Consider the following 72,089-nt stretch of genomic DNA (forward strand, 5'->3'; position numbering starts at 1 on the left):
TGCGGCCCCGGCCCTCACAGAGCAGCATTGGCAACACAGACATTTACGGGGGTCGGGGGGGGGGGATGTGACAGCCGAGTGGCACTGTGGCAGGCAGCAGCAACTGGTCTAGGCTGGGGAGCAGAGGTCTGAAGACTGGAGGCAGAGCTGTTGGTGGTGAGTAACTGTGTGGACAAATGTCTGAGTAGTTTGTGTGGCCCGCAGGGAGAAATGTGACAAGATGGATATTTTGGGGGGGGGGGGGGGGGGGGGAGTGTGGCAAGATGGATGGAGGGGGGAGAAATGTGAGGGCTGATGTGACAGGTGATTTGACATGAGGGGGGGGGGGGGGCTGATCTGAGGTGTAATTGAATTTTTTTTTTTATTATTCTCCTCTAAAAAACACAGGTGCGTCTTATGGACCGGTGTGTCTTCTAGGGCAAAAAATCCTCCCCTCAAACCAGTGATTGTCTGAAGCAGAGTGAAGATACCAGGACCACACAGAGGAGAAGCCAGCTGCTGCAGACGGGACACAGGCCAGATGAGCTTCGGGGCCCTGACCTGCACACAAGTGACAGCCCTTCACTCAGCTTTTCCTGACCAAAATTTGCTAAAAATCTACCCAATTATACTGGGTCTTATTCTCTTCCTATACTTTTCTTATATGGTCCCTATCACACTACATTTGTGGCAGTGTCTTACAAAAAGCAATTACACAAACTACTAAACATCCTTTCAGGTCAAAAGCTTAACCTTTTTTAAACGGAGCTCTGAAGAAAAGAGAAAAAAAAAAAAAAAAAAAAAAAAAAAAAAAAGTGAAATCTGGTTTTCCTTTACACCAGTTTTGATAAATCTTCAGAATGTTGCTCTAAGCAAAAGGACCTTCCTCAACTATGCCCCTGATTGGCTGTCAGTCTGAGCCAATCAGGGCAAGCCCTTCCGCTTTTTGTGTCATGCGTTGCTCTTCCTCATGTTTTCCCCACCAATATTCATACTAAAATGTCACTGGGTACCATTTTTATGGGTTTTATCTAAAAATTAGAAAATAGACAATGAATGTGATTGATGTCATCTCTTTTGCACTTTTCTGTTATTTTTATAAATTACTACATGTTTTTGTATATGTCAGGTACTATGTAGCTCAGTGCTTGTGCACTTCTTGAAGTACTTAGCTTGTATACGATGCTGACATTTCTAAGATTTCCTAATAAAATATTTTAAAAACTAAAAATTAGAAAATAGTGGATTTGTTCATTTTTCAGAAATTAATCTGCATTGCATCAGTTTGCAACAGATTCAATATAAACCAAGAAGAGCCACGTTATACAAATATATTTGAATGCAACAAAAACAGCACTATTCATGATAGCCTACTACATACACAAGACAATGCTCAAGATTTACCAGAGGCATTTGTTAGAAATTTTGAGAACCATTTAACACCATGTCTTGTAAAAGATATTATAAGATGGTATAGGGATCACATTTAGGGCTGAGGAGCAGAGGAACGATGAAATCCCCACGGGTGAGAGGACTTTACTTTGCCATGTACCACACTTCATTATGGCGGTTGAAAATTTGAAAGGGAGCATCGTAGCGAGCATATATGAAGTATGTATCATCAAACTGCAGACCAAGGATCCTCAGCTTCTCTGCTAGGGCTTTAGCTTGCTCAGCATACATAGTGTTTAGGGCATATCCTCCAAAAGTCCTAAAAAGAATGGAAAGCTTACATGAATATCCAGAAGATATAAATATATAGGCCCTTATTTGATATGCAGTCATTCCAGAATTCTGGCTTAAAAAAAAATAAAAATTCAGCTGTTGCAACTATTTGCATTTTAACTTCACTCACTCCAGCTTTGAAATATGGGGAGGATGGGCATGTGGTTAGCCATATTAACCCCTTCACGCCCAGTGCCGTACATGGCACGGGGAGGGTGTTTAAAGATGGTGCCCGCTCCTGCCAGCTGCAGATGCCATAGCCTCCTGCTTCTTTTAGCAGACACCCGCAGCTCATGTCCGCAACCGGTAGTAATGCCAATCATGGACATTTAACCCCCTCTAATCGCGCTGAAACCGAAAGTGCACACTTTCGGTTATGCTCTGGCTCCCCCATGTGGCGATTGGAGGAGCCAGGGCATGTATGCACCAGCCCCTGTCTTTATGAATGACAGGAGTCTGCTGCACAGTATTTCCTATGGAGCCCTTGCCTATAATAGGGCTCCATAGGAAAGTAGTAAATCATAGATTCCAATGCAAGTGCATTAGAGTCTTTGATAATAGCAATCAGACGACTGCATGTTATAGTAACCCCCCTTTTTTTTGGGGGGGGGGGGGGGTGGCTTCGTACTGACCTGTAGAATAAAAGTAATTAGTCAGTTTTATTGCACATCGAATGCCGCAAATGTGTTGTGGAATTGTTTTTTGCAATTTCTTGCTTTCCACTACATCATATGCGATATTAAATGGCAGTGTCGGAAAGTACAACTTGTCCCACAAAAAAAAGCCTGCATATGGCCATGTGAATAGAGAAAAAAAAAAAAAGTGTTTAAGGGTTTCACTACACTTTAAAAAGTTGCAGAGTAGGAAAACTGGAGTAGCTTTTCTAGACAAGAGTGTTGGGGTGCCTTTAGGCCTCTTTCACACAGGAGTCATGGTTTTGGCCCGGATAAGAAGCAGGTGCGTTGCGGGAAAATGTTAAATTTTTCAGCACGAGTGCAAAACATTTTAATGCGCTTTGCACGTGCGTGAGAAAAAACAAAAATAAAAAAAAATAAAATCGGCATGTTTGGTACCCAAACCCGAACTTCTTCACAGAAGTTTGGGTTAGGTGTTGTGTATAATTGTATTCTTTTCCCTTATAACATGGTTATAAGGGAAAATAGCATTCTTAGTACAGAATGCATAGTGCAATAGGGCTGAAAATAAAGAAAAAAAATAATATATATATATATATATATATATATATATATATATATATATATATATATATATATTATATTTATATTTATATTTAACTCCCCTTAATTCACTTGTTCGCGCAGCCCGGCTTCTCTTCTGTCTTCATCTTTGCTGTGTAGTAGGAATAGGACCTTTGATGAAGTCACTGTGCTCACCACATGGTCCATGACATGATCCATCACCACAGAGATCATGAAAATGCATCAGCTTTGGAACAACTTGCTTTGCATTTATGACATTTTTGCACACCAACCTTTTTGTGTTGGCCATTAAGGTATTGTGGCCTAAAGAGGCTCTGTCAGCATAATCAACCCCATTAATCCAGGCAAACTGACTGTTAGGGCTCATCATGTTGGACACAACTATAGGATACAGCTCTGGCCTCATCATGCTGATGTCTAGGCTTCAAAAAAGGAAGGAAGGAGGGGGGGGGGGGGGGGAAGAAATTGTGGACGTGTAAATGGGGTCTTAATAGGGTTGAACAGTCCGACTGCCTCTTTAATGGCTTTGTGGGGAATGACTAATTTAAAAGCAGAATATTGGCACTTTTTTGGGAGTTTACACTTACCTTTAGACAGTATTAGTAAATCCGCACCGCTGTTCGCAGAAAAACGGGACAAAAATGCAGCAAAGAAATAGCTGAAAGTTAGACATTTTCGTACGAAAAAAAGCCTGAAAACTCCTGCAGAGGCCCTTATGCAGCACGTTACCTGTCAAGTTCAGCCTTTAGTGAGGTCTGAGAAATCAGCCCAGTCACTCAGTAATTGGATATGCCCATATAAACTTTACTTTTTAGGCATAATCAGGTTGTCATGTAATGTCTAAGCCATAGTTTTAGATTTTTTCCACATATCACTTATAAAAAAAAGTGGACCATGATCTCAACTGGTAATCACTTACTTGACATATACAGAAGCTGCAGGAAGTGGCTCCAGGTAAACCTCAGGGTCTCTAGGTTTTGCAGGATACTTCACTTCATGTGGCACAAACAAAGACATTGTGGCATTCTCAGTGGGTGGTTTTAATGGCATGTATACCATCACAGGTACTGTCATACTCATCTTCAGCCCTAATAAAAAAAAAAAAAGCAAGACTGGAAAATGAGAACTTTTACAGATACGGGATAATAGAACATCTTGCCGCCACATTGTCTACAGTCTCCAAAACTCCTCACTGGATAACCAAATCTCATAAAGGAAATGTATGGAGTCCTTTATCAATGGTGTACAGTAGAACTGGCTTAGTTTCTCATAGCAACCAGATTCAACCTTTTATTTTCCGAAGAGCTGTGACAGAAATGGCTGACAGATGCAAAATGTGCATAACCGATGCTTAAAAATATAAGACCAGTTTGTTGTTTCCTGTTCTTCTGATTTGAATTGTGAACCCAGCCTTAGTTGTCCATGGCAACCATACTCCTTAAAATTTTTCTTTTTATTAATGTTACAAGGAAAATATATCAGTTGGTGCATAAAATTTAATCAATTTGAGGATACAGTAGTAATTACACTGGTCATCTGGTTGTTACAAATAGCACAGTTTAAAGTTACACGGCAAAAAAGGTATTGGGAGGCAAGTTTGAGGGAGCACTTCATTTTCTAAAAAGGAGCACACAAAAAAAAAAAAAAAAAAAAAAAAAAAAAAAAAAAGTTTAACCCCATCCCTAGTGCATTTTAACAGATAAATGGTATAACATAGAAAAATAAATAAAGGAATGGAATAGGGTGGGAAATGTGTCATGGAGACTTCCAGGAAACCCGATTACCGGTGAGTGTAATGCTTATTTCCCCAGTCATCTCCATGACAGCACATCCTGAGAACTAAAAGTGAAATAAAACTTAGGGAGTGACCACAGCACCAAGGACCTTGCGTCCAAAAGCCATGTCCTCATTGGCGAAAACATCAAGCCTATAATGCAGGGATCAGCAACCTCTGACACACCAGCTGTTTTGAAACTATAACTCCCAGAATCCTCCTGTTGTTTCTGTCTGAGTTACAAGAACAACTCAGAGCATGCAAACTTGGCTGTTCTTGTAACTCAGACAGAAGCGACAGGAGGATTCTGTCAAAAAAACAAAAAAAAACCACACACAAACTAGATCCGATGTCCAACCCAGGTATTGCTTGGTTGAGGAAACTTGGTTTCTTTGAGGCGAACAGATTTAGACTTGGATTGTCCCAATGTTCCTGGATCACCTAAAAGGCCATTTGACAAAGACCATTTACTTGGATCTAGTCTGTCGACTCAGGAATTCTACCCTTAATTTGAGGGAGCCTTAGTTTGAGGTGCACTGCTGAAAAGGGACTTTTGAGGGAATTCTCCGGCCAGGAAAAAAAAATTTTATAAAAAAAAAAAATCCAGCTTGGGGTCTTAAAGATGTCAGTGCCTCATTCCTCCCTGATGCTGGATGAAAGCCACCGCTGTGGAATTGTCCAAGTGGACTAGCACATGACGATTCCTTGCCCGAGTTGGTGTGGATTTGAGACCTTCCCATATTGCTCGAAGTGCCCTACAATTGGACGACACTCCTCTGAGGTTCAGACCAAGTCTCTTGGAAGGAATCCATGGCTGCAAGGTCACCCTATCCCCAGGAACCGACGTCCATCATTAATGGAAAAACCACTTTCCTGACTCCAGAATACCCCGGTATACAGATGGTCTGAGCCACCATTGTAAAGCGATCCCTGCCTCTCTGTTTAGAGACATCTTCTGGTCCAGGGTGGACTGAGGCCTGTTCCATTTTCTTGAGGTTGAGGTCCTGCAAAAGGTGTCATGTGGTATTGACTAGTGTTGATCACGAATATTCAAATTTTTATCGTGAATATAGGTACTTTGAAAATTCGCGAGTATAGTGATATACAGTGGTGTTCAAAATTATTCAACCCCCAATGCTGTAAAGGGTTTTAGGGAATTTAGTGTACATTTGTGATTGTGTTCAGAATGAAATCTTACAAGGACTTTTTAAAGAACCAAATGCAACTAAAATGACAAATTATTTTTATTATTTTTGTAATACAGTATTAAATGTTTGCGATTTCCTCATTGACACAATTATTCAACCCCTTAAAGACTACTACTCTTAAGAACAGAGGTTTATGCAAGTGTTTTCGATCAGGTATTGAAAACACCTGTGGATGGCAAGGAGCAGCAATCAAGCATAATAAGCACCAATTCAGCAGAAAGGACTGATACTCAGCTCCTTCTAGACATTTACTGGTGTGTTTACAAACATGGTGAAGTCAAGAGAATGGTCCAGGAAGACAAGAGAAGGCGATTTCTCTTCACAGGAAGGGCAATGGCTATAAGAAGATTGCAAAGATGTTAAACATACCAAGAGACACCATAGGAAGCATCATTCGTAAATTCAAGGCAAAGGGCACTGTTGAAACGCTACCTGGTCGTGGCAGAAAGATGTTGACTTCGACTGTTGTGCTCTACCTGAAGCGCAAAGTGGAGAAAAGTCCCCGTGTGACTGCTGAGGAACTGAAAAAAGATTTGTCAGATGTGGGTACTGAAGCTTCAGCTCAGACAATAAGATGCACACTGCGTAATGAAGGCCTCCATGCCAGAACTCCAAGGTGCACCCCCTTGCTGTCTCCAAAGAATAAGAAGAGTCGACTGCAGTATGCCAAAAGTCATGTGGACAAACCACAAAGGTTTTGGGATAGTGTTCTGTGGACTGATGAAACAAAATTAGAACTGTTTGGGCCCATGGATCAACGCTATGTTTGGAAGAGGAAGAACAAGGCCTATGAAGAAAAGAACACCTTGCCTACTGTGAAGCATGGCGGGGGGTCAATCATGCTTTGCGGCCGTTTTGCTTCTACAGGTACAGGGAAGCTTCAGTGTGTGCAAGGTACCATAAATTCTCTTCAGTACCAGGAGATATTGGATGAAAATGTGATGCAGTCCGTCACAAACCTGAGGCTTGGGAGACGTTGGACCTTTCAACAGGACAATGATCCCAAGCATACCTCCAAGTTCACTAGAGCATGATTGCAGATTAAAGGCTGGAACATTTTGAAGTGGCCATCGCAGTCACCAGACTTAAATCCGATTGAGAACCTCTGGTGGGACTTAAAGAAAGCAGTTGCAGCGCGCAAGCCTAAGAATGTGACTGAACTGGAGGCTTTTGCCCATGAAGAATGGGCGAAGATACACGTAGGTCTCTGTCCAATTACTACACCAGATAGGATCCAAAGTATTTATTTGAACTTCCATGTTAATCTCACATTGGAAAATTTATCTATGGATCCTGGCTATAACCGGAAAGGAAAAGGGGGGGGGGGGTTAACGGGCACTGTCATGTTGGACTCCTGGAAAACAGTTTACCGGTAAGACAATCTTAGTTTTCAGGACGTCCCTCCATGACAGTACCCACTGGAGAACTACCAGCTTAATAATTAGGGGGGGGGGGGGGGGGGGGGAAGGACCACTGCCTGAAGGACCTTACGACCAAACGCCAGGTCCTGGTTGGCAAGAGAATCCAGTCTATAATGTTTAACAAAGGTAGAAAAACTGGACCATGTAGCGGCCCTGCAAATTTGTTCCATTGAAGCCTCCGCTTTTTCTGCCCACGAAGTCGCCACCGCTCTGGTGGCGTGGGCTCTTATGGATAAAGGGCAAGTAAGTCCTTTCTGTATGCAAGCCTCGCAAATAGTGTCTCTGATCCAACGGGCTAAAGTCTGTGTCGAGGCGTTGCCTCTGTTCTTTCCTCCAAAACAAAGGTTCTGCGATCTTCTCCAAGACGCTGTTCTCTGTAAGTAGGCCAGTATTGTTTTTCTTACGTCTAAACAGGGAAATTTTTCTTCCTGCACACATTCTTGGGGAGGCACAAAAAGGAGGGAAGAATTATTTCCTGATTTTTATGAAATGGAGATACCACTTTTGGTAAAAAGGATGGTTCTAATTTTAAAATGACTCAATCATCCAAAATCTTTAAGAATGGTTCCCTGATGGAGATGGCTTGAATTTCTCCTATTCTACGTGCTGTGGTTATAGCTAGGAGAAAGACTGTCTTAAAGGAAAGCAACTTATCTGATAACTGCTCAATTGGTTCGAAGGGAGAACTACAAAGACCTTCTAAGACTATATTTAAGTCCCAAGGAGGTACTGTCTGCCCAATAATTGGTCTCATCCTGGAAATGGATTTAACAAATCTCCTAATCCACCTGTGGTCTGCTAGAGGGGTGTCTAGAAAACTACTCAAGGCAGAAACCTGGACCTTAAGAGTACTGGGTTTTAGGCCCAAATCAAACCCCGCCTGTAAAAAGTCCAGAATGCAGCCTATAGATGGGACTGAGACCCCTGGATGTGAATCTGATAGAAATTTACATCATGGCTTCCATATTTTTAAATATATGGCCGAGGTTATGGGTTTGCGGCTTTGTTGCAAGGTTGAAATTACCTTATCCGACAGGCCCTTCCTTTTTAGGATCTGCCTTTCAGGATCCAGGCTGTTAACCTTAGTTTCTCGAGGTTTGGATGTTCCAGGGGCCCCTCTACGAGAAGGTCCTTCCTGGAAGAGTTATCGGATCCTTTAGGAGCAATTCCTTCAACAGCGGGAACCAGGCTCTCTTCGGCCAGGCAGGAGCTATAAGAATAAGGGTCATTGAGCAAGTTTTTAGTTTCTTCAGGACAATTGGGATCAAGGGAAATGGAGGAAAGGCGTCCACTAGGGCCATGTCCCAGTCCTGGGATAAGGCGTCTACCCCTAGCGTATTGTCTCTCAGATTCAGAGAGAAGAAATAATTCACCTGGGTGTTCTTCCTCGAAGCAAATAGGTCTACTTGTGGGAACCCCCACTGGTGGCAGATCTGTAGAAAAACTTCCCGGTTTAGGGACCATTCGCCTGCATCAAGATGGTGTCTGCTTAGGAAGTCTGCAGTGGAGTTCTCTGCTCCTCTTAGGTGAACTGCAGATACTGAGAGGACTTCCTTTTCTGCCCAGTGAAATATTTGGTTTGACAAGGCCTGAATCTGAGGGTTCCTGGTTCCCCCCTTGACATTTCAGGTAACAAACAGTTGTTACATTGTCTGACAGGATTCTGATGTGGTGGTTGGAGAGAATGTGTTCCGCCTTCTTTAGAGTCTCCCATACCACCTTCAGCTCCCTGTAGTTCGAGGCTCTGTGGCTGTCCAGGCTGGACCATCTGCCCTGGAAGAAATGATCTTTCAGATGGGCTCCCCAACCCCACTGGCTTGCATCCGTGGTAATGACTATGGATGGAGACGGATTCCAGGCAACCCCATTTCTTAAATTTTCTGGGTTGGGCCACCAGGATAGAGAACTTAGATTTTGCTTTGCAAGCACTATCTTTGAGTTTAAGGAATGATGATTGCGATCTGTAAGATCCTGGAATGGAACTGAGCCCACGGAATCACCGAGATACATGATGTCATTAGGCCCAGAACCTGCATAGCCTCTCAGTGTATGGACCCATCTTTTATCTTTCCTTGTTTTGACTCTGGAAGGAAGGAAAACTGTTTCTCCGAGTCTAAGAGAACTTCTAGAAACTGCTTCCTGGTACTTGGTACTAGGTCCGATTTGGCGTAGTTTATTATCCAGCCCAGATCCTTGAAAAGGGCTATGGTCTGTTGAATACTGCTTTCTAGACTCCTGTCTAGTCTCTGCAATGAGAAGAAAATCGTCCAGGTACGGGACAATTCATATGTTGCTGCCTTAGGTATGCCACTGCCTGTGTGATAACTTGTGAAGATGCGAGGTGCCGAGGATATTCCAAATGGAAGACACTGGAACTGGTAATGAAGGACTGTCCCCTTCTGGATGATTGCAAACCCGAGATATATTTTTGGTATAGCGGATGAAGGCATCCTTCAAGTCCATAGTACATAGGAGATCTCCTACTGAAATGAATAGGATTGATGACTTTATGGATTCCATCTTGAATCTGTGGTAAGCTAATGACTTGTTCAGGGTTTTCAGGTTGATAATCGTCCTGAAGGTTCCATCTGGTTTCTTTATTAGAAAGAGCCTTGAATAATGACCCAAGCATTTCTGATCCTCTGGGACCTTGACTATAGCATTCAGTTTTATTAGCTTCTGCAAGCCCAGACATAATTGATTTTGTTGAACCTCCGATTGGAATTTTGTAGTGAGAAATCTTCGCGGGGGAGGACTGCGAAAGTCTAATTTCACTCCCTCCCGGATGGTGTTGAGGATCCACTGATTCTGGGTGACCCAAGTCCAGGATTCCCAGAATAAGTGGAGTCTGCCCCCGACTGGCCTGATGTCATTGTTTGCCTGAGCCACAGTTTGGGTTGAAGAGGAAACCCCTACCTCTTCCTCCTTTGGGGTAGCTCCATCTACCTGTTTTACCTTTTCCCCCTCTGAGGTTGTAAACTGTTTGGAGGTTTTATGAAAGGGCTGCAGCTTTTTTTTACTTTTTCCTCCGGGAATCCCTTTTTTTTGTCAGCTGCACTTTCCAGAATGGAATCGAGGACCTGACCAAAAAAGATATGCTCCAGTAAAGGGGATTGCACATAGTTTATTCTTAGAGGCAATGTCCCCTGTCCAAGATTTGAGCCAGAGGGCTCGTCTCGCCGTATTTGTGGGTGCGTCATTTTTTGCTGCGAACTGAATTGATTCTGCAGAGGCATCCGCCATAAAAGACGCTGCCAACTTTAATAAAAGGTAAGGATTCTAAGATTTCCTCCCTGGATGTTTTCATCTTATGATTTTCTAGTTGCTCTAGCCATAGACACATGGCGCAGGCTACTGAGGTTGCTGCAATATTGGGATTTATGGTGACTGCAGAAGATTCCCAGGCTTTCTTCAGAAGTCCATCCATTTTCCGATCCATGGGCTCTTTTAACTGTGAGGAATCTTCAAACGGTATGGACGTCTTCTTCAGAACCTTGGCCACCTGAATGTCGACTTTCGGTATCTCGTCCCAAAGTTTTGTTTCTTCTGGGTTGAAGATCAGCCTGCTCTTAAATTCCCTGGGCACATAGAGCTTCTTGTCACCCTCATCCCATTCATCTTTAATTAGATCTTGCAAGTAAGAATTCACAGGAAAGAGTTTCCTCTTCCTGGCTCTTAATCCGCCGAACATCTCGTCCTGCACTGTACGTTTTTGTTCTTCCTCTACCGCCATGGTTTGTCTCACTGCTGTTAGGAGCGAGTCCAGATGCTCTGTGGAAAACAGATATCTTCTTGGTTCCTCCGCCATGGAAGGGGGATAGTCTTCCTCCAATTCGTCCGAAGGGTACCCGGGTTCTTCCTCGGAATCCGAAGCCAACTGTACCCTGGAATGTTTGGCCGGTGGGGAAGAGGGGACTGGAAGGGAAGGGGGCTGACTCATCCCTGCCACCTGTACTTCTTCCCTCACTATGGTTCTTAGCTCCTCCAAAAAGAAAGGTTGTTCCTCCTTCAGACTCTTCGCTAAGCAATCTGTACATAGGGCCTTCTTATATGACTCGGATAGCTTCTTAGTGCAAGTTGCGCACTTTTTAGCTTTCTTCTTGGAGTCCCCATGCGGTCTATGTCCAGTCCCCTTTTCCACCTTAAACAGGGGGAGAAGGAGATATATAACTGGGCAAGCAGGAGATACACCTAACAAGCGGACACTACTAAAATACCCTGGACGAGGGGGGTCAGCAGGAGCATCTAGCTTACTCAAAGCCTGGGCCTCCATGATGGATGTAGCTTAACATCATCTCTTAAAAAGGACTTACCATCCTGGCCCTGCCCTCGTCGCCGCCTCTTCTGGGGGACTCATTCACAGAAGAATCAACCCCTCATGCGAGGCCTCAGACCCTAGGCTTCTCTGCGTCACTTCCGGTTGCATAGGAAGTGACACAGTCCGCATCAGAAGAGCGCCAGAGCCGCCGCTGTGCCCAGAGCTCTACCAGAGAAGCGACAACAGCGTCCTGATACTGCCGCTTGGATCCTGAGGAAAGAAAGGTACCAGGAGTGCTAGGGGACCCCTTCCCAGAGGGGTGCTAGCTTTAGGTCATGTCTGAGGCTGAAGAGGAGGCATAAGCCCCTCGACCAGCCTCAGCCTAGTGTTTCTCCCTACACCTAAGCAGGGATTCCTCCTCACTGCTCCCATCTCCGTAGGGACAGGAAGAACACTGGTGGGAGGGGCCTTTTAACCTCTCATGCTTCCTGTCCCTACAGAGATCCAATAGGAAATCCTCCAGTGGGTACTGTCATGGAGGGACGTCCTGGAAAGGATGTTGTACCAAGTACTAAGATTGAATGTCACTTGGGGGTTGAATAAAACTGATAATGATGTGAGCACAGAAAATACATTTGTGGTTATTTCATTATAAATATTATGTTATATTTGTCTGACTTCAAGTGCCTCTGATTTAATTGTAAACAAGATGACTGAAATGATCAAAATCAATGTCAAACTGGCCAAAACACTCAATTTCAGTGCTTGCGGGCCAATGAGAAGGCTGCAGTATATTTTACTTTAGGAGTAGTGTTTCAGAATGTTTGCAATGCGAATTTCTCAACTTACAACTATTAGACAAAGAGTATAGCACTATATTAGCTAAATTAATTGCGCTATATTAGTTTTTCTTTTGAATATTTGCTATATTGCTATAACTTCATTTTTCTATTATTCGTAATCTAAAACAAGAATATATAGCAATATAGCGAATATTCGAAAAAAAACAAATAGAGCAATTTAGCTACTATAGTGCTATAATTTTCTGTCTAATAGTTGCAAGTTGAAAAATTCGCATTCCAAAAATTCACATATTACACGATTACCTTGCCGATTTTTTGAGTAAAAAAAATTTAAATAAAAAAAAAAAATTTGCAAATATTCTACTAAATATTTGCGATAATATCGCGAATTCAAATATGACCCCTGCCGCTCATCTCTAGTATTGACCCCAGGCAACCACGGGAATGCAGGATGAGAGGCATTGTAGAATCTTCTTGCCCTCAGAATCCAGCAATTCCTAAAGAAACCCACTTGCTCAGAGTTTTAGATCCTGATTCTTTAGGGGAGACGAAAAGGATTTCTGGAGAATTTCTAGAAGAATGCCCAGGAGGTTGGATTTTTCCCAATTGACTATCCAGCCCAGGGCCTGAAGATGGAAAAGATCAGTATTTTCTGCTATGAACAAAAGATTGTCCCAATACAGAACTACCAGTATCCCTTTCTGACTTCAGTAGGCCACTACCTTCGCCATGATCTTGGAGAAGATGCGGGCAGAAGAGATTCCAAAAGGAAGGCAGTTAAATTGATAATGATAAATCCTTCCTTCCAACTGTACTGCAAATCTTAGGTATTTTCTGCATTGGGATGTGAAAATAAGCATTCTTGAGATCCATTGTGGACATCATAGCTCCTGTCTTGATCAGCTTTACTGCAGACCTTACCGTTTCCATCTTGAATCTGTGATAGGTGAAATATTTGTTTAGGGACTTCAGATTTATTATAGTTCTGAATCTGCTGTTTCCATGCTAGAAATGGGGGAATAGTGACCACTTCCCATTTGCCTGCTGGGAACACATTGTCGGCATAGGAGAACTAATTATGCCTAGGAGCAGTAGAAAGGGCATTTGCTATACAGTTGCGTAAAAAAATAAATAAAAAATAAATAAATAGACTTAGGCTACTTTCACACTTGCGTTCGTCGGTCCGCTCGTGAGCTCCATTTGAAGGAGCTCACGAGCGGACCCGAACGCCTCCGTCCAGCCCTGATGCAGTCTGAATGGAGCGGATCCGCTCAGACTGCATCAGTCTGGCGGCGTTCAGCTGTCCGCCTGGCCGTGCGGATCCGTTCAGACTTACAATGTAAGTCAATGGGAACGGATCCGCTTGAAGATGACACCACATGGCTCAATCTTCAAGCGGATCCGTCCCCATTGACTTTACATTGAAAGTCTGAACGGATCCGCTCAGGCATCTTGCGCACTTAGAAATTTTTCTAAGTTATTAATGCAGACGGATCCGTACTGAATGGAGCCTCCGTCTGCATTAATATGATCGGATCCGTTCAGAACGGATCCGATCAAGCGCAAGTGAGAAAGTAGCCTTAAATAGCAATGTTTGAGTTTGTAATGAATACAAACATTCACTATATAAACTGAAAAATGTTTAAAGATTTTACTTTCCTTTGAATCACTTAAATATTTAGTTGTATAACCACTGTTCCTGAGAACTGCTGTACATCTGTGTTGCATGGAGTCAACCAACTTCTGGCCCCTGTGAACAGGTATTCCAGCCCAGGATGATTGGACTACATTCCACAGTTCTTTATTACTTGGTTTTGCCTCAAACCGCATTTTTGATGTCACCCTACAAGTTTTCTATTGGATTAAGGTCCAGGGCATTGGGGATCCAAGGGGGGGAAGGAGGAAAAATGGGAATTGCTCCCCCCCACCCCCGAGTATCTAGTTTAGCGCTATTCTCTATATTAACCACTTGCCGTCACAGTAATGCCGATAGGCATCCAGACAACAGCACTCTCAGGTCTGACGCCTATTGGAGTCATCTCGTGAGACCTGAGATTTCCTGTGAACACGCGCTCACAGGATCGCGCAGTATACAAGTTTAACTACAGCCTGCCAGTGCTGATCATTGGCTGGCAGGCTGTAGATTTTTAAAACAAAATAGGTATATCAGACGCTATTCTGTAAATAGCGTCTGATATACCCGCTACCTGCTCCTCTGGTGGTCCCTTTTGCTTGGATCGACCACCAGAGGACACAGGCAGCTCTGTAAGTAGCACCAAGCACCCCCCCCACACACACACACACACACACAATTACACCCCCCGTCACTTATTAACCCCTGATCACCCCTCTGTAAGGGTCCCTTATCACCGCCAGTTAGCTAGCTACTTGTTAGGTAGTTAGTGTCCAGCCCACTGCAGTCACTGATTAGCGTCATCGCTGTCGCTAATCAGCACTAGTACTATATAGTACCTGTAAGTGTTCAAGACTGATTGCAATCAGATCTATATCAGTACATTAGGGTCACCTTAGGCTCTAAAAAAACGCGGTGTTCGCCGATCAGGCCTGATCTTGTGCCCACACTTGCTTTCAGTACGCCCCACCGTAGTGACCGAATTTTTTTTTTTTCTGATCACTGCAAAAAACAGTAAAATTGCTGCGGCGCTATAAAGATCACTTTTTAGCTTTTTGGATCTTTATTAGCGATCGCAGCTTTACGTCACAAGCACTCCTTTTTACTAGGCAGGCGTGCTCTTTTTCTCGGATAGTCTCAGAGGAATACCCCCTAAAACACACGCACACGTCATATTCCACTAACTTGTGATTTATTTATTTTTTTATCTTACATGAACTCACCATACCCCTCACAGAATACCTTGGGGTGTCTTGCCAAATGGGGTCACTTGTGGGGTATTTATACTGCCCTGGCATTTTAGGGGCCCTTAAGCGTGAGAAGTAGTTTGGAATCCAAATGTGTAAAATGCCCTGTGAAATCCTAAAGGTACTCATTGGAATTTGGGCCCCTTTGTGCACCTAGGCTGCAAAGTGTCACACATGTGGTATCGCCGTACTCAGAAGTAGGGCAATGCGTTTTGGGGTGTATTTTTACATATACCTATACTGTGAGAGAAATCGCTGTAAATGACAATTTTTTTATTTTTATTTTTTATCTATGTTATACAAAGTTGTCAATTTACAGAGATATACCCATGCTGGGTGAGAGAAATATGTAAAAATACACCCCAAAACACATTGCCCTACTACATCTGAGTACAGCAATACCATGTGTGACACTTTTGCAGCCTAGGTGCGTAAAGGGGCCGAAAGTCCAACGAGTACCTTTAGGCTTTACAGGGTTGCGCACAATTTAGCCCCGCCCAAAATGCCAGAACAGTAAAACACACCCCACAAATGACCCCATTTCGGAAAGTATTCACTGAGGGGCATAGTGAGTCCGTGGGAGATTTTTTTTTTTTTTGCCAGAAGTTAGCAGAAATGGAAACTTATTTTTTTCCCCTCAGAAAGTGTCATTTTCCGCTAACTTGCAAAAAAATTTAAAATCATACAAAAGCTCACCATGCCCCTCCGCGAATACTTTGGGGTGTCTTCTTTCTAAAATGGGGTCATTGGGGGGTATTTATACTATCCTGGCATTCTAGTACCTCAAGAAACATGACAGGTGCTCAGAAAGTCAGAGCCGCTTCAAAATGCGGAAATACACATTTTTGTACCTTAGCATTGTGTTCCAATAATTATTGAAATGGCACTCTGTAATTAGTATTTTCAGGGGGTTTCTGTTTCTATAGTATAGTTTTGGGGGCACAGCATCTCAGTATTGGGGGTGCATGGTGGGATGTTGAGAAGGTGGGAGGAAATGTAGGAAACTATGATGTCTAACTCTGCAGAGATGATAGCTGAAAGAAATGGTGGTCTAGTCTGAATGGAGAAGATGAAGAAAGATCATCTACATCAAAGGAGACGTCACTGGATGTGAGGTACGAGTGCGATCCATATGGGTGGGGACACAGGGTCCCCATAATCTCCTATTGCCCGGGAAAGTACAGAGCCTGGACTCGGGAGGTGCATCTGCCACTGATCCAGGGATTGGGCTGGCCACTCCTTAACATCAATCTTGTTGGTCTGGAACCAAGATGTTGCACGTTTACTAGCATGTTTGGTGTCGTTGTCTTGTTGGAACACCCATTTCAGGAGCATTTCCTCTTCAGCATAAGGCAGCATGACCTCGGCAAGTATTCTGATGTATTCAAACGGATCCATGATCCCTGGTATGCGATAAATAGGCCCAACACCGTAGTATGAGAAAAATCCCCATATCATGATGCTTGAGCCACCATGCTTCACCGTCTTCAGTGTACTGTGCCTTGAATTCAGTGTTTGGGAAGGGGGGGGGGGGGCAGTGGGTCGTCTGACAAACCATCTCTGGCCACTAGACCAAAAAAGAATCTTACTTTCAATCAGTCCACAAAATGTTGTGCCATTTCTCTTTAGAAAAGTCAATGTGCTCTTGGCAAATTGTAACCTCTTCAGCACATGTCTTTAACAGTGGGACTTTGCAGAGGCTTCTTGCAGCTAGCTTGGCTTTACATACGAGTCCTCTAATTGTAACAGTACTCACAGGTAACTTTAGACCTTCTGTGATCTTCCTAGATCTAATTGTTGGCTGAGTTTGGCTATTCTTCTATCCATTCGAATGGTAGTTTCTCACTTTTACACGTCTTTCAGGCTTTGCCATTTTAATGCATTTGCGGTCATTTTAGCTGAGCAGCCTATCATTTTCTGCAATTCTTTATATCTTTTCCCCTCTCCAATCAACTTTTTAATTAAGGTACACTGTTCTTCTGAACAATGTCTGGAACAACCCAATTCCGCAGAATTTGAGAGAAATGCACTGTAACCAGCATGTACAACATTTGGTGCCTTCCATCCTTAAATAAGGGTGATAATTTCCACCTGTTTTTCAAAGAATGAATGACCTCACTAATTGAACTCCACACTGCTATTATTTTGAACATGCCCCTTGCAGCATGCATGTCATGACTGTTGGATTTCTATTACACCCGCTAGTAAGTTTGCCATGTAGAAATATCATTTCTACCAAAAACAGTGATTGATCAGGTTAGGCTACTTTCACACTTGCGTTCGTCGGTCCGCTCGTGAGCTCCGTTTGAAGGAGCTCACGAGCGGACCCGAACGCCTCCGTCCAGCCCTGATGCAGTCTGAATGGAGCGGATCCGCTCAGACTGCATCAGTCTGGCGGCGTTCAGCCTCCGCACGGCCAGGCGGGCAGCTGAATGCTGCTTGCAGCGTTCAGCTGTCCGCCTGGCCGTGCGGATCCGTTCAGACTTACAATGTAAGTCAATGGGAACGGATCCGCTTGAAGATGACACCATATGGCTCAATCTTCAAGCGGATCCGTCCCCCATTGACTTTACATGGAAAGTCTGAACGGATCCGCTCAGGCTACTTGCGCACTTAGAAATTTTTCTAAGTTATTAATGCAGACGGATCCGTACTGAATGGAGCCTCAGTCTGCATTAATATGATCGGATCCGTTCAGAACGGATCCGATCAAGCGCAAGTGTGAAAGTAGCCTTAGTGATGCCTGACTGCTATTATTTTTAACAACTGTAAGGGAAGCTGCGTTAAGGTGAATTTCTGTGGGGTAATGGATGCCAACTCTATTGCATAACCTTCTCTTATAATACTTGGGATATAAGGATCTGCAATTACTTGCTCCCAGGTATCTATGAAGGAGCAGAGTCTTCCACCAAACCCCCATGCAGTCATTGTTTGGAAGAGGAAGGTTCTCCCTTATTGGGATTAAAAAGCAAGTTCCTTCCCTTTTGCATAGCTCTACCGCCCAGATTTTCTCCTATCCAACTTGATATCTTAATGCTATTGTCCATTCTGAAAAAATTGCCTCTAGATCCATCTTCAGAAAAGCCTTTTTACGATCGGTAGCATTCTCCAAGATCTTATCATGGTCGGGACAAAAGACATATTGGCCATAGAATGGAAGAGAAATTAGTTCTTAGATATATTCCCAGACCAGGCTTTCAACCATAGGACTCTGAATTAGATAGTACAGCCATACGAGCAGATACACTCCTCCACCGTCCGTAAGGCTGCTAGAAAACTAGTGACCATTTTTAGCAGGGGAAAGCTGTCCAAGATCTGCTCCCTTGGGGTTTTATTAATCAAGTGGAGCTCCAGTTGCTCCAACCAGACTTAAGGTACGAGCCACACATGTTGCAGCTACTCCAGGTTAAAAAAAATAAATAAAAAAATTTCCATGGCTTCCCATGTTTTAAGGAGGCCTTCCTGTGCATAGGGTCCTTTAATTGTGCAGCATCCTCAAAAGGAAGAACTGTGCATTTTTCAACTTTGGCTACAGGAGTCTACAACCCTAGGGATAGACTCCCAGTCTTTTCACTCTACATTATCAAAAGGGATACCATCTTAAAGCCATGGGCTATGAAAAAAAAAAAAAAAAAAAAAAAAGTTTAAAAAGTTTTTCCCCCATTTAGTTCTAGTTTCTGTATGCTATCCGGTATCTGATACCCAGATCTATGCTTCTCCCCAGACCCGGCAAACAAAAAAAAAAAAAAAAAAAAAAAAAAAAAAAACATCTTCCTGAATAGATCAGAATGGAGATTCAAAGAAGCCCAGATCATGGCCCTTATAGCTTTAATTAATTCCTCTGTGTCAGGGTTAAACAGAAATCTTATATTCGTTATCTTAGTCAGACTCCTGAGTGTTATCCAAGATATCAGGATTTAACGAATCAGTCATTTCTCACATTAATATGATCCTTAGAAAAAGGCCAGTCTATGGGGAGGGAGAGGATTCCTGGGAGGCCAGGGCAAATTATAGTTAAGGAGGAAGTTCAGATTTAATGTCCTAAAACACAATTCAGACTTAACAACCAATGCGGTACAGTCTTTACACAAAAGTTTAGTCTCAGAAGATGGCAGACGTTTAGAACTCAAGCCACACTTGCTGGTCTTAACTAGTGATGGATGAACATCGCCCGGGACGATTCGGGAACGCGATCAAGGGTTCACAAAACGTGTGTTCGTGGCGGGCCCTATTCACTTTAGTAAAAGGCGAACCTGAAAAACCTTCAGGTCATATTTGCAGCCAGCAAACACTTCTAGTACACAAGTAGTCCCACAACATGTATTTTAAATCAGGGGCCATTTTTAGGTGTCTTATGCCCTTCTGGAGCCTAGAATTTGTTTTATTTCCTATTGGTTTGATGTATACAAATGTGCAGCACTCCATGTTTTTTGTATCCTGCAGAGTCCATCATAAAAAAAATGTATGTACATATATACACACACACACACGTTAATGCAATTTTTTTTCTACCGTGGTACTGTATGGTGAAGGGACGCCACTGAACAGCATCAGTCTGAGGCATCTGTTAACGCATACTTTTTTTTGTTATGCATTAGATGGATGTCAAAGGGGATGTGAACCCAGCCCTAGTGTCAGAATAAGCACCAGTACACAGCGGAGCAGAGTGGCGGAGAGGGAAGCCGCCATGTACTGACGCTACCTGGTCCTGGTGGTCAGGGATGAGGACTGTTTCCCAAGGATCATTTTTTAACTGGGAAATACAGGGCACAGTATAATACACTAGTATATATATGCACACAGGTACATCAGGTGTCCTGGAAGATTTTAGACCAGGTCTCTAGGACGTACAGGTCCTGAGATATTCCCAAAAAATGCATTAGCCAATAGAAGCTTGGTCACATGACCTTTAATCAGCCAATAGAAGCTTGCAGGTCCTTCAGTCTCCACATAGTTTTACTCCAGGTTTCCATAACAACCCAGCCATTTATTTTCACTGCTGTAGATAAGTTTTAAAAGGAAATCTGTCACCAGGATAATAGTTATTGAAGTGAAGCCATGGCCTAATAGCACTTAGTACCTTATTTCAAGATGTGCCTTTGTTCCAGCAATAGATGTTTTTATCCTCTGAAAATCCAGTTTATCTGGTATGCAAATGAGCCCAGACACGCCCCCTGCCACAGTGTGTCCACCCTCAAAATATGAACTGAACCTCTACAGGACACATGACGTACCTGTACGTCATGTATGGTTCCGATCACTGCCGCCCGGCGGGCGGTGATCGGAACCTGGTGCCTGCTCAAATCATTGAGCAGGCATCTTGGCTAGATGCACCCCCCCCCCCCCCCCCATGTCGGCAATGGCAGGTCAATTCAGACCTGTGGTTTGCTGCGCTTTCTGCAGTTTCTGATCCCCCTTGCGGTCCGTGACCGCAGGGATCAGAAACTTTAAAATGCAGAAAATATTGATTTCACCCCCCCCCCTGCACCCCTGAATGATTATTATGCCGGCAGGTGGTGCAGGGGAGGTGTTGCAGGCGGGATCGCGATCCCCCGCCTGCCTCCTCTAGAATATTCATTGGTGTGCAGTGGTTATACCAGAGTGTCAGCAGATTGCTGACACTCTGGTATCAATGGCTGACATCTGTGCTGCAATGTCAGCCATTTAACCCTTTCCATACAGCGGTCCATACGGGGGGGCTGCTGTACCTTTGCAGCCCCCAGACAGGATGGGGTCACAGAGGGAGGGAGCTCCCCTCCTTACCCTTCCCTGTCTGCTCAGTTGTGGCAGACTGGGAAGGTTCCCATGGCAACTGGACGCCTTCTCAGGCATCCTTCTGTCCATGGTGCTAAAGGCATAGATCTGTTCAAAGTGCAAATAAAATACAGTACACTACATAGTGTACTGTATTATACAGACAGACCCACTGGATCTTCAAGAACCAAGTGGGTCTGGGGAAAAAAAAAAAACAAAAAAAAAAAAAAAAAAAACACATCACTGATTAAAAAAAAAAAAAAAAAAAATTTAAATTTAAATTCCCTACACAGATTAGGCATCGCCGAGTCCGCAATGACCTGATCTTTAAAACGGTCATGTTACTTTATCCGAATGCCATAAAAATAAATGTGATATTTCTCCACTGAGGAAGAGGTCTTTCATGTAAATCCCCGAACGCATCTGGTATCCCCCCCACCAAGAGGAGAGGGACTGCAAGTCTGAGGAAGCCTGAAGATTATCTTATGGTCAGCGAATTGCCGGAGTATACAAACGTTACTACACGTAAGACAATCCAACCACGTGTAGCAAACATCTCTACTGGCGCCAAATTCGAATCTGGATACCAACCCTTGAGACCGGAGTCAGGAGCAACACGCCGAGTCAAGGGGCTACCATCCAGCGCAAAGGATCCTCGGGTAAGACCTTGCATATCCCACCTAAAGCGATCGCCTCCTATCAATACAGCGGGACGCCGCTGTGCGTATAAGCAGCTGCATACGCTTGGGACTCTGACCTTTATATACTAGAGACCTGTTATAAAGGACTGGTTGCCGGAGTGGATTACCGTGTATGGAACTATACATCAGAATAAGATTAGTGAACATTACTATTAAATATCTGAATATAACATCCTATCCTCAAAAAAATAAATATATATATATATATATTTATATTGATACTGTTGAATTTAATATATTTTTATCTTTTTAGTTCATTATTTTTTATACTATTGTTAGGACCAACATTTTATCTGCTCTCCTATTTTATCGCTGATATTATACTGTGATTGTTTTTCTATTTTTGTGATGTGTAATAAAAGATCCCTATACTTTTAGAGAATGCCCCACTTCTATTCTTTTTCCATAAAAATAAATGATGAATGTCATAGTTTGAATCCCTGCGACAATGGCCACACCCATCTGCCTCCCAGCCAAGCTCTTGAACTAATCTCTGCTTACCTCATTTGCATAGCCATAGGAGGTTTTCCAATTTTCCAATTGAAAGCGGTGTTCCAACTGTCAATATAAATATATGTGATGCATTCAATAAATAATTTTGTCAGTTTGAACTCACATACAGCCTGACCGGCGGAACCAGCAGATATTGTGGTCACATCAGGGAGTGCCGTGAGAGCAGAATAGAGCGAGCAGGGGCTCGTTACAATGACCTTGAAATTTTGCCCACCTTACTTCCCCAAAAAAGGGTAATAAAAGAGATAAAAAAATAAAATAAAATTTACTAAATCAGTCCTCATCCCGCAAAAAATGAGACCCTACCTAAGATAATCGCCAAAAAACTGAAAAACAAAGGCTCTCAGAACATAGATAAAATGAAATTGTGTAAAACTTTATTTTTTTTTTTATGTAAGAGTATACATATTAGGTATCACCGCGTCCGTGACAACCCGCTCTATAAATATACTCGCCTCACAAAAAGTGTAATATAGAGCAACCAAAAATCATATGTACCCTAAACTAGTACCAACAATACTGCCAACCTATCCCATAGTTTCTAAAATGGGGTCACTTTTTTGGAGTTTCTGTACAGGCTCACGGCAGGGTGCATCAGGGGGGCTTCAAATGGGACATTTTATGAAAAAAAAAAAAAAAAAAAAAAAAAAAAAAAAAAACCTGGTCCAGCAAAATCTGCCTTCCAAAACCGTATGGCATTCCTTTCCTTCTGCACCCTGCCGTGAGCCCGTACAGCGGTTTACGACCACATATGGGGTGTTTCTGTAAACTACAGAATCAGAGCCATAAATATTGTTTTGTTTGGCTGTTAACTCTTACTTTCTAACTGAAAAAAAAATTAAAATGGAAAATCTGCCAAAAAAGTTACAATTTCAAAATTTTATCTCTATTTGCCATTAAATCTTGGAGCACCTAAAGGGTTAACAAAGTTTGTAAAATTAGTTTAATACCTTGAGGGGTGTAGTTTCTTAGATGGGGTCACTTTTATGGAGTTTCTACTCTAGGGGTGCTTCAAATGGGACATTTATTTATTTATTTTTTGACACAAAGTCCAGCAAAATCTGCCTTCCAAAAACCATATGGCGCACCTTTCCCTCTACGCCCTACTGTGTGCCCGTACAGTAGTTTACGGCCACTTATGGGGTGTTTCTGCCAACTACAGAAATCAGGGCAATAAATCTAGCATTTTGTTTGGCTGTTAACCCTTGCTTTGTTACTGGAAAAATTGATTAAAATGGAAAATTTGCCCAAAAATTGAAATGCTCAAATTTTAATCACCATTTGCCATTAACTCTTGTGGAACACCTAAAGGGTTAACGACGTTTGTAAAATCAGTTTTGAATACCTAGAGGGGTGTAGTTTCTAGAATGGGGTCATTTTTGGGTGGGTTTCTATTATGCAAGTCTCACAAAGTGACTTCAGGTCCCTAAAAAGTGGGTTTTTGAAAATTTCAGAAAAATTTCAAGACTTGCTTCTAAACTAAGCCTTGTAACATCCCCCCAAAAAAAGAATATATCTCCCAAATTGATCCAAACATGAAGTAGACATATGGGGAATGTAAAGTAATAACTATTTGTGTAGGTATTACGATGCATTATAGCATTAGAGAAATTGAAACTTGGACATTTGCAATTTACAAATTTTGGGTAAATTTGGTATTTAATAAATAAAAAGGACTTTTTTTTTTTACTTCATTTTACCAGTGTCATGAAGTACAATATGTGACAAAAAATCTCAGAATGGCCTGGATAAGTCCAAGCGTTTTAAAGTTATCAGCACTTGAAGTGCCACTGGTCAGATTAGCAAATGGCCTGGTCCTTAAGGTGAAATAATGCTGTGTCCCTAAGGCGTTAAAACCCTGCTCCCTCCCACTCCTTAGCCAACAGGGATGGAAAAAAAAAAATGAAGTTCAAAAGCAACTTCTGTAAGCTGCAGAGGTGGGAGGGAGGGTGACTTTATCCCTGCAGCCTACACAGACAGCATAGTGCTGCTGTCTTAGACTGAGTCAGCCAGTACAGGCCCCAAGTTAGGCATTCACCTGACATAAAAGGCCTTATGCCGCTGTATATACATAAGGCAAGGACCACTCTTTATTCTGGGTCGTGGCGGATGTGTGGGCTGGCATGACAAAATTCAGTTACATGTGGATGTCACAGGTGTTGCATTCCTCAGAGACCAACCATTAGGTAATAACTGGACAGAAAAGGCCTTATGTCGCTGTATTTACATAAGACAGGGACCATTATTTGTTCTGAGTGGTGGCAGATGTGTGGGCTGGCATGAGGAAAGTCAAATTACATGAGGTCACAGGTGTTGAATTCCTCCAAGATCCATGCCTCATTCATTTAGAAATGTGAGGTAGTCCACACTGTCGGGAGCTAGGTGCGTGTGCTCAGTCACGATCCCCCTTGCTGCACTGAATGCCCTTTTGGACAGGACACTGGATGAGGGGCAAGCCAAGAGTTCCATGGCAAATTGTGCCAGCTCTGGCCACAGGTCAAGTCTGCGCACCCAGTAGTCCAGGGGTTCCTCGCTTCTCAGAGCATCCACATCAGACGTTAACCCGATGTAGTAGGACACCTGTCGGTCTAGGCGTTCCCTGAGGATCTGGAGGAGATCAGTTGTCGATGGGTCGGCCGCAAGAATAATCTCATATCTGAAGTGACCAGCACATTTTTTCAAACCACCCTCTTCTTGCATGCGTGGTAGGATTGCTACCTACAGCGGTTTCTCTGTGGGTGGAAATTCCTCTGCCAGCACCTGCAACAGCAGAATGCAGCATCTCACAGCAAGGCCTGAAATGCTTCATTCTGACAGCCCTCTGATGGTAACATGTCCGCCATTTTGTGTTGGAACCAGGGGTCCAAGTAAGTTGTCCCCCAGTACTGGTTCTTGGCCTTTATGCTTTTTATACAGGGGTCCCTCTTCAAACACTGGAGCATGAAGGCCCCCCCATTTGCACTAAACTGGAAGTGGTGGAGCGCCCTGGCTCCTGCTCATCATCTAGGAGAATGTAGTCCTCGGCTTCCTCCCCCCATCCACAGACAACACCAGAGATCCCTGAAAAGTTTAAAGTCTGCTCTCCTTGCTCCCCCCGGCACCATCCTCCTTTGACTTCTCTCAGATGGTGTAGCCCCCCCTCTGGAAATTCATTCAGCATTGCTACTTCATCTTCCAGCCTCTCAATGGCTTGATCAATGACACAATGCAATGCATGCTCCAGAAAGAAGGCTTATGGTACAATGTCACTGATTGTGTCCTGGCTGCGACTGACCAGTTTGATGATCTCAAATGGCTGCATGTGTTGTGCATGAGCAGCCACTGGCGTGGGGGAAAAGAAACCAAGCTCCCAGAACCTATCCTGCTGCAGAGTTCATACAGGTAGTCATTAACTGCACGTTGCTGCTGGAGCAGTCCATCAAGCATATATAAAAGGTGGAGTTCCAGCACGTCGGGCGGTCACAAATCAGACGTCTGATGTGAGATTATGGAACAGTTTTCCCTGTATAATGCTATGCATAATTGAACTTTAGGATTGTCATTTTGCATTTTGGCCACAGGAGGCCACTGGTTCTCTGTTACAGCCGAGTTACTGTTGGACTTAAATATGCAAAAGTAGGATGACATGCTGCTGGTTGCTGAAAGAACCAGGAAGTGAGCGGAGATGGTGAAAACACTGGATTTGTGAGATAGAATCCAGTTCCATCCTGGTGTGAGAGTGTCCAGGGATGCAGTGGAGGGGGACTGGTCATTGTCCCTCACCTAGATCCCGCTTTTTGGAATAGGGATTGTTCCAGGAGGATTGTTTACAGCATTTGAACAGGAGTTTAACTTTCAAGCAAAGCCGCATAAGGACTGGGGGCCTGGTGATCATCTCGGTTAAAAGTCATCCTCTGACACAGAAAACCACAGAAATAAGATAATAATGCACTTATTAAAGCAGATGCAAGCACTATATATGGACTAAGTCCTCACTCTGATATGATAATGTCTGAGACACTTAGTCAATATATTTTGATCAAAACACATCTAAGCCCGCCTACCGAACGTCAAGGTGGTCTCAGGTCAGGCGGGTCCTACGCTAAACCTACCTAAGCCGTTGGGCTTCTATGTTCAGGAGCGCAGACGCCGCACATATGGTGTGCTGCTCCTAGTAACCTCCATGTGCATCAAGCAACCAATGGGAGGAGGAGCAAGCACAGCCATATGTACCACCTAATTAAGGCGCTCATTGGATAGGGGAGGGGGGCATGGCCAGGGACATCCGCAAATTTGTATCATATCGTGCAGGATGTTCTTATCTTAGTTTTTTCTGTGATTTTTTTGTTTATGTAGTGTTTGCTTGAGGGAGTGGCACCTTCAAGTGTGAATGCGCACCTAGTATCTTGGGAGTAGCATTCCTCTGCACTTTTGCCCCCCTCCCCTATCCAATGAGCGCCTTAATTAGGTGGTACATATGGCTGTGCTTGCTCCTCCTCCCATTGGTTGCTTGATGCACATGGAGGTTACTAGGAGCAGCACACCATATGTGCGGCGTCTGCGCTCCTGAACATAGAAGCCCAACGGCTTAGGTAGGTTTAGCGTAGGACCCGCCTGACCTGAGACCACCTTGACGTTCGGTAGGCGGGCTTAGATGTGTTTTGATCAAAATATATTGACTAAGTGTCTCAGACATTATCATATCAGAGTGAGGACTTAGTCCATATATAGTGCTTGCATCTGCTTTAATAAGTGCATTATTATCTTATTTCTGTGGTTTTCTTCAACAATATGGCCAGGGACATCCGCAAATTTGTATCATATCGTACAGGATGTTCTTATCTTATTTTTTTCTGTGATTTTTTTTTTTTACAGAATGGATGCAGGTCAGTGAATCTGTTTACTCAGCCTGCAAGCAGTTAGGACTTGCATACTTAACAGAATTGTTCTGCGGCACAGCATCGGCTTGCAGGCTCTGCCGTGTGCGCACGCCATCGGCTAGGTTTTTTTCTTTTGTGGCACAGCATCGACTTGCATGCTCTGCTGTGCACACTATTGCGATAGGTCTGTCCAACCTGACAGGAACAGTGACTGTGGGCCCCGGGGTATAAGATCTTTGGTGCACCTTCACATTGTTATGTCTATATTACTGGTTTAGTAAAGTTTGTTTTGCACAAAGCTGTGTGTTGTAGCTTTCCTCATCTGACTTCACTGTATCCTGGGGTCCCTCCCCGATTCACAGTCTTGCCGCTGAACGTCAGCAAGGCGAGCCATGCCCGTGTAAGATCTTCTAAAATGGCCAGAGATTTTCCTGGCCTGCTGCAAGACATCCTGGACCCCGGGGTATTTGGCAATGAATTGCTGCATGACCAAGTTCAGGACGTGTGTCATTTTGCCCCGTTTCAGCATGCTCAGCAGATTGGCACCATTGTCGCACACCACTTTACCAACCGTCAAATTGAGCGGGGTTTGCCACTGATCGGCTTGTGACCACAGAGCCGAAAGCAGTGCAGGACCAGTGTGGATCTTAGCTTCCAGGCACAACAGCTGCAGTACAGCATGGCAACGTCTCACCTGGCACATCAAATAGGTTCTAGGGAGCAGTGGAAAAGGAGGAGTCAGCAGAGGAGTAGACTGAGGAGAAGAGGCCTGCATGCAATCCGTGGAGGCAACACTAAATCCACACGGTAGTCACGGGTTGCATGCTTGACAGCTGTCAGAAGGTTCACCCAGTGGACAGTAAAAGTTATGTACCTTCCCTGCCCATGTGTCTGGTCAGATGTATCTTGGCACCGACACTATGCCAGAGATACAGTCACTTGCTGCTGAACGTGTCCATATAGCTCTGGGATGTCCTTCTGGGAGAAATATTTCCTTCCGGGGACCTTACATTGCGTTGTGCCAATGGACACAAATTTTCTAAAGGCCTCTGAGTCCACCAGTTCATATGGCAGTAGTTGGTGGGCTAACAGTTCCGACAAGCCAGCGGTCAGCAAGAGGGTTATCCGGCGTCAACTTTTTATATTTGAACATTTGGGCCATGAAAGCCTACCTTTTGCCAGATGAACACGACGGCACGGTGGAAGGTGGAGTGGAAGACAAATGGGAAGATAAAAAAGCAGGACAGGGAGCATCGGGAGTGTGGCTTTATGGGTTCTGACGTGTTACTCCCAGTGGGCTCGGTGATGGGAAGCCAGGTGCCTTCTTAAAGGCGGTCGTCCCTAGGTGAGTGTTGGGCTTACCGCGACTTGTGTTGACAGCACAGCCTGCAGATGGCAACACCATTGTCAGCAACTGACACATTAAAGCCCACACTGCGGAGCCATGTGCCGGCGTCCTGGGAGCGCCAGATGTGACCGTGCATGGCTTTCTCCAGATACATTTGCAATCTGCTTGTTGCCTCCTGTGCACTGCAAATTCTGCCTGCTTCTCCTTCTACCCCCTATCTGCTGCTCTGTCTCTCCCTCTGAACTCCCCTCTTCCTCTCTTGTGGGCACCCAGCGACACGTCAGCGTCACCTTCACTGACATTAGAGATCTCAGAGTAGGCAGCGATAGGGGAGACCTCAGTTCTTGGGCTTATCTGGGTACTGTTGTCAGACCGCTGGGTGGCTTCCATTGCTACCTCCTCTTCCTGATCCGATGCCAAGAATGGCTGCGCATTGGTAAGGTCTTGGAATGGATGGGAAATCGCATGCACCTTCTCCCACTTCGGCTCTGGCCTGGTGCACCTGCCAGACCCCTACCACTCCTGCAGAATGGCCTGCCTTTTCCTCTGCCTGTCATTTTCAAATTGACCCTGTGAAAAATTCCCTATAGAAGAACAGTTTTTGTGAAAGCAGGTATATTGCAGGCCTCAATCAATATTTGTTGGAAGCTGGTATGTCGATCAGTATTTTGTGGAAACATTTATCTAGAAACCTTTAATGAGTATTTGCGGGAAGCCAGTATATCAAACCCCTTAATTGCCTTTAAGATTCATTAAATGAATGTGAGGTAAACTCAATAACACAGCATAAACAAAAGCATAGAGTTACTGTTGTTGCTGGGCAGGAGTCTAGACCAATTACAGCCAGCCTCACACACAGCTTGTGTGGGAAATTCCCCTAGCAGGAGCTGCTGGAATCGTTACTCACCAGAAGAGCTGAACAGACACACTCCACTAAGAGCTGTGGTTTATGGAAGCAGAGAGGCCAAAATAGGCATTTAAAACAGTTATATAATGTCCCTACTATTAATAGTGATTAGAACTGTATACTGAACTAGTTATGTGTTTTTACTTACAGTTCCACCAATTGCAAACTAAAAAGTTCAATCCAGATTGCATACATCCATACTCAACTAATCTGCAAATAGTTACTGCTAACTGCATATTGCAACCACATTCAGCAAGTGAATTAGGTAGACCTCAGAAAGATCATAAAGTGCTTAAATAATTTAAAGAGAGTACAGAAACGCAAGAGAAATATATCCATTTTATGTTAAAATGATAAGATTGAACAGTTGAACCACCATCTTATGCATACCACCATTTTGTGATATCTTTTCAACACGTGTTATGTACATGGACTGCTGCGGAGGCGGCAGAGTTATACATGAAGAAAAGTTGAAGTTAATAAAGTTATTTTAAGCATTGGGCGTGCTCTTTAAAACCTACTGTTTCCATAGAACAGCGCTAGAGGAATTACACAGCAATAGACAGTCTGGTTAGACTAAAAGTCAGATATCAAAATTCTTCTAATGCCACAGCGCAAAAGGCACTTCATAGTGCTGCGCCTGCCACAGTGGAACTATTACCCTCAGAGCTCGAACTGATAGCGCTCCACAACTTGCACATTAAAGAGCACCAGCATATACCGCCGCGCAGCAACTGTTCCGAGTGAGCAAGCAAAGACACCTCAGCAGAGCTACCATAGAACATGTGCATTAGTCAAACTGCAGCCAACTCTTAGTGGCAGAAGGCAAAAGCAAGATAGTCAGAGCGCCAACCCTCCTGCGATCCCTAGAGAGAAAGACGCATGGTGGGAGGCCAAAGTCCAGAACTAGAGTGCCCGCACCACTATCCACGAAGAGGCCATGTACTGCAGCCAGCTAGTTTTCCTCCACTAGGCCCAAAGCCTACAGTAAGTTTTCCAAGCCAGAGCATCACAGCAAGAAAACACACGTCTCCTTTAAGGCAGACATTTGTTCCCTGCTCTTCAGAATGGTGGGATCCTGGACATTAGGGAAGGATCCACATGGTATTAAGGTAATCCCATTTTTATCCAATGGTTACCTTTGTTTATGCTGCCAAGGCTGTGATTGGCTAGTCGGGTTGAGCTAGTGCAGATAAATGTGGGCGCAGGTGAAGCTGGGGTCCATACCTCATCGGTGAAAGAAGAATCATTGCTGCTGAAGACAGTCCCCCTGTCCGATGGATGTGCTGATCGCTGAGCTGAGGAGAAAAGAGCAGGCGTTGCGGAGGGTGAATTGCTGGAGTCTTGTCTGAGGGAGCCGTCTGCGCCTTGCCCTGCGCTGCCTGAAACAGATAATGTGGAAGTGAGGACTGTGGCATCTTTAAGTTAGCGGCGCTCTGAGTGCCAGAAGAAAAGTCGCCAGGTTTTTTCTCCCTCCCCTCCTAGGCGCCTGCAGTCACTGGGGCCTTTGGTTGAATTTGATGTTGCTGCAGCATTTCTCCCAGCGCATAGACTGATTGCTAATCAAAGTGTAAGCCTGTTGCGAAAGGGTACCTGTTTTGCATTTAATGATACTCAGTGTCGATGGCCTACCATGTGTAAATACAAGGCCAAATGCTCTTTTTTGGGGGGCGGGGGGCACCCAATGTTTTAAGAAAGCTAGCATCTCTGACCCCCAGTCTCCAAAAGAATTGTTGGGAAAAAGCTTGGAGTCCAGTAAGGTTGTCGATCATGCCCCCTTAGCTAAGGCACTACCCAAATCAGATGGCTGAATTGTTAACTAAGGGTTTCCAGGATGGGTTTGTAATACCGGGTTTTTCAGGTTGTGTGGTGGTTAGTAATCTTTTGTCTGTTCATCAGTTTCCTAATGTAGCTGTAGATAAAGTTGTTAATGAGTTGTCTTTAGGTAGACTAGCTGGCCTTTTTGTTTACCCCCCCTCCCCTGTTTGAAATTTTGTATATCCGCCTTAGGCTGGGTTCACACGAGCGTGACTGATTAGGTCCGGATGCGTTCAGTGAAACTCGTACCATTTTGCAAGCAAATTCAGTCAGTTTTGTCTACGATTGCGTTTAGTTCAGTTTTTTCCGCGCGGGTGCAATGCGTTTTTCACGCGCGTGATAAAAAAAAAAAAACTGAAGGTTTACAAACATCTCTTAGCAACCATCAGTGAAAAAAAAAACGCATCGCACCCGCACTTGCTTGCGAATCCAATGCGTTTTTTCGTGCAGCCCCATTCACTTCTATGGAGCCAGGGCTGCGTGAAAAAAAACGCAGAATATAGAACATGCTACGATTTTCACGCAACGTAGAACTGATGCGTGAAAAACACTCATGTACACAGCCCCATTGAAATGAATGGGTCAGGATTCAGTGCGGGTGCAATGCATTCACATCACTCATTGCACCCGTGCGGAAATCACGCTCGTGTGAAAGGGACCTTAGGGGTTGTTCCTAAGGAGTCTAACTCTTTTAGGCTCATTCACCACTTGTTTCCCCTTAGTTTGTCCTTGAATGTCTTATGCTTATTTTGATTATGCTATTAGCTTGATTAAGGATTTTGGGTCTGGCTCTTTGTTGGCTAAGGCAGACATAAAATCTGCTTTTCGTTTGTTGCCGGTTCATCCGGTTGGTTTTTGTCTTTTTGGTTTCTTTTTTGACCGGTGTCTACCTATGGGCTGCTCATGGTCTTGCTTTTATTTTGAAGATTTCATGTTTTCTGGAATGGGTTGTGGCTGTTTGGATGCCTATGGGTTCATTGACACTATCTAGATGAGGTTTTGTTTATTGGTCCTGGTTCCTCTCCAGCTTGTGCACAGCTCCTTGATTGGGATTCCTTTGGCTTTAGTTGAAAGTTTTTTCTGTGTAAATGTTTAGAGTATTTAGGAATTGCTAGTTCTGCGTTCTCAGTGTTATTTTGTAGGTCGAGGGCCACGGTAAAGGAATTTCAATCTCTTGGATTTATTGGTATATTTTTCCCAAGGTTATGCCATTAGCAAGTATTTCTCGTCATTTATCTTTGCTTATTACTGGGCTGAAGAATCCTGCCCTTCAGGTCAGGATCTCAAGGGAGGTTCAGGATTATTTATTAGTCTGGTTGGGATTTTTTCAGGGTTTTAATGGTTGTCTGATTTTAATTTATGCTGTTGATCTACAGCCGTTTACAGATGCTTCAGGTTCAGTAGGTTTTGGTGCTTTTTTTCAGGGTAAATGGTGTGCTGAGCGTTGGCCCCAGTTGTGGTTTGATAGAGGATTAGTGAAGAAATTAGTGTTGTTGGAGCTATTCCCGGTTATTGTTGCTGTTACACTATGGGGTTCTCAGTTCAAGAATAGGAAGTAGATTCTGAACACGGGTAAGGGTGTTGTCTTAGATGATAAACAATTTTTATGGTAAAGTGTAGTATGGTGATTAATTTGTTAAGGCATTTAGTTTTGCTATGCTTGAGTTGGAATATCTTACTTAGGGCAGTGCATATTCCTGGTAGACCGAATAAGGTTGCTGATGAGTCATCCCATTTTCAGTTTTGCAGATTTTGTCAGTTGGTTCCTTATGCAGAGCGGGGGAGAGAATGGTGCCCACTTCACCTGTGGACTGTGATATGGTTATGATTATGGGACTTTTGCAGCAATAGTTTGCCCATCTACATGGTCAAGTTATGTAGGCACTTGGTCCAAATGGTCTAGTTTTTATGTCTGACTTATCATTGTCTCCCTTGATACTGTTGAAGCAGTTAGCTGTTGCCTTTTGCTCATCTTTGTTTCGTAAGCGTTTGGCCTATACGACGGTATGTCGGATTCTTGCGGGGGTTTAGTTTTTTGTGAGGTTGTTAGGCAATAGGTCTTTGTGAAATTCTCATTATTAAGCAGCTGTTGAAGGGGTATAAGAAGGGCAATTGTGTTTGACAGGCATTGTCCTGTTACCCCTGATAGTTCAGTTTGTTTTTCGGATTATGAAGCAGGTTTGTTTTCAACAGCCTATGTTCTTCGGGGCATTACACATTAGTGAGCTCCTTCCAAGATCTAGGTTTCAGTTGATGGGCTTACTTAGTTCCTCGGTTTAGTTTTTTGAACTGTTAAGATATTCATTAGTCATTCCAAGATAGATCAAGGTGGTAGAGGTTTCTGGATTTGTATTAGGGCATCCCTACCAGTCCAGTATGCTCCGTTCGCCTATCTTTAAAATATTTGTCTGTATGCCCCCATGGTTCAGTTAATTTTTGGGTTCCCCATTGACTCAGTTTCGTTCTGCGTTTTCACATGGAATTTCAGTTTTCCGGGTTTGAGCGATCGCAACTTTTCTTCCCATTCCATTTGTATCAGGGCTGCGACTGAGGCTTTTAGTCTTGGTCTTGAGGAGTCCGCAATTCAATGGATTGGTCATCTAACTGTTATACTTCTCATGTCAGTCAGGATTTAAATTGATTGATGCATAATTTATTTCAGGTAAGGTTGTATGGCTCATTGGTCACTGCTTTATCCACTGGGCAAAGATGAGAGCCAGTGTATGACCATAGGGACTTTATCTATGCCGTCAGAAACAGTACAGATTTATTGGAATGGTGTAAGAGGTCTGAGGTGGCTTGATTTATGGAATCAGATACTGATCATGGCTGCGGATTATCCGGACCCAGATTAAATTGTTATACATTTTTTTGGGGGGGGGGGGGGGGGGGTAATGATATTGGGAAGCTGGGTACTATGGATCTAGTTTTCCAGATGAAGTCTAGTTTAATGACAGTGCATAGTTTTTCCAAATGCCAGAGTTGTATTTTCTGAGATTGGAACAATCGCCTGATATTAAGCACCTGGACAGAATTCGTTGCAGGATTAACAGATTAATGTCAAAATTCCTCCATATATTATGGGGTTTTACTTTTCTCCATATTGATTTAGAAGGTGGTGTGCCCGGCCTTTATTTTTCGGATGGGGTACATTTATCCGACATTGGCTTGGATATATTTAATTTGGATTTACGAACCATTGTTGAGCTTAGTTTTGGTGGGGTATGAGTTTGACAAGCTGCAATTTTTTGAGTTTGAGCTTATGGCTGAGCTTGTGTTTTGTTGTATATGAATTCAAATGAATGTTTAAATAGAGTTGTTAATGTTAAATTATTAATTTGTAATGAGCTTCAGCTTATGGTTGAGCTAGTGTATTGAGTTCAACAGAATTTTGTAATTGAGTTGTTAAATTATTAAAAAATATTTTCCAATCAAATTGGCTGGTTTCAGCATTTTTATTTATATTTGGAATATGTTAAGTGGGATATGACCTTTCATCCCATAAGGTCAGAGCTTTCCTTATTATACATAGGTTTTGGTAAACAAAAAAAACATTTTCGTTTTCAGGAATAAAAGACAAAAGGACAGTGTGTAATACACGGACTATCTTAGAAAGTATGTTACACCCCTTAGTAAGTCACACCTATACCAGTCCTTAAAAAAGGACTTGTGGCCCTATTAGCTAGTGTTTGGTGTCCCCAACAGTCTGTCCCTGTCCACACAGCAACCTCTCCCTACACTGGCAAAACACGGAATATAAAATTGCAGCCAGATCGGGTTTATTTATAAGGTAGGGGTATGTCCATGTGCTGAAACGTCAGTTAGCTGTCCTGTACCACTTGATGGATGTGTCATTTGTCAAAGTTCTTCACAATGTAAAAGATTATGGCGAGGGCTGACATCACTTTATGTTCATCCTTTAGGCGAACGAGCAAAGTTTGCTGCGAAACGACCACCGGGTGAACTGCAAGGCCATCTCTAGTTGTGAAAGGAAGCAAAGTATATAAGTAAATGTGTAGTCTGCAGAAAGGCACTTAGACCTACAGAACAAAGATCATGTAAACCCATCACCATAGCGGAATGGATTGTTTTGGCCCAGAGTACAAGAGATAAACGAATATTTACATTTCTAAGCTCCAGAGCAATTCACCTGGAAATGTTTGAAAATATGTCAACTGACGCATTCATCAACGCCTTGAGAGTTTTCATAGCCATTAGAGGTACTGTCAGTGCTTAGATCTGACGAAGGATTTAATTTTGTCAGAGCAAAGGATGAATTGAAGAAAGCTCTAAAAGATCAATAAAGAAAACGGAGTATTTGTTGTTAGAGAAATTTTCATATGAATGCTCCACATGCAAGCCATACAGGAGGAGTTCGGGAAAGACAAATCAGAACTGTAAGGAATGTGTTATGTTCAGTGTAGAAAAAGAATAGATGATGCTTCACTTAGGACCCTATTCTATGAAGTAATGTCTGTTAAGTCATCCACTTAGTTGATAACAGCTATTCTACAAATTTGGACCCTTTAACTCCCAACCATCTACTTCACCTTAACTCTGAATACATACAGCCACCACCTGGCAAGTTCACCAAAGAGGATTTACATGCTAAAAAGGATATGGTGAAGAGTTCAATATCTATCAGATAAGTTTTGGAATAGATAGATGGAGGAAAGAGTACTTAGCCAATCTGATGCCAAGTAGTAAATGGCAAACACCCAGAAGAAAGGTCCAAGTTGGTGACAGTGTTAGGCTTCTTTCACACCTGCGTTCAGGTGTCCGCTTGTGAGCTCCGTTTGAAGGGGCTCACAAGCGGCCCTGAACGCAGCCGTCTGGCCCTAATGCATTCTCAGTGGAGGCGGATCCACTGAGAATGCATCCATCTGCCAGCACTCAGCCTCCGCTCCGTGAGCAGACACCTGAACGCTGCAAGCAGCGTTCGGGTGTCCGCCTGGCCGTGCAGATCCGTTCCGACTTATAATGGAAGTCAATGGGGACGGATCCGCTTGAAGATGACACCATATGGCTCAATCTTCAAGCGGATCCGTCCCCCATTGACTTTCAATGTAAAGTCTGAACGGATCCGCTCAGACTACTTTCACACTTAGAACAATTTTCTAAGTTATAATGCAGACAGATCCGTTCTGAACGGAGCCACCGTCTACATTAATATGAGCGTATCCGTTCAGAACGGATCCGATCGAACGCTAGTGTGAAAGTAGCCTAAGTGAAAGAAAATTGACCTAGAAGTCAATGGAAATTAGCCAAAGTTCTAGAAGTTCAAAAGGCTGAAGACAAACTAGTAAGTGTATTGTGACAAATAGGAGACTCAAAACTTGACAAAGGAAAACTTCACTATTCCACTAAAGTTGGAATGTTCTATACAGAAATTAGTTGTTCTACTTGAGTGATAAAATTCACTTGGAAGTTGAAATCATGGAAAATTTCTCAATTTCATGTTCAAGTCCTATCACTAAGAACATAGAATTATAGGCGATTTGGTGGGAGTGTAGCTGGCCAGCTAAGACCTGACCTAGATTGCTAATATGTGTATAGCTAGACCTGCCAATAACCTTAATACAGTTCCCATGTTTGTGTGTTAAAGAAAGCCGAGTTATTTACAGCAACTTCATGTTTGGATGTCATAACTTCTATATTTTGCTCACAGAAGCAGAAACGATAATATGCCTTTAAGATTCATTATATGAATTGGAGGCAAGCTCAATGACACAGCAGAAACAAAGTATAGTCTGTTGGTGCTGCGCAGGAGTCTAGACCAATTACAGCCAGCCTCACACACAGCTTGTGTGGGAAATTCCACTAGCAGGAGCTACTGGGATCATTCCGAGAGGAGCTGAACAGACACTCCACTAAGAGCTGTGTTTTATGGAAGCAGATAGGCCAAGATAGGTATTTAAAACAGTTATATAATTTCCCTACTGTTAATAGTGTTTAGAACTGTATACTGCACCAGTTGTGTGATTACCTAGTTCCACCAATTGCAAACTACAAAGTTCACAATCCAAATTGCATACAACCATATCAGATCATACTCAATCTGCAAATAGTTATTGCTAACTGCAAGTTGCAACCACATTCAGCAAGTAAACTATTAGTTAGGCCTCAGATATACCTCAGAGATCATAAAGTGCTTAAATAACTTAAAATGAGTACAGATACTCAAGAGAAATATATCCACCATCTTATGTTGAATGACAAGATTGAAAAGTTGAACCACCATCTTATGCATACCGCTATTTTGTGATATCTTCTTAACACGTGTTATGTACTATCTGCTGCGGAGGCGGCAGTGCTATATGAAGAAAAGTTGAAGTTAATAAAGAAGTTGTTTCAAGAATTTGGTGTGCTCTTTAAACCTACCGTTTCCATAGGAAAAAAAAACAAAAAAAAAACAAACATACAGCTGTGTGCCTTCCCCAATTTGCGGAAAGGAACAGGCGGCCTATTGTAGAAATGCCTATTCTTGTCCGCAAAACAGACAAGAATAGGACATGCTATGTTTTTTGGGTGGGGCCACGAAACAGAGCAATGGATGCTGACAGCACACGGAGTGCTGTCTGCATCTTTTGCAGTCCTATTGGAGAACGGGTCCACACCCGAGCCACAAATGCGGCTCGGATGTGGACCACAATGGTCTTGTGCATAAGGCCTAATAGACAGTCTGGTTAGATTAGAAGTCAGATATCAAAATTCTTCTAATGCCACAGCACAAAAGGCACTTCATAGTGCTGCACCTGCCACAGAACCACACACACACACACACACTTTATACTGTTAAAAAGTATATTTTAAGTATCACACCTATACCAGTCCTATAAAGGACTTTTTGGGCCCTATTAGCAAGCGTTTGGTGTCCCTAACAGTATGTCCCTGCTCCACACAGCAACCTCTTCCTACACTGGAAAAAGACTAAATATAAAATGGTGGGCAGGTGGGGGTGGGGGGTATGTCCATTTGCTGAAACTCTTCAATTGGCTGTCCTGTCCCACCTGATGTCATGGGTTAAAGTTCGGCGCTATGCAAAAAAATATGGCACGTGTGAATATCGCCATATGTTCGGCAAATCATGAACAAAGTTCTCCGTGAAATGACGGCCGGCAAACAATCTCTACTGGTGATGTCTCCAAAGGTAGCATCATTACTTCTATTTTTTTGTTTACAAGGAATTAAACCTGCAATACTCCAATTTTGTTGTTGTTCTTAATGAGAGCACTAAAACTAGTTTTCCATTGGCCAACACTGTACCATACTTTCCTTTTTATCTTAAAAGAACACACTGGCATGGGTTTGGAAGTTTCAACATTATAGGCCAGATGTCTAGCTTTGTATGGGCAGACTCCTACACCAGAATATTTTATCTTCATTATACAGAATTCAAACTTACCAACATTTAGGTTAGTAAAAATTGGGACACTGGAAATCTCTCACCTGGGAATGCCCGACTGCATCCAGAAATGCCCATTTATGGGTGGGGCTATTAGCCCCCACCCATTTTCTGCTCATGACAACCTGAATTTGCCAGGACTGTCTCTGAAGACCAGGGAGTCCCTGAAAATTCAGGACAGTTGGCAACTGAGTTTCTCTAATGTATGTAGTGTCCCACTTGTGTGTATGAGCTCCTCCAAAACACCATTTCCATTTGTCATTTTGCACTCACTACTGTATTTGCCTTTATCATATGCTGCTAAATTCTTATTTCAGGCTGCTCAAACGCATTACACTTTGCCAACACTAGAGGTCTCTATTACATCATTTAAAATAGGCCAGCAACAGGAAGTTAGAGTTAGAGAGTGTGGGGAGAGAGAAGTTAGGACAGGAGTTAGGAGACCAACTGTCCTCCCGGGCTTTGCCCCAGGAGTTAATCTACTTGAACTTGTGGAGGTTAGAGCATTCCCAGCTTAAGGACTGCACAGCACCAAGTGACCAGGAGAAGCTTCCAGCACCTGGACACAACCTGACACGTACAAAGCTATGTTTAATATTTATATTGTTGCAAGGATAATAAGCCTGAGCAAGACCAGGAACAAAGCAGAGTATCGTCACCACTCCTGCATAAGCAAGTTGAGCTGGAACCTACATACAGTGCTTCATGGAGCCTGCTATTTCAGCTTTATCATCTTTGCCAATTTTATGCAATACAAAGTGCTGCTACCAAATTCTATTCACTGCAAGATTACAACTGCCAAGTAAAGTTCTTGTTTGGTTCAACTACTGCCTCTCATCATTCCACTTCATCTCCTCATTGCACGGTGCTGGTGTCACGAACCAGGGACACAGCCGCCACAAGCACCTCAACTTCCATCTGGCTGGAGTTTCCTGTAACCGAGAGTGCCCCAGAAGATTTGTGCCGTCTTCCCATCCACTGCACGCCGTCCCCAAGGGACATCTCAACTGTGAGTACTACCATCCTCAGCACCTTATCACTAGTACGCTCATGCACATCACCCCTAGGGTGTCCGGTCGTTGCATGTACTAGATGACAGTTTGACATTATGAAGTCTAGAACGCTCCATTGTTACCTTCATTCTTTTAATGGTTTTTGACCATTAGGGTACCTTCAGACATGGCAAAACATTCCATGACTGAAAATCAGCTCCATTTACCTCAGTGAAGCTTGCAGAAACCCATGTGCTTGTTGACTCATTCAAATGAATTAAAACCATTTTAAGTCGCAGAATTTTCCGCTACAAAATCTGGCACGTGTGAAGGCACCCTTATTGTTCTGGTGCAATGTTAAGTCAGAATTGTTAGCATTTACTTATTATATCTGGCAGGATTTCAGTCATTTTAATGGCAAGCATAGCACTGCAGAACACAAAGCCTTACAATATGGATGTGAGCAGAGCCTTATATAAAAGAGGACAACCTACCTTCAGCATTGTTCCCATTGATATACCCAAACAGACGGTTGAAACTAGTCACCATCCCTATGCCAAAAATGTCCTGTTTTAGTGAAGTTGTTACCCAACGAGTTTCTTCATACTGACGAAGTTCAAAGTCCTGAAAATGTAGGAGCTCAGTTAGAAGACAATAATGAATCAGCTGTCAGCAACTAGGCTGACCAGTTAAATTTGCGTTATCAACTTTGATGTGGGGGGGGGGGAGAAGTTTCCTATTGAGCTCCTCGCCTGCTCCCCCTCCTATTCACTGAATATAGATCCGAGCAGTGAACACAGACTTTGTTCACCGAAGTATGAGATAACAGCCGTCTATGGAGAGGGGATGGGGAAGGAGGAGAATGGAAAAGGGACTGCTGGAGACAGAGGGACTTAGAGACTACTGCTGGTGTGTAAGGGATATTCTGTCTTAAAGGGATTCTGTCACCTCCCCTAACCCAAAAAACGATTTTAAAGCAGCCATGAAGCACAGCTTACCTTGATTAGGCTGTGCTCTATGATCTTGTAATCCGTCCAGCAGTTTCTTCAAAAAAAAAAAACGACTTTTATTGATATGTAAATGAGTCCTGAAGGTGCCCAGAGGGGCGTTTTGTTCTTCTTAGAGAGCCCAGTACCGCCCCTCTTAGTGCCCAGCCCGCCTTCCTTGCACTGTCTAACCGCCCCCAGCCTGCCACAGCCTCTCCTCCCCCTCCCTCACGCCGAACGAAGTTTCGCACAGGCGCAGTACCCACTGAGGGCTGCGCCTGTGCGATCAGCAGGAGACTGAGGGCAGGAGCTTCATCCTCGTCACTGGGCATGCGCCGAGCCCAGTGACGTCCGATGCTCGCTCTTCCCTCAGTCAGCAGGGAAGACCGAGCATCGGACGTCACTGGGCTCGGCGCATGCCCAGTGACGAGGATGAAGCTCCTGCCCTCAGTCTCCTGCTGATCGCACAGGCGCAGCCCTCAGTGGGTACTGCGCCTGTGCGAAACTTCGTTCGGCGTGAGGGAGGGGGAGGAGAGGGAGGAGAGGCTGTGGCAGGCTGGGGGCGGTTAGACAGTGCAAGGAAGGCGGGCTGGGCACTGTAAGAGGGGCGGTACTGGGCTCTCTAAGAAGAACAAAACGCCCCTCTGGGCACCTTCAGGACTCATTTACATATCAATAAAAGTCGTTTTTTGAGGAAACTGCTGGACGGATTACAAGATCAAAGAGCACAGCCTAATCAAGGTAAGCTGTGCTTCATGGCTGCTTTAAAATCGTTTTTTGGGTTAGGGGAGGTGACAGAATCCCTTTAAAGGGCATCTGTCAGCAGATTTGCACCCATTTGACAGGGCCAGGCAGTGTAAATGTAACACCCCAGAGTTGTGTTACTACACACCTCTACTATCTAAGAGCCTGTATATTGTCATCTGATGTAGTTTATATTATGTGTTCACAAATGTGCATGTAAAACCACGTTAAATACAATTGTTCCTTGTAATTTACCTGGTCACCAGCAGGTGGTAGCAATGCATTGGCCAGGTACTAGTCTCAGTTTAGTACATCTAGGCTGGAATGGATTATTCCAGCTTAGCTCCCCCTCTGTGGAGGTGAGCAGTGTTCCCACATCCTGCAGCATTGGTGAATAAGGAAGTTAGATTGAGTGTAGCCCACCCCCTGCTAGGGGGTAGAGTGTGTAGGAGATCCCCTGTATAGGGAAGACAGCAAGGATCTTGTCTTTGCTGAGACCTGATCATATACCCAGGCTGAGCTGCAGCCTCAGCTGGATGAAGAAGCAGAAAGCCAGACAGTCTCCAGAGTTCCAGGAAGCAAGCATCCCCTGAGAAACCATCTGTGAGTTAAGGCCAGAGACCTAGGAGAAGCCATTCCTCCTCAGCTAGTTTGTCCCCATACAGCAGTAGTTCTAGAAAAGTGCAGAAGATTAGTTCCTGCCACAATTACAGAGCTACTAAGCAGACGTGTAAAGTGGGGATACCGGCTCACTATTTCTGCGGTGAGATGTATCCGCGTGCTCGGTGCCTTGGTTTTTTCAACCTCCTTGTTCAGGTATAGCGACAAAATTAGAAATTTCAGGCTCCAGCACTCACTTTTTGAAGTGTCAATTTCCCCATCTTTATTGAGCAATAGTGCGTAGACAATACAGGACTCACATTCTCTCTGGTGTAGGCTGTTGATGCGTTTCGAAAGATTCTTATTCGTAACAGTAGTGTGCGTCTGATGTCTTCAGGTATAAGTAAGGGCAGAGGTGTATGTAATCAGCGCTAAGATCACTCCCACTTCTCACCATGTGAGGCGTGGGGGAGGGGAGTAAGAAATGTGGATGTGAATCTTCCCCCTTTGCGCAACATTTATCTCTAATACCCATCACCTGAGACATCAGATTCTTTCCAATCGAATATCTGGCTTCCAGAGATTTAATTAATGTTGCTTTAAAAACATAATTCTATACATCCAAAATGTTTTTCTAGCATTAAAAGTTACATAACAGGCAGATAAGGCTACTTTCACACTAGCGTTCGGCTGTCCGCTTGCGAGCTCCGTTTGAAGGGGCTCACAAGCGGACCCGAACGCTTCCATCCAGCCGTAATGCATTCTGAGTGGACGCGGATCCGCTCAGAATGCATCAGTCTGGCGGCGTTCAGCCTCCGCTCCGCTCAGCAGGCGGACACCTGAACGCTGCTTGCAGCATTCGGGTGTCCGCCTGGCCGTGCGGATCTGTCCAGACTTACAATGTAAGTCAATGGGGACGGATCCGTTTGAAGATGACACACTATGGCTCAATCTTCAAACGGATCCGTCCACCATTGACTTTCAATGTAAAAGTCTGGACAGATCCGCTCAGGCTACTTTCACACTTAGAAATTTTTATACAATATAATGCAGACGGATCCGCTCTGAACGCTAGTGTGAAAGTAGCCTTAAACAATAAGGACAAAAAAAAAAAAAAAAAGCTCTGCTTTCAAATTCACTGCATATAATAAGTACTTATTCACATGGAAATTTGGCTTTATGCATATAGCTGCTCGATATTGTAATAGACTTGGTAATAGGCCATACATACTAAGGCTCTTATTTGCAGGCATCTGTATGTATATACCAACAATAGGAAAAATACCCCTAATAAAAGTGCATAATTTCCATTCTCATATTTAGACCCTTTGGGTATCTAGTTTCTAGTTTAAATATCCAAAAGGCCTCTCTTAAATTTACCTGATGTTTTATGTCCCCACCTCTAGTAGAGGTTTTTACATGTTCAATGGCATATGTTTTAATACTTAGGGCTGCGGTTATGTTTTTCAATAAAGTGTCTTGCCACATTTGATATATTGGTGTAGGAGGGATTATCTATATAGTTTAAATGTTCCAGAATTCTGTTTTGAATTTTCTTATAGTACACCCTATATACATTTTATTGCATTGTTCACACCTGATAGCATAAACTACTGCTCTCGTATTACAATTGATGTAGGACTTGATGTTATAAGTCTGTGTGTGATCTGTGTTGGAAAACGTCTTTGTATTTTGCACATAATTACATGTGCGGCATCGCTGACTACCGCAGCGTGTGAACCCTTTGTATGTCAACCATGTGTCAGTTTGCTGATTGGTTTCTTGTATAAACATGGAAGGGGACAGGGAATTGCCTATTGTTGGGGGTCTCTGATACTATCCTGCAGCCTTCTTTCAGTACTATATTATCCTCATATAACACCGGAAGGTATTTTTTGATTATATTATCGGCTGTAGGTTAGTACCAAAGTTGGTTGTATTGTCTTATTCTTGTCCTTCATTATGTCCTCCTTGAACAAAAAATAAAAATAGAGAATCCCTTTTGTTCAATAATAACAAAAAGATACAAAAAGTATAAAGGAGGACATAATGAAGGACAAGAATAAGACAATACAACCAACTTTGGTACTAACCTACAGCCGACAATATAATATAATCCAAGATATAATCAAAATACCTTCTGGTGTTATATGATAATATATTGAATATAGTACTGAAAGAAGGCTGCAGGATAGTATCAAAGAGACCCCCAACAATAGGCAATTCCCTGTCCCCTTCCATGTTTATATAAGAAACCAATCAGCAAACTGACACATGGTTGACATACAAAGGGTTCACACGCTGCGGTAGTCAGCGATGCCGCACATGTAATTATGTGCAAAATACAAAGACGTTTTCCAACACAGATCACACACAGACTTATAACATCAAGTCCTACAGTAATTGCAATACGAGAGCAGTAGTTTATGCTATCAGGTGTGAACAATGCAATAAAATGTATGCATTGGTGCATTTGCAGACTTAGTCAGTGCGCAATTTAAGCTAGAAATACAGCCTTAATTTTCTGGGTTTACACTTTTTTGCCAGGATCCACTATTTTCTGGCCTTTCAGCATCAGCACGTGTGAAATTCCAGGGTTATATACTGCTGTCAAATTCAGTTATTAAACATACACCAGTTTGGGCAAAAAAAAATAAAAAATTTTGTTGGCAGCCTTTGCTGCAGAGGTCATTGTGAGATACACCCTTTATATATTTGGGTTATATTCAGATATTTGAAATACCGCCTTTTAGTGCACAAATATTTAATTGAGGCCTAGTCTGGTTCAGTGTGTGAGGGAAACCCTGTACATACTGTCATTCTATTATCAAACACCCATTTAGGGCAAGATCCTAAATTCGAGAAATTAGGAGAGTGTCAAATAAGGGATGTGGCCAGAGGTAGTGGTGCTGCTGGTGGCGCTCCTGTTGCAGGAAGAGGACGTGGTCGATCGTGCCAGCTACATGCACAAGTGAAAAATCCTTCCTCAGGTGCAAGTAGGTGACAGAACCTGCAGCAGTATTTGGTCGGGCCTAATGTGGCTCTACGAATGGTGAGGCCTGAACAAGTACAGGCGATCGAAGATTGGGTTGCTGACAGTGCCTCCAGTTCCTTCACATCGTCTCCCACCCAGTCTCCTGCAGCCCACAGTTGGCACCTGCAGCCAATGTCCATCAGTCTTTCACCTCACCCCCTTGCAAATCAGCCAAGCAGTCTGAGCCCCAAGTCATGCAACAGTCTTCTGCTTTTTGATGAATTAGCAGGGTTTCCCAGGGCCATCCACCTAGCCCTGCCCCAGAAGTGGAAGAGATTGAGCGCACCGATGCCCAACCACTTAAGTACATGGGAGGACCATCGCAGCATGTCTCGGATGATGACAAAACACAGGTGCCAACTGCTAGGGCTTTCGAAAGTGTGCAGACCGACAAGGAAGGCAGGGGTGAAGATGTGGAGGATGAGGTCCTCGACCCCACATGGAATCAAGGTTATGCAAGTGACCTATGTAGTTTGGAGGAAGAGGCGGTAGTTGCACTAAGCCACCAGCACAGCAGAAGAGGGAGCAGGGTGCAAAAGCAGAGCGGCTGTCCTCTAGACAGTACGCCTGCTACTGCCCACCGCAGCAAGGGACCGAGAACACCAAAGCCAGCTCCAAGGAGTTCCCTGGCATGGCAGTTCTTCAGACAATGTGTTGACGACAAGACACGAGTGGTTTGCACGCTGTGCAATCAGAGCCTGAAGCGAGGCATAAATGTTCTCAACCTGAGCACAACCTGCATGACCAGGCATTTAAGTGCCAAGCATGAGCTGCAGTGGAGTAGACACCTCAAAAAACAAGAAAAGGTCTCTGGCTCCTCCTGCTTCCTCTTCTGCTGCAGTCGTGGCCTCTTCATCCACCTCTGGAATGACGGTGCCACCTGCCACCCCGCAAACAGGATCTGCCAGCAACACCAACACCTGGGTAACCAAGCATCTCCACAATGTCCCACGGAAGCGTTCAGCTCTCCATCTCCCAAACGCTGGAGGGGGAAGAGGAAGCACCCCCCTAACCACCCGCAATCCCTAGCCCTGAAGCCAGCATTTCTAAATTGTTGGCCTTTGAAAGTCTGTCACTCCGTCTGGTGGAGACGTATAGTTTTAAAGGCCTTATGGTGGTGGCTGTACCACAGTAAATAGTGCCCAGCTGCCACTACTTTTCTAGGAGAGCTATCCCTTCCCAGCACAACTAAGTAGGGGACAAAATCAGGTGTGCACTGCGCAACACCATCTGTGGCAAGGTGCACCTCACTACAGATACGTGGACCAGTAAGCAAGGTCAGGGACGTTATCTCCATAACTGCACACTGGGTAAATGCTCTGGTGGCTGGGCCTGAGGCGGATAGCAGTTTGGCGCATGTCCTTCCACCACTGAGGATTGCAGGGCGCTTCAGTTTGCCTCCTGTTGCAGGAGGAGGGAGGCTTTCTTTGAGTCATAACACCACAAGATTTCAGATTTGCAGATCTGATCCATCGGCAAATAGATGTTTTGCTTGACGCGTTCCCCCTGTTCGGGCCTGAAAATTGAACAGTCTGTCAGTCTTTCTGAAGTCCTCCGTGGCTTTAAAGGTAGGTTAGCACTGCTCTTCTCACATCTAGGTTATGAAAACGTCTGTTAGATGGAGACCTAAAGGATGGAAGAGACACTTCCTGTAGACAGTGGAACTTAGAGACCACCTTGGGCAAAAAAAAAAAAAAAAAAAAAAGTTTTAATACTATTCCATCTCTGATGGTTAGATAAGGAGGTCTGCATGAAAAGGCTTGTATTTCCCCCACCCTTCTAGCCGTGGTAATAGCTATCAGAAAAACGGTTTTGAAAGTAAGCAATTTTAAAGATATCTCCGTTAAGGGCTCAAAGGGACTGTCTGTTAAGGCAGATAGTACCAGGTTTAAGTCCCAAGGTGGAACAGTGGGCCTTACCATGGGTTGTTTTCTCTGGGCCCCTTTCACAAATTTTTTGATGAGGTCCGCTTCTGCCAGTTTAATGTCCAGAAAGGCACTTAGCACAATTAAAGTCCAGATATCTGCTCTAAGTCTAAGACCCAACTGGAGAAACTCCAGAACCTTAGCGATCATAAAGGGGCCCCTGATATCACCATCTGTACATTTAAAAAAAAAAAAAAAAAAAAAAGCCAGATTCTGTTATAGATTTTTGATGTTACACTTGTGGCTATAGAGAATTGTGGAAGTTACCGCATTGGAGAGGCCTTTTTCTCTTAATTACCGTTCAGGTTCCACGTTGCTAGCTGAAGTACAGTTGCCCTGGAATGCCAAACTGGATCCTGGTGAAGGAGATCAGGAACATCCGGTAGTAGAAAAGTCTCCTGCTGACATCTTCAGTAGTAATGGGAACCATGATCTCCTGGACCAATTAGGTGCAATCAGAAGCAACCTGTGGCTTCCCAGTAACACTCTTTGTAGAACCTTGGGGATTAACGCAAATGGAGGAAAGGCATACAAGTTCTCATCCAGCCATGGCTGGGAGAGAGCGTAGATTATGAATGGGTGATCCGTGTAGGATAGAGAACCAAATTTTTCGACACACACACACACACACACACACACACATCTGAAGAAATATTTTCTGGTTCAGGCACTACTTGCAGCACGCCAGACCTGCAGGGTATTGCGATAGTGAGGTCACGGTTACTCACTTTTTGGAGGGGAACCCTGGGCAGGCATGCGGCAGTGAAGGAGAAGAGGTTGACACAAGTTCCTCTGGGGCACACTGTATGTAGGGACCAGGCCTGATGGTGGATGAGGTGCCCTGGATGTTGCAGGTATTTTGAGTGCCTGGGGCAAGGTCCCTTTAAGAATAGTGACGCCAGTGCCTGTAACGGTGGCACACCGATTTATAGCAGTAGTAATTGAGGTACACAGATGGTATGGTGAACCAAATGTTGCTTTTACTTGGAAAACAGTCCAACTTTGTACAGACAGTTGATTATGCAGTCCCTTAAATCATATAATTCACAAGCAGGCTTATTGCAGTAAGATGGCAAGTATTAATCTTGCAAGATACTGGGAGGGTAAACAGTTAGTGCAACCTAGTCTGTGAAGCATTATGTCCACAGCCATTCTGGCTGGCTGCATCCCAAGGCCCGGATGCCTAAATGCTGGATTTAATCCTTTGTAATCAATCTCCCTCCCGTATTGACCCTTGCTTCTATCTTATAGTACCTCTGCCCATCAGCTTACTTATCTGAGCTGGTTGCACTGGCTCTGCTGTGTGGGTAACTGCAGGTTTCTCCCAGGAGGACCATCCCTACCACTGGGGTTGCTGGATGAATGGTCTCCAGGTAGGCTGTACTCCTTCACTAGCCTCCTCGTGGCAACTAGAAGCCTGGGCTGTCTAGCTGCATGTCAGGAGGAGGCCCTCAGCTTGTCTCTGGCTGGTGCCTTCTCATTTCTGTCTCCTCAGACTCCTGACTACAGACCAACCCCTCCCTGTCTGGGCCTGAACATTTATACTAGGGGCTCCCCATCTCCCTCTAGTGTCTGGGATGCCTAACTACACCCAAATAGGCCTGCTGAGCATATAACAGGGGCACCACCACATGTAAAAAACACATTAAATGCATATATAAATATAACATCACTGTCCCTTGTGAGCAGGAGTAACACGTGACCCAATTGACCCTTATGTAGTGCCCACTCCTACCTAGTGGGACACTACACTCGCCCTCTTTCAAGACATCTCTGCTGAGAAAATCTGCGACCTCGTTCTTTCCCCTTATGTGAACTGTTGAGACCGACAGTACATTTCATTCAGCCCACTGGAATATTTATTTTGAGACTTTTGCTAGGGCTGAACTTTGTGCTCCCTTGTTTGTTCAAGTAAGCTACGGTTGTGGTATTGTCCGATAAAAATATTATCTCCTTTCCCCTGAGTGAAGGGCTTTTAATGCTTCCAAAACTGCGGTTAACTCCCTTAGGTTGGAAGAAGCTAAGCTTAGATGTTTCTGCCAGGTACCTTGTACTATGAACTGATCTAAAAAGGCTCCCCAGCTGCTTCTGCAGTTATTGCAACAACATCTGTTTGCTGCCAAGGAATGCCCCAGCGTAAATTTTTCCTGATCAGCCACCAGCTTAAGGAGTCTTTTACGTATTGAGGAACTCACTTTCATCTCCATCGAGTCTACACTCTTGTTCCATGTTCTGAGCATGAATGACTGGAGGGTCAGAGAGTGAGCTTGGGCCCACTTTACTGCTGGGATAGTCGAGGACATCAGACCCAAGATCTTCATTATCAGATTGTTACCTTGTATCTGCTGTGGAACAGTGTTAACTCCTGACTGATCTTCTGGGTTTTTTCTTGTGGAAGAAAAGTCTTCATGAGTTCCGAGTCCAACAACATCCCTAAAAAGACTTATTTTCTGGATGGAGAGCGACTTTTCTGTATTTATCAACCATCCTAGATCTGTTCGAATTGGTAAAGCAGAGTCTATGTGTTCCAGAAGTAGATCCTCTGATTCTGCGGCAATAAGAAAGTCATCTAAAAGGGACAACTAATATTCCCTTCAGATGTAGGTCCACTACCACATCTGCCATTACCTTGGAAAAGACTCTTGGTGCTGACGCAAGGCCAAATGAGAGGACTTGGAACTTTAAGTGATGTACTACTGTCTCTGACCGAACTGCAAATCTAAGGTATTTTTGGTGATCTCTGCAAATTGAAATGTGGTACTATGAATCGGTGAGATCTAGAGTTGCTATAAAGAGGTTTCTTTTTAAACAGACTGATCGTGGATTTTATACTCTCCATCTTGAAACGCTTGTAAAGCAGATGATGGTTCAGCCTTTTTAGATTTATAATGGCCCTTTTTAGATTTATAATGGCTCCATTCAGCTTTTTTACGAGGAATATAGGAGAATAATATCCTGTTTCTTCTTCCCCCGGGGGACTGGAACAATGGCTTTTTTCTGCAATAAGACCTTCACCTGGTCTAGGATTAAGGACTGGACCGATCTGTTTTTTTTCAGTAATCTTGAAAACATCCTGGGGTAGAGAGGAACATTCTAGCCTTAGGCCTGACGAAATTACGTCCAGCAACCACGGAGAGCTGGAAATATTTCTCCTGGCCTGCACGAAATCCTTAAACCTTCCTCCTACCCTGCCTCTGGCGTCATCGTTTTGATGATTTCTGGGAAGAATCTGAGGGGTTGAATAAAAACCCTTTCCTCTTACCAAACGCCATTGGGACGAGAAATCTATTTTTCTGATCCTGCCTGCCTCTTAATGATGAAGGAAAGTTTCGTCTTTGACAAAAATGTCTCGTGTCTGAGGGAAAACCCCTTTTTTTAGCCATGGCCTTTTCTAAGATGTCATCCAGAACAATCCATCTCCTTCACAGGGGATGCCGCACAACTTATTTTTAGATGCAGCGTCACCCGCCCATGACCTAAGCCACACTGCTCTTCTGGTGGAATTTGAGAGGGCAGCTGATCTGGCTGCCAGTTTAAGGCTACTTTCACACTTGCAGCAGTGTGATCTGGCGGGCAGTTTCGTCGTCGGAACTGGCCGCCGGATCCGCCGATTTGCCGCTGACTGAAAGCATTTGTGAGACTGATGCGGATCCGTCTCACAAATGCATTGCAAGGACGGATCCGTCTCTCCGCTTGTCATGCGGACCGACGGATCCGTCTTGTAAATTTCTCATTTTTACCGATCTGCGCATGCGGGAATGACAGATCCCGCATTCCGGTATTCTGAATGCCGGATCCGGCGCTAATACATTCCTATGGGAAAAAATGCCGGATCCGGCGTTCAGGCAAGTCTTCAGTTTTTTTTCCGCCGGAGAGAAAACTGTAGCATGCTACGGTTTTCTCTTTTGCCTGATCAGTCAAAGACTGAACTGAAGACATCCTGATGCAAACTGAACGGATTACTCTCCATTCAGAATGCATGGGGATAAAACTGATCAGTTCTTTTCCGGTATAGAGCCCCTGTGACGGAACTCTATGCCGGAAAAGAAAAACGCAAGTGTGAAAGTACCCTTACAGTGTCTACCAACGCATCCGCTAAAAAACTTCTCTGCCTGCTTAAGCATCGATAAGGAGGCCACAATATCTTTTCTGGGGGTCCCTGCCACTAGGGGTTCCTTTAATTAGCTTATCCAAACTAACATTGATCTAGCTGTATAAGTGGAAGCTACACTAGGCCTTAGGATGGACATGGAGGCTTCCCAGGTTTTTTTCAGTAGCGCCTCACCCTTTTTGTCCATAGGGTCTTTCAGCAGACCTAAATCATCAAAGGATAACGCTGACTTTTGTAATTTTTTTGCAACTGGGGCATCTACTTTTGGACACTTATCCCAAAAAGCTGTATCTTCCTCTGCAAAAGGGTATTTTCTTTAGGACTCTAGAAACCCCAGGTCTTTTTTCTAGGTCGACCCATTCCTTATTAATTAATCCCGTAATATTGGGGTGAAGGGGAAAACTCGTCCTTTTTTTTCCTCCTGTACCCTTGAACATAAGACCCTGCACTGTCTTGGGTTGTTTGGATTCTTCTAAGTTTAGGGTCGCTCTAATAGTTTTTAATAATGCGTCAGTGTCCTTTATGGAACAAAGCGGCCTCCCAGACTCATCCTCTGAGGAATCCGACTTAGACCCAGAGGGAAGTTCCCCTTCATCCAATTCATCTTCCTGACCGTCAGTCTCTAAGGATGCGGACATCTCGGTCATGGAAGTAGAGGGTCTTACGCTGGGTTCAGACCTGAGCGTTCTGAAACGAGCGTTCTGTATGTGCGATTGTACGGGCGTTTACAATCGCGCATACAGAGACTGGCGTTCACACATTGTCGCGCGTTCCCGAATTTCTATGTGCGGGAACGCGCGACAAACGCCCCAAAAAAAGCTCAAGCACTTGTTTGAGCGTCGGGCGTTTTACAGTGCGATCGTACGCGCTGTAAAACGCCCAGGTTAGAACCATTCCCATAGGGAATCATTGGTTCTTGCCTGTTGTGCGTTTTACAGCGCGTAGGAACGCGCTGTAAAACGCTCAGGTCTGAACCCAGCCTTAGAGACGTGGAAGCTAATTTTTGATCCACCGCATTGCTTACTTCCTCCTTTATAATGTGTCTTATGTTATCCAACAGGGAAGGAGACTCCGAAACAATCTTTTCCAAACACCTTGAACATTTTTTTTTTTTACTATCCAGATGGCAAACCCTTTTTACAAATGGAATTTTTTTTTGACCCGCTGCAAAGATTCCGCTGATTTCTGAGCCTCCCTGACCTAGGAGATACATAAAAGAGTGCTTTTTCAGAAAAGGGGCCGCCCCAGAATATAATAAGTTAGACCCTCACCCTGATGCAATAAAAGATGGTTTCTGACCAAAAGGGGTGCACAGATAAGAAAAAAAAGAGCAATCATCTTTAAAGGGATTCTGTCACCAAGTTTTGGGCTATAGAGATGCAGACATGCACGGCTAGATCACCGCTAGCATGTCCGCAATATACCTGTCCTATAGGGCTGTGTGCTTTTATTTTCTTTAAAAAAGGATTTTTGAGATATGTATAATGAGTCTTGTAGGTGTCCAAGGGGCTATACGAACCTTCCTGGTGCCCAGCCACGCCCGCCTGTGAAGGAGCCCAGCACCGCCTATGTCCTCCAAATCTCCTCCTTTCATCAATGATAAATTGCCGTAATCTCGCGATGCGCGAGCTCACGCATGCACAGTTCTTTCCATGAGGGTGATGCCATGACAGGGAAGGAACACTATACCGGCACTGCGCATGCATTGCGAGATTACAGCAATCTATCAGTTAATGAAAGGAGGAGATTCAGAGGACATAGGCGGTGCTGGGCTCCTTCACAGGCGGGCGTGGCTGGGCACCAGGAAGGTTTGTATAGCCCCTTGGACACCTACAAGACTAATTTACTTCTCTAAAATCCTTTTTTTAAAGAAAATTAAAGCACACAGCCCTATAGGACAGGTATATTGCTGACATGCTAGCGGCGATCTAGCCGTGCATGTCTGCATCTCTATAGCCCAAAACTTGGTGACAGAATCCCTTTAACCTCCCAAGGAGGAGGTATTACCAGGCTGCCAGTTTTAGCTGGATCTGCAGGCCTGCGAATCACGTCCTCTCCCGGCGCCAACATACTTTGATCGGCTGCTGCACAGAGGACGCCAAGTATAATCCCCACTCGTTGTCTAGGGGAAATTGCGTCACCAGAGCTCCGCCTGCTCGTGAGTCAAAGCTCACATGACCTGAGCGTCCTCTCGCGAGATTTCGCACGGAAACGCCACCTGGGGCCGCCCCCACTGGAGGACTTACGGCTAGGAATCAGGAAGGGCCATACTGCGCCCTGCTCGGAGTTCTTCTTGCTGACCGGGCGCTGCTCCTGAAGACCAAACAAGCAAGCATTCTCCCACAGGAGGATCTCCACGTACTCCCAGAGGGACAGGAAACAACTGGGGCAGGTAAGGGGAGGGGACCATGTAAAGATCTGCATGTTGTTTCCTGTCCCTGGGGAGGCGGGGTATCCTCCTGTTATGTGCCACTGTGGGGGCATTTGGAAATAAAAAAAAATATAGGACCATGGATGGGGTTAAAAACTTAAACAGGTTCCCTACTTAATGGCGGACATGTGGAGTCACGACACGTTTACATATACTAAACCATCAACGGTGTGCAAAGTGATTGAAGTAAACATCTCCAGCTGCCGCCAGAGAATGCAGTTCTCCGATCCAGTTGTAATTTTAAAGGGGTTCTTCACTTTTATTTAACTGATGATCTATCCTCTGGATAGATCATCAGCTTCTGATCGGCGGGGGTCCGACACCCGGGACCCCCGCCGATCAGCTGTTTGAGAAGGCAGCGGCGTTCCAGCAGCGCCGCGGCCTTCTCACTGTTTACCGCCGGGCCGCCCGCCCACTGACGTCACGACTTGTATCAACTAGAGTGGGCGCGGCTAAGCTCTGTTCACTTGAATGGAGCTTAGCCACGCCCACTCTAGTTGATACAAGTCGTGACGTCAGTGGGCGGGCGGCCCGGCGGTAAACAGTGAGAAGGCCGCGGCGCTGCTGGAGCGCCGCTGCCTTCTCAAACAGCTGATCGGCGGGGGTCCCGGGTGTCGGACCCCCGCCGATCAGAAGCTGATGATCTATCCAGAGGATAGATCATCAGTTAAATGAAAGTGCAGAACCCCTTTAATAGCCGGATCTGGAGAATGGGAGGCTGAATTGCATGCCTGCATGGGACCAACGAAGATACCTTCAGCTGTCAAGAGCACATGCAACGGGTCAGCCAGTTTCATAGGTACAAATCTGCTGACAGATGGGGTTATATGATTTTTTTTTTTATATTGGTTGGTGGGGTTCCAACTCCAGGCAACCCCACCGATCAGCTGTTTGAATTTGAAGAGAAGGTGTATGAGCGCTGCCTTCTCTGCCCACCACAGCAATTGCACTGGTGAGCAGGTGTAATTACAAGTATGGCGTCCCCATTCACTCCTATGAGACAGCTCTGTAGTAGTCACTTGAGCAGACAGAGCTGTCCCATATAAGTGACTGGCTGCTTTCTCTTCAAACAGCTGAGCGGAGGGGGTGCCAGGAGTCAGATCCCCACCAATTGCATATTGATGATCTGTCCTTAGGATAGGTCATCAATAGTAAAGAGCAGACAACCCCTTTAATTCACCTCTAAACTGCTCAATACTGCTGTGTAATGCCCTTAGTTACTGCAGCAGCTTCTGAGGTTTGGTAGAGAGTTAGGGACTAGGAATCCTGTTTATCCATGTCCTGTATGCGTTTTAACCCCTTAAGGAATCTGCCATTTTTCTCACCTTAAGGACCAGGCCATTTTTAGCAAATCTGACATGTGTCACTATTTGGTGATACTTTAAAACACTTTCACTTATCCAAGCCATTCTGAGACTCTTCACATATTGTAAATTTGAGTCAATATTTTATGCGAAAAAAAAATATATATCACACACCAAATTTACTAAAAAATTCCCTATGTGAAGTAATGTGCAATTGCATTGTCCCATATGCAACATTCCTTATACTATAAGAAACAGGTAGTTGGAGTTTTGGGCAGCGTATTTTATGTGGAGTTTCTGATTTTTTTGCGTTTCTGCACCACAACACCACCCTCTGCATGTGTCACTGTTTTATTTTTGCAGAATCACCCTTCGCATTGCAAATCCATGCAGACAGTTCACATGCTGCAGATTTAAAGAACCACACAACAAAACAAATATGCACTGTTCGGAAATTCTCTGGGCTAGATGCCCTAGGCCTTTTAATAGGCAGGCACTATGCTACTTTGCATAGTGAGGAGAAGCCCGCTAGGTCATAACAGTAAACAGACCTTGCGCTGTAAGGCATAGCATCGGAGGAAATGCTCCAATACCCATATATAGCAAGAACAGCTGGTATCTGGGTTCAGCCCTGAACCTAGACAACCCCTTTATGCGCAAAATCCTGGTGACAGGTTCCCTTTAGAGCTGGGGACATGGGCTGCTAGATGGCCACTAGCACATCTGCAATACCCAGTCCCCATAGCTCTCTGCGCTTTTATTGTGTTCAAAAAACGTTTTGATTGATCTGCAAATGACCGGATATGAGTCCTGTAGCCGGAGACGAGTCAAGCGGAAAGGAGCCCAGCACCGCCCCGCGTCCTCCGAATCTCCTCCTTGCTGGCTGACGTCACAGAGCTGGAGCGCCGAGATCTCGCGATGCGCGAGCTAGTGCATGCGCAGTGTCAGCATCATGTTCATTCCCTGTACTGGCATCAGCACAGGGAACGAACTACGCATGCGCTAGCTCGCGCATCGCGAGATTTCGGCGCTCCAGCTCTGTGACATCAGCCAGCAAGGAGGAGATTTGGAGGACGTGAGGCGGTGCTGGGCTCCTTTCCGCTTGACTCATCTCCGGATACAGGACTCATATCCGGTCATTTGCAGATCAATCAAAACGTTTTTTGAACACAATAAAAGCGCAGAGAGCTCTGGGGACTGGGTATTGCGGATGTGCTAGTGGCCATCTAGCAGCCCATGTCCCCAGCTCTATGCACAAAATCCTGGTGACAGGTTCCCTTTAACCTTGCTGGTGCTGCATGAAATAGAAGATTTCCGACACAAAATTCAGTACAGAAAAACAAGTGTAATTTGCAACATGTCCAAGTTCTCATATAGAAAAAGAAACATTTGAGGCAGGAGCAATAAGTGTCAACAAATTGAACACATCAACATTACTACCATAGACCTAACAGAGGGCGTCAGTCAGCTTACTCTAACGCCTGGATTGCATACCTGCTGTGTTTCACGTTATCTAAATACCATTATGGATTCTGCTAGTAGCGGACCGCTACCATGGACCATAAGTTATGGTCAGTGGTAGTGGAATCCATAATGATATTCTTAGATAACCCAAACCTTCTACGCCAAACTTGAAACACAAGTTCTCATCCCTAATACATAACCATACTGGAGTAGGTGAAGCTCCACTGTATTAACAAGTACATTTTCCCATCCCAGTCATGCAGTAGTGACCACCATGCTTTCCCACAGATACATAGACTAGGATAACAGGATTTATTTTTACCAATTGACAGAAGAGAACTGGTCACTTTATAACATTAGGTGGAAATAGGAACTAAAAAGTGAATCAAAAACTGGAAGTCATAAAACATGATGGCTGCAGTGCTGAACAAATAGTAAGGCTACTGTCACACTAGCATTAGAAGAATCTAGCAGAAAGTTCCATTGCCGGAACTGCCTGCTGGATCATTATGCAAATAGATATTGGTTTTCCTGATCCATTAGACTTTTGCATTGAAATACCAGATCTGTCTTTCCAGAATAACAGATCCAGTATTTCATTTTTTTTTCAGGAGCTAGAAAGAACTGTATGCACAGACCAGAAAACCAGATCCAGCAATTTCCAGAACACTTGGTATCAGATCCTGCATTAATACACTTTAATGGAAATTAATGCCAGAGCCAGCAAGTGTGGTAGTGTTTCAGCCAGAAAAAATAAATAAAATAACACAGCATGCTGCAGTATTTTGTCAGGTCAAATACCTTACAAGGGACAGAACAGAAAACATCCTGAGGTATACTGAATGGATTGCTTTCTATTCATAACACATTAGAACAAAAACTGATGTTTTTTTCCCCAGTATTGAGACCCTTCCACAGATTTCTATACTGGAAGAGAACAACACTAGTGTAAAAGTACCCTTTTTATGAAGTCTGCACCAGAACACCCCTTCCCCATATTTACATCATATTGTCTCACCATCTGGTACGTTGGACAGTCATAATTGTGACAAAATGGAGGCAACTGGTTCTGAATGGAGACATCAGACGCTTGCACTGCAATCCCCAGTACAGAGAGCAGCCCCAGCAGAAGTCTTCTTCTCATCTCCATGTCTGGATGTGTCTGTGGAGGAGCTCAGCTGCTGATATAGGAGGTGGATATGGGTGGAGCAGAGAACTCGTGTAACCAATCAGCAAGTTAAAATAAAGCCTGGAGTTATCTCCCATCACCCTCACCTGGGGACAAGGATGTGTGTAGGGTTTTATAACTCATTGGGGGTCATTCATCATGCTTGTCTGTTTTTTTTTTAGAGTGCGATTAGACAGGCATAGTGGACTAGTCTGTCGCTATTTTGCATAGTATTTATAAAGAGTATCACAGCAGGTGATGAATTAGGAGTTGCGTCTTTGTATTCATCAGGGTGAAGGTGGATTAGGGCACATTTATCAAGCCTGCCTTTTTTTAGCCCAAAAAATTTGACTGGTGTATTTCATTTGTCTTTCTTTTGCTGCGTATTTATTAACAATCGCACAGCAGTTGATGAATTAGACTGTATTTTTATTAGTCTGACCTCTAGTGGTTCTTTATCAGTTCAACAGGTTCATGTTCACTTAGACTGGTCTAATTAGTATGAGCGTGGAAAAATCCATGCATATGAAAATATTCACCTACATACACATAAATTGATCAGAAAAAGTCACAAAAAGTATAAAAATTCCGAATCAGTCTAAAAAAAATCTAAGTAGGAGAACGAGACAGAAAAGCCTCCGAAACAGGCACAATTTCAATACTAAATGCGACTAAAATATAAGACTGTCCACAGCATTTTTCAGACTAAAACCAGGCGCAGACACTATAGTAGATGTGCCCCAATATGCCCCATTGTTTGCAATTAGACAACTCGGTTCACAAAGGTGTAAAAGTGCAGCGAAAAAGTTCCATATTAGGCCGGGTTCACATCACCGTTTATTTTTCCATTCTTGTGATCCATCAGAACAGAAAAAAAATGAGAGCCTGTATTTTAAGCATCCATTCTACATTTTGCATCCGTTTTAGCCATTTCCATCTGAGATTATTTTTTTTACCTAAAAAAAATGCAGAGCTTTTTTTTCCTTCTAAAATCAGAAGAAAGGAAAAATAAATTCACACAACCGTATGGCTTTTTTAGTGTTTTGCGGTCCGTTAGTTTCTGTTGTGTTTCCGTTCCGTTTTTCCATTCCGTTTTTCCATATGGCATGTCCAGTATACAGTAATTACATAGAAAAAATTGGCAAGCTCCTGCAATGCCAGCCCGGTATCTCACGGACCGTGTTCCACGGAAGTCTGCATGAGGATTAAATGCTGGTAATAAGTTCTTATCAGTATATTGTGCTATAGACTTGTGTTACTTATAATTAGAGGTGAAGGAAGTTTTGATAAATAAATGCAATTTGTGATTATTTAGTCATAAAGCACATTCCCTTGTATGTAGAGGGCACAATGACAGGGAATGATAAACATTCTAAGTAGTGTTAAGCGAATCAAAGTATCGGGAGTTCGATCCGAATTTCAGAAAAAAATTCAATTTGTCGTAAAGTCGAATTTCCTCGTTCTTTGTGGTAACGAATTTATTTTTCCTGAAATAGGACATCCGTGTTGCATCCATTTTTCGTTTTGCGGATCCATTGTAACAATGTCTATCCTTGTCTGCAAAACATATCTTTCTTGCAGAGCTATGGAACAGACATACAGAATTTTTGTGGATCCGTTGAAATGAATGGGTCCACATCCTATCCGCAAAAAATACAGATCGGATGTTGACCAAAAATACAGCTGTGTGAATGGGGCCTAAGTGCTCATTTAGCAGACCAAATGTGTTTTGCGGTCCACGGACCGGCTGTGTTCGTTAAGCATTTTGCAAAATGCACACACTCAGCCCTATGATAGAAATGCCTATTCTTGTTCGCAATTATGGACATCTTTTTTGCGGTGCTGCAGAACTGAAGTATGGATGTGGATAGCACAGGACAGGACCTGGAGAGAAGTGTGTGTGTGTGTGTGGGGGGGGGGGGGGGTGGTATGTGGTGGCAGCAGGGCCATGGGAAATGGAAGCCCTCTATATTAAGCTGTATCGCTATTCTCAGTACAGCGTAACAGCAGAATGATGCAGCGGGACATGGGAGCAACGTCTCCCTGCTGCATTCCCTCTGATAGGCTACAAGCATTAGGCCTGAAGTCTATCATAGGCCAGAGCAGGCGGCGCACTGACGTCATCCTTATCGCATTGCCTAAGCTGGGCAGCCTAGAGCACGGGACACAGGCCAGAATAGACCTGCACCGCATCGCTGACAGCCTAATGGGGTCAGTATATGTGTTTATTTTTTTATTTGACACTATGCTGTTTGGTCAATGTGGGGAAGGGGGCAGACGAGCATTATGGGGGCATCTAATGGGGGCACTTTATAGGGGAGTTTTGTTCTAGCACAGATTATGGAGAAGCACTACGAGGAAGGGGGAAAGGAACACTATGGGGGCGTCTACTTGGGGCGCAAAATAGAGGAATTTTATTCTGGCACAGATTATGTAAGCACTATGATGAAGGGGAAGAGAAGCATTATGGGGCATCTACTGGTGGCACTATATAGGCGTATTTTATACTGGCACACATTGTAGGGACACTATGGGGACATTAACTCTACTGGGGACACTAGGAGAGTATTTTGTGTACTGGGACACACAGAATGGAGCATTGGCACACATTATGAGGCACTATGGGGACATTGGTTCTACTGAGGGCACTAAGAGGAGGTATTTTTTGTACTGGCACTCAATGGGGGCATTTTTTGTTCTGGCACACAACGGGGGCAATTTTTGTATTGGCACACATTATGGGGCATTTTTTGTACTGACACACATAATAAGGGGGCATGCTTTGCACTGGCACACATATTTTTGTACTGGAGCACATTATAAGGGGACATTTCTTGTATTAGCACACATTATAAGACCTCTTTCACACGGGCATGTGCGGACCGTTGCCGTATTGCGGACCGCATTTGCGTATCCGCAATACACGGTTGCCGTTCCGTGGGCATTTCGCATCACGGATGTGGACCCATTCACTTCAATGTCCTATCTTTTTGCGGAATGGCCGGATAGCGGACCCATTCACTGTGCTCATGCATTGCGGCCTGACCACGGGGCACACACGCCCATGTGAAAGAGGTCTGAGGGGTATTTTTTCTACTAGCGCACATTATAAACGAGCATTTTTTGAACTAGCGCACAATTTACTAGAGTATAATTTTTTTACTGGCTCACATTAGGTGCCATTTTTCTGCTATCACACATTATAAGGAGAATTATTACTATTGAGCGGAATTATGGTGAGATTTATTACTACTGGGGGATTACAGATGTAATAGTGTAGTCCAGTAATTTACCTACTGGCAGGCACAGCTAAACAGCCCCGTCTTACCTGTTATTACCCTAAAAATCAAGAACATAGAAACATAGAATGTGTCGGCAGATAAGAACCATTTGGCCCATCTAGTGTGCCCAATATACTGAATACTATGAATAGCCCTTTGGCCATATCTTATATGAAGGATGGCCTTATGCCTATCCCATGCATGCTTAAACTCCTTCAATGTATTTGCAGCTACCACTTCTACAGGAAGGCTATTCCATGCATCCACTACTCTTTACTGTTTGAGAGTGTGGTACTGGCTAGCTTGCGGTGCAGCACAACAGCTTACAATTCTCTACAGTATCCCCCCTCCCATAACTGGTCTTGTAGCACGTGCCAGAGTATTCCTTCTGAGCAAAACGCCAACCTGGCTTGAGTTTGTGGGGTAGTTTATTAGCTCTCCAGTGTGAAATGTCACTTTAAATTGTGGAGTCCTTGCAATGAACAGCACCAACACTTGTGGCCTGACACAACAGAAATCCTATCTAACTAACTACAGGCCTGGTCTCAGTTTCTAGGATTCTAGGCGCCAACATTGTGATGAGGTGTGTGCGCTATCTGTCTTACCGACCTGGGTCTGCTCTGCCTATACTGGTGGCTGTGAACAAAACAAATGCTTCTACAACAAGCATTCAGTACCACAGTGTATGTTGCTTAGCTCATCAGCTCTCTTCAGCGTTCCTGGAAGCAATCCTCATTCCTATAGACAGTATCAGGGCCTTAGAGACACTCAGCTTCACTGGGCTGCAGCTCTGGTCACCGAAGGTTGCTCCCACACCTGGATGTCGATGGATCTTACTGACACACAGTGCCTGGATCCTCTTCCAAACTCTCCCCAAGATCGCTGCTCTACCTCTTCCTCTCCGGGCTTTGTAAACCCACCTCTCATGAATATGGAAAATATGCAGTCTGTTAGCTGTGTTTAGGAAACAGCGGCATCTTGTGGCCAAACAGCAGAATGTCGGTCCATATATTTAACTTAATTTACACAGTGTTCAGACAATAAGAGCTGTTTCCCCATCTCACATAAGTGGATCAGAAGCTGGTGCAGGAAGGAAGCGTTTGGGTTCCTGGAGAACTGGGCCGTCTTCTCTGTCGGTTACAGACTCTACAGTAGGGATGGGCTGCACCTTAATGGGGAGGGTGCAACTACCTGGTGGAAAAAATGGTTAGACGGCTGGAGGAGCTTTTAAACTAGGATCTGGGAGCAGTGTGGGGGCTTATACTAATAAGGGCTAGTTAATAAATGTAGATAGACAGTGGGGATTCAGTGGGTGCTGAGGTTAATGAGGAAAGTAGGGAAAAGATTTGGCAGAACTATAAACAGATGAAAAATAGAACTGCCGGTAACAAGAACGTGTTACATACAAACATCAACCAAGGTAACCTAAAAATCTCAGATATGCACTTTACCGGTAAAAGTAATTTAAAATGTGTTTTCACAAATGCCAGAAGTCTAGCTAGCAAAATGGGGGAGCTGGAGGCTATGGTACTAGAAGAACACATAGATGTAGTTGGTGTGGCTGAGACATGGTTGGATTCTTTGCATGACGGGGCTGTAAATATAAGGGATATAAACACTGAAAAAATAATATTTGGTGTAATCTAAAGACCCCCTAACATCACAGAGGAGATAGAAACGCAACTGTATAACCAAATAGAGCGGACTGCACAGGCTGGTACAGTGGTCATAATGGGAGATTTTAACTTCCCAGACATTGACTGGGGTCATGGCTCTGCCTCAACCGCAAAGGGGAGAAGAATCCTCAATTTGCTACATGACCACTTTATGGGCCAGTTTGTAGAAGCTCCCACTAGGGGCACTGCTCTGTTGGATCTGGTAATTTCTAATGATGCAGAGCTTGTTGTAAATGTTACTGTTCGAGAAACACTAGGTAATAGTGACCACAATATAAATATATTCCCCCTAAACTATAAGAAGCAAACTCTGTCAGGCAGAGTAAAGACACTGAATTTTAAAAAGGCAAATTTTCCTGGGTTGAGGGCAGCATTTCAAGGCATAGGCTGGAAGCAGCTACTGTCACAATACTGAGGATAAATGGGAGAGCTTTAACCTGTTACGGACACAGTACCTGTACGCCCTGATGTCCTGGTACTTAAAGACACAGGGCGTACAGGTACGTCCTGTTTAGTTCCGATCACCGCTGCGCGGCGGGCTGTGATCGGAACTGGGTGCCTGCTGAAATAAATCAGCAGGCACCCTGGGTCAATGCTGAGGGGGGTCCTGTGACCCCCCCCCCCCCCGTATCGGCGATCACTGCAAACCGCAGGTTCTTTCCGACCTGCGGTTCACCTGCGGGGATCAGAAACTTCAAAATGCCTTTTTTTATGTTTAACCCCCCCTGCAGCCCTCTTTGTGATGTGCCGGCGGGCGCAGCGGGGGGGGGGGGGGGGGTGCGGGCGGTCTGGCAGTGCCGGCGGGCGCGCGCGCGATCATCCGCCCGCCCTCCCTCTCATTTTCAGGATGGCCGAGCAGTTAGCAAGCAGAGTGTCCGCTGTATGGACGGGGGTTAACAGGGAGGGAGCTCCCTCCGTCTCCCATTGGGGGCTGCTGTGCCTTTTCAGCCCCCCGGTTCTTGACAGAATCACAGGCTTCCGGCTGTCCATGGTGCTGATCAGACTTCTGCTAAAGGCAGAAGTCTGACCAGACTAAGTAAAGTGAAAATACAGTAAAGTACGCTATATAGTGTACTGTATTGTATTATACAGACATCAGACCCACTGGATCTTCAAGAACCAAGTGGGTCTGGGTCAAAAAAAGTAAAAATAAAAAAACACATTTATTACTGATTAAAAAAATAACATTTCCTACACATGTTTGATATCACCGCGTCCATAACGACCTGATCTCTAAAACGGTCATGTTACTTTCCCCGCACGGTGAACGCCATAAAAAATAAAAAATAAAAACTATGGTGAAATTTTAATTTTGCCCACCTTACTTCCAAAAAAGGTAATAAAAGTGATCAAAAAAGTCGTATGTACGCCAAAATAGTACCAATAAAACTGTCACCTTATCCCTCAAAAAATGACAATGGCCCAAAAAATATAAAAACTATGGCTCTCAGACTAAAACATGATTTTTTTGTTTCAAAAATGCTTTTTTATGTTAAGTGTAAAAAAAAAAAAAGTTGACATATTAGGTATCGCCGCGTTCATAAGAACCTGTTCTATAAAAATATCATATGACATAACCCCTCTGTGCTAAAAAGAAAGAAATTGAGCGGATACCGAGATGTTTGGGTTCGATGGATTTGGCCGAGCTTCAGAAAAAAGTTTGAGTTCGGGACCCGAACTTGACCCCGAACCCCATTGAAGTCAATGGGGACCCGATCTTTTGAGCACTAAAATGGCTGTAAAAATGTCATGGAAAGGGCTAGAGGGCTGCAAATGGCATCAAAGTGTAGTTAAGAGCATGGCAAGTGCTGTGCAAACAAATGTGGATAGGAAAATGACTTTAAATAACATAAAATACATAAAAATAAAAAATAATAATCGACCTAGGACGGCAAGGTACATATGGAGTAGGAGGTTGAGGAGGCGGTGGATGTGGTGGTGTAGGTGGAAGCGGCAGTGGAAGAGGAGGAAGTAGCCTACACTGCCTTTTGGTTTTAAATTTATTTTTATTTTTTTAAATTAGGGAATCACCCCAGACAATACACTGGCTGCAGAGCAGGCCAGCACCTCCAAGCGGTAAAGGGCAAGCTCAAGCCATGTGCCCAATTTGGAGACCCAGAAGTTGCAGGGGTTGACCCCTGTCAGTCAGTTCATGTAGGCGTGTGCTCATATACTGTCCCACCATGTCGCACGTCCCTGTGATGTTTACGATCCAATTGGATATCTGCTCTATCAACTTTCGATGTTCTTTTTGGCGCCTACCACGTTGATCACTGTTATCGGCGAATCAGGGTTCCACGCCGGAGAAGGAGCGTGAGAAAGAGAGACCACATCCAAGGTCGAGCGGAAATATGGGAAAAGTTATTGAGGCGCAAATGTGGGACAAATTATTAAAGCGCAAATGTGGGACAAATTATTGAAGCGCAAATGTGGGACAACTTGTTTAAGTTTAACCACTTCAGCCCCGCTAGGTGAAACCCCCTTCATGACCAGGCCACTTTTTACACTTCGGCACTACACTCCTTTCACCGTTTATCGCTCGGTCATGCAACTTACCACCCAAATGAATTTTACCTCCTTTTCTTCTCACTAATGGAGCTTTCATTTGGTGGTATTTTATTGCTGCTGACATTTTTACTTTTTTTGTTATTAATCAAAATGTAACGATTTTTTTGCAAAAAAATGACATTTTTCACTTTCAGCTGTGAAATTTTGCAAAAAAAACGACATCCATATATAAATTTTTCGCTAAATTTATAGTTCTACATGTCTTTGATTAAAAAAAAATGTTTGGGCAAAAAAAAAATGGTTTGGGTAAAAGTTATAGCATTTACAAACTATGGTACAAAAATGTGAATTTCCGCTTTTTGAAACGGCTCTGATTTTCTGAGCACCTGTCATGTTTCCTGAGGTTCTACAATGCCCAAACAGTAGAAAAACCCCACAAATGACCCCATTTCGGAAAGTAGACACCGTAAGGTATTCGCTGATGGGCATAGTGAGTTCATAGAACTTTTTATTTTTTGTCACAAGTTAGCGGAAAATGATGATGATTTTTTTTTTTTTTTTCTTACAAAGTCTCATATTCCACTAACTTGCGACAAAAAATAAAAAATTCTAGGAACTCACCATGCCCCTCACAGAATACCTTGGGGTGTCTTCTTTCCAAAATGGGGTCACTTGTGGGGTAGTTATACTGCCCTGGCAATTTAGGGGCCCAAATGTGTGAGAAGAACTTTGCAATCAAAATGTGTAAGAAATGACCGGTGAAATCCGAAAGGTGCACTTTGGAATATGTGCCCCTTTGCCCACCTTGGCAGCAAAAAAGTGTCACACATGTGGTATCGCCGTACTCAGGAGAAGTTGGGGAATGTGTTTTGGGGTGTCATTTTACATATACCCATGCTGGGTGAGAGAAATATCTTGGCAAAAGACAACTTTTCCCATTTTTTTATACAAAGTTGGCATTTGACCAAGATATTTTTCTCACCCAGCATGGGTATATGTAAAATGACACCCCAAAACACATTCCCCAACTTCTCCTGAGTACGGCGATACCAGATGTGTCACACTTTTTTGCTGCCAAGGTGGGCAAAGGGGCACATATTCCAAAGTGCACCTTTCGGATTTTGCAGGCCATTTTTTACACATTTTGATTGCAAAGTTCTTCTCACACATTTGGGCCCCTAAATTGCCAGGGCAGTATAACTACGCCACAAGTGACCCCATTTTGGAAAGAAGACACCCTAAGGTATTCCGTGAGGGGCACTGCGAGTTCCTAGAATTTTTTATTTTTTGTCACAAGTTAGCGGAAAATGATGATTTTTTTTTTTCTCTTTTTTCCTTACAAAGTCTCATATTCCACTAACTTGCGACAAAAAATAAAAAATTCTAGGAACTCGCCATGCCCCTCACGGAATACCTTGGGGTGTCTTCTTTCCAAAATGGGGTCACTTGTGGCGTAGTTATACTGCCCTGGCAATTTAGGGGCCCAAATGTGTGAGAAGTACTTTGCAATCAAAATCTGTAAAAAATGACCGGTGAAATCCGAAAGGTGCACTTTGGAATATGTGCCCCTTTGCCCACCTTGGCATCAAAAAAGTGTCACACATCTGGTATCGCCGTACTCAGGAGAAGTTGGGGAATGTGTTTTGGGCTGTCATTTTACATATACCCATGCTGGGTGAGAGAAATATCTTGGCAAAAGACAACTTTTCCAATTTTTTTATACAAAGTTGGCATTTGACCAAGATATTTTTCTCACCCAGCAAGGGTATATGTAAAATGACACCCCAAAACACATTGCCCAACTTCTCCTGAGTACGGCGATACCAGATGTGTCACACTTTTTTGCTGCCAAGGTGGGCAAAGGGGCACATATTCCAAAGTGCACCTTTCGGATTTTGCAGGGCATTTTTTACACATTTTGATTGCAAAGTTCTTCTCACACATTTGGGCCCCTAAATGGCCAGGGCAGTATAACTACCCCACAAGTGACCCCATTTTGGAAAGAAGACACACCAAGGTATTCCGTGAGGGGCATGGCGAGTTCCTAGAATTTTTTATTTTTTGTCGCAAGTTAGTGGAATATGAGACTTTGTAAGGAAAAAAGAAAAAAAAAGAAAAATCATCATTTTCCGCTAAATTGTGACAAAAAATAAAAAATTCTAGGAACTCGCCGTGCCCCCCACGGAATACCTTGGGGTGTCTTCTTTCCAAAATGGGGTCACTTGTGGCGTAGTTATACTGCCCTGGCAATTTAGGGGCCCAAATGTGTAAGAAGTACCTTGAAATCAAAATGTGTAAAAAATGGCCTGCGAAATCCGAAAGGTGCCCCTTTGCCCACCTTGGCTGCAAAAAAGTGTCACACATCTGGTATCGCCGTACTCAGGAGAAGTTGGGAAATGTGTTTTGGGGGGTCATTTTACATATACCCATGCTGGGTGAGAGAAATATCTTGGCAAAAGACAACTTTTCCCATTTTTTTATACAAAGTTGGCATTTGACCAAGATATTTTTCTCACCCAGCATAGGTATATGTAAAATGACACCCCAAAACACATTCCCCAACTTCTCCTGAGTACGGCGATACCACATGTGTGACACTTTTTTGCAGCCTAGATGCGCAAAGGGGCCCAAATTCCTTTTAGGAGGGCATTTTTAGACATTTGGATCCCAGACTTCTTCTCACACTTTCGGGCCCCTAAAAAGCCAGGGCAGTATAAATACCCCACATGTGACCCCACTTTGGAAAGAAGAAAATTCAGGGGTTGGCAGCACTACTCATCCCACTCATTTGGGTACTGACCAGGAAATGGCTTACAAGCCAAATGGTGCGCGCAGATAGGGATCCTGGCTGGGGGTCCCAACTCATCCAGACAATTCAATAATCCGCAGCACTCGCCGGTGAATAATGAAAATAGTGGTGATTTATTCACTCAAGCAGCCAGTATACAGCGACGTTTCGACCTCAGTTGGTCTTTATCAAGCCTTTGGAAAGAAGACACCCCGAGGTATTCAATGAGGGGCATGGCGAGTTCCTAGAATTTTTTTTTTTTTTGCATAAGTTAGCGGATATTGATTTTTTTTGTTTTTTTTCTCACAAAGTCTCACTTTCCGCTAACTTAGGACAAAAATTTCAATCTTTCATGGACTCAATATGCCCCTCACGGAATACCTTGGGGTGTCTTCTTTCCGAAATGGGGTCACATGTGGGGTATTTATACTGCCCTGGCTTTTTAGGGGCCCTAAAGCGTGAGAAGTCTGGAATATAAATGTCTAAAAATGTTTACGCATTTGGATTCCGTGAGGGGTATGGTGCGTCCATGTGAGATTTTATTTTTTGACACAAGTTAGTGGAATATGAGACTTTGTAAGAAAAAACAAAAACAAACAAAAAATGTCCGCTAACTTGTGCCAAAAAAAATGGCTGAATGGAGCCTTACCAGGGGGGGAGTGATCAATGACAGGGGGGTGATCAATGACAGGGGGGTGATCACCCATATAGACTCCCTGATCACCCCCCTGTCATTGATCACCCCCCCTGTAAGGCTCCATTCAGACGTCCGCATGATTTTTACGGATCCATGGATACATGGATCGGATCCACAGAACGCATGCGGACGTCTGAATGGAGCCTTACAGGGGGGTTATCAATGACAGGGGGTGATCAGGGTAATCAGGGTGATCACCCCCCTGTCACTGATCACCCCCCCTGTAAGGCTCCATTCAGACGTCCGCATGATTTTTACGGATCCATGGATACATGGATCGGATCCACAGAACGCATGCGGACGTCTGAATGGAGCCTTACAGGGGGGTTATCAATGACAGGGGGTGATCAGGGTAATCAGGGTGATCACCCCCCTGTCACTGATCACCCCCCCTGTAAGGCTCCATTCAGACATCCGCATGATTTTTTACGGATCCATGGATACATGGATCGGATCCACAGAACGCATGCGGACGTCTGAATGGAGCCTTACAGGGGGGTTATCAATGACAGGGGGTGATCAGGGTAATCAGGGTGATCACCCCCCTGTCACTGATCACCCCCCCTGTAAGGCTCCATTCAGACATCCGCATGATTTTTTACGGATCCATGGATACATGGATCGGATCCACAGAACGCATGCGGACGTCTGAATGGAGCCTTACAGGGGGGTTATCAATGACAGGGGGTGATCAGGGTAATCAGGGTGATCACCCCCCTGTCACTGATCACCCCCCCTGTAAGGCTCCATTCAGACATCCGCATGATTTTTTACGGATCCATGGATACATGGATCGGATCCACAGAACGCATGCGGACGTCTGAATGGAGCCTTACAGGGGGGTTATCAATGACAGGGGGTGATCAGGGTAATCAGGGTGATCACCCCCCTGTCACTGATCACCCCCCCTGTAAGGCTCCATTCAGACATCCGCATGATTTTTTACGGATCTATGGATACATGGATCGGATCCACAGAACGCATGCGGACGTCTGAATGGAGCCTTACAGGGGGGTTATCAATGACAGGGGGTGATCAGGGTAATCAGGGTGATCACCCCCCTGTCACTGATCACCCCCCCTGTAAGGCTCCATTCAGACGTCCGCATGATTTTTACGGATCCATGGATACATGGATCGGATCCGTAAAAATCATGCGGACGTCTGAATGGAGCCTGACAGGGGGGTGATCAATGACAGGGGGGTGATCAATGACAGGGGGTGATCAGGGAGTGTATATGGGTGATCACCCGCCTGTCATTGATCACCCCCCTGTAAGGCTCCATTCAGACGTCCGCATGATTTTTACGGATCCATGGATACATGGATCGGATCCGTAAAAATCATGCGGACGTCTGAATGGAGCCTGACAGGGCGGTGATCAATGACAGGGGGTGATCAGGGAGTGTATATGGGTGATCACCCGCCTGTCATTGATCACCCCCCTGTAAGGCTCCATTCAGACGTCCGCATGATTTTTACGGATCCATGGATACATGGATCAGATCCGTAAAAATCATGCGGACGTCTGAATGGAGCCTGACAGGGCGGTGATCAATGACAGGGGGTGATCAGGGAGTGTATATGGGTGATCACCCGCCTGTCATTGATCACCCCCCTGTAAGGCTCCATTCAGACGTCCGCATGATTTTTACGGATCCATGGATACATGGATCGGATCCGTAAAAATCATGCGGACGTCTGAACGGAGCCTGACAGGGGGGTGATCAATGACAGGGCGGTGATCAATGACAGGGGGGTGATCAGGGAGTTTATATGGGGTGATCAGGGGTTTATAAGGGGTTAATAAGTGACGGGGGGGGGGGGTGTAGTGTAGTGTAGTGTGGTGTTTGGTGGGACTGTACTGACCTACCTGAGTCCTCTGGTGGTCGATCCTAACAAAAGGGACCACCAGAGGACCAGGTAGGAGGTATATTAGACGCTGTTATGCTGGCATGCTGGAGATCCACTCGCTTACCTTCTGTTCCTGTGAGCGCGCGCGCCTGTGCGCGCGCGTTCACAGGAAATCTCGCGTCTCGCGAGAAGACGCGTATATGCGTCCAGGAGGAGTAAAGCAACCACCTCCCGGACGCATATACGCGTACGGCAGTCGGGAGGTGGTTAAGCATTGAATGAAAGGAGGTGGCGTGCATCAACTAAAGAAGAATTTCTGAAAATGTTATTCCCTGTCACCTATACAGAGCAGGGGTTTATTCACGTCCAAAATTGTAAAATGTCAACCCAAGAATGAAACAGAAAAATTACCTAAATTTATTAACCTGTCTACTTGGTAGAGCAGGAGTCTATGACAGAATTATTTTTTTATTGTCACCCGAAAATGTAAAATAAAAATTATTGAAATGTATTAAGCTGTCAACTAGTTAATCACCAATAGGTCAAATGCTGCTACAATTACTGTAACTGGGATACTCTATTCCTATTATATATACCACACAAAAAAGAGTAGATTCACGTCCCATTGATTAAAAATGTATAATCTTTATTTAAAAAAAATCACAAATCAAAAATTAACCAAACATGATCCTATAAAATAACAAAATAATGAGCATATAGTGAATATGCCCAATTAGAAGCGCCACCTGACCAGGATATGTATATCTAAGGGTAGTGAATCTTTCATGTAATGCTGAACAGAGAGTAAGGTGTAGTGAACATATTATACACTGAGTAAGGAAGAGAGAACCACTCTCTGGAAATATCTCAATGTGCTCACAACACAATGCACTCTCAGAACAACATGGATAGAGGTCGAATCATAAACAGATATCTGGAAAGATAACTAGAGATGAAAAGCAATGGTCAAACCAGTTAGAGTCAGGACAGTTGGACGCTATCTTCTCGACGTACGTTTCGCCGTTCTGCTTCCTCAGGAGGAGGAAATGCAGGGGCAATATAATTTCTTATCAAGACCATCAGTCCATTCATTGTTGATGAGATGTAATATGTCATTAGGACATCATGGAATACTCCATACTTCTCTCCTTAACAAATGATCTATAATAATACACAAAAACATATACACTCACCTAAAGAATTATTAGGAACACCATACTAATACGGTGTTGGACCCCCTTTTGCCTTCAGAACTGCCTTAATTCTACGTGGCATTGATTCAACAAGGTGCTGATAGCATTCTTTAGAAATGTTGGCCCATATTGATAGGATAGCATCTTGCAGTTGATGGAGATTTGAGGGATGCACATCCAGGGCACGAAGCTCCCGTTCCACCACATCCCAAAGATGCTCTATTGGGTTGAGATCTGGTGACTGTGGGGGCCATTTTAGTACAGTGAACTCATTGTCATGTTCAAGAAACCAATTTGAAATGATTCGAGCTTTGTGACATGGTGCATTATCCTGCTGGAAGTAGCCATCAGAGGATGGGTACATGGTGGTCATGAAGGGATGGACATGGTCAGAAACAATGCTCAGGTAGCCCGTGGCATTTAAACGATGGCCAATTGGCACTAAGGGGCCTAAAGTGTGCCCAGAAAACATCCCCCACACCATTACACCACCACCACCAGCCTGCACAGTGGTAACAAGGCATGATGGATACATGTTCTCATTCTGTTTACGCCAAATTCGGACTCTACCATTTGAATGTCTCAACAGAAATCGAGACTTATCAGACCAGGCAACATTTTTCCAGTCTTCAACAGTCCAATTTTGGTGAGCTTGTGCAAATTGTAGACTCTTTTTCCTATTTGTAGTGGAGATGAGTGGTACCTGGTGTAGCCCATCCGCCTCAAGGTTGTGCATGTTGTGACTTCACAAATGCTTTGCT

General features: G+C 44.2%; 1 protein-coding gene across 2 annotated transcripts; it reads right to left on the reverse strand.

The window, feature by feature from the left end:
* Positions 1 to 1,309: 1,309 nt before the first annotated feature.
* LOC122934732 (heme-binding protein 2-like) lies at positions 1,310 to 40,620 on the reverse strand. Of its 2 annotated transcripts, XM_044290400.1 has the most exons (4): positions 40,564 to 40,620; positions 40,060 to 40,189; positions 3,844 to 4,012; positions 1,310 to 1,690 (listed from the first exon to the last, which is right to left on the reverse strand). In XM_044290400.1, exons 2-4 carry the CDS (start codon positions 40,112 to 40,114, stop codon positions 1,516 to 1,518), a joined length of 399 nt encoding a protein of 132 aa, XP_044146335.1. In that variant the 5' UTR covers positions 40,115 to 40,189; positions 40,564 to 40,620; the 3' UTR covers positions 1,310 to 1,515. The 2 variants fall into 2 exon arrangements, with proteins under 2 accessions (XP_044146335.1, XP_044146336.1); XM_044290401.1 differs by lacking the exons at positions 40,060 to 40,189; positions 40,564 to 40,620 and adding an exon at positions 30,578 to 30,681.
* Positions 40,621 to 72,089: the final 31,469 nt, after the last annotated feature.

The sequence above is a fragment of the Bufo gargarizans genome, chromosome 4, assembly GCF_014858855.1.
Source record: "Bufo gargarizans isolate SCDJY-AF-19 chromosome 4, ASM1485885v1, whole genome shotgun sequence".
Lineage (NCBI taxonomy): Eukaryota > Metazoa > Chordata > Amphibia > Anura > Bufonidae > Bufo > Bufo gargarizans.

Bases quoted from the DNA above. Each gene is read 5' to 3' on its own strand.
- LOC122934732 (XM_044290400.1), bottom strand. From the start codon at position 40,114: ATGGTGACTAGTTTCAACCGTCTGTTTGGGTATATCAATGGGAACAAT. The intron at 4,013-40,059 runs GTAGGTTGTCCT...TTTTTTTATTAG, and splicing joins CAATGGGAACAATGCTGAAG to GGCTGAAGATGAGTATGACA. The intron at 1,691-3,843 runs GTAAGTGATTAC...CATTCTTTTTAG, and splicing joins GCAGCTTCTGTATATGTCAA to GACTTTTGGAGGATATGCCC.